Source organism: Vicugna pacos, chromosome 11 (assembly GCF_048564905.1).
Source record: "Vicugna pacos chromosome 11, VicPac4, whole genome shotgun sequence".
Lineage (NCBI taxonomy): Eukaryota > Metazoa > Chordata > Mammalia > Artiodactyla > Camelidae > Vicugna > Vicugna pacos.
In genome coordinates, this window is record NC_132997.1 from 5,691,316 (window position 1) to 5,763,404 (window position 72,089).

Below are 72,089 nucleotides of genomic sequence, written 5' to 3' on the forward strand. Positions count from 1 at the left end.
ATTTTCTTAAAGCACAGAAGCCTGTTTTCCTGCCTTGCTTAGTGTCATATGCCATATTAAACATGACAGATTCATTCTTCTCTGACTGTGGAACGGGAAAGGCCTTGCTGTCATATTCTGAACATTAGTCTATGTTTTGCAGCACAGTGGATACTGAAAATGGGGCAAATTGAGTGAATGGGAATGGATGGACATAAACTTGCAGTCATTGACTGTGTGATTTGCCAACTTTCTCCAAAAAGAAGGGGTAGCAAGCAAATCAGATAAATTCAGGGATCTTGGGGTGGGGAGTCTGGTGGGCTGACAGCTGAGTGGTCTCAGGTAGCTGTTTTACTGTGTAAAATAGTGACTATGATCCACAGTGACACATTGTCAAATTCTTGTGCCTGTAGCTGTGATACCTGGCCAAGTCTGTGCAGCCAATTTTATCGATGGTGCATAATGAAAATAACTAAACTTCCCTGAGGACCATCTTATGTGACATCCATTCATTGACTCACTGAATTCCCTAAGCACACTTTTTGGTACATAACAGTCTTAAAATATGAAGCAGGGATTAAATGAAGCTCTGATGTGTTGAAGCCTTGCCCGAAATCATGCAGATGGGAAGACACCATGCTGGGAGCAAATCTTGGGCCAGACTACAGAACCTGAAGGGCCCAGCAAGTCCCCTCACCCAGGAACCTGGCCCACAGCCACTGCCAGGCCCTGTTCTGTTTCTATGAGTGCTCATGGGAAAGTGCCAGGGACTTAGTGTAAATATGACTTGATTAAGGCATTCAAACTGGGATAGCCTTTTCTTGGGGACTATAACCTGGGAGTGAAACTGGCAGTGAAGTAAGGGAAGAAACAGCCCTGGTTGTAAGAACATTTCTAGGGAAGAAGGCTCCCTGATGGGCTGGCATGGGAATCGCTGTGGTTGTGAGGCCCCTGTTGCCCTGTGGGGGTGTGGGCAGGGAAGGAGAGAGACTGTTCAGACTGGTCATAGTCACTACAGTTTGTAAACAGCTGAGTTCTGTTTCCTCACAGAACAGACACATGCAGGACATGAGGAAGCTTAGCTAATGGCCAACAGTGGGTAGCAAAGGCCAAGAGTGGGGTGGGGAGGAGAAATGGGACCACATTCTGGAAGAACCTCTGCTCCAGGGGTCCAGGAATATAATGAATCATTGGGGATGCACAAAGGGTTTGTATGGCCTCATCATGTTTTTCCTACTTTAAACTGATAGTCTGCAATATATGGTAAAATACGGTGGAATGACTGCTCTTATTTTAGGTTCTACAAACTCTTAAATGGATGGATTTCTATCTCCATTATGCAAGCACTGCTGGGAAACCTTTAAAGCCAAGTGAGGATCAAACGAGTGAGTACTTATTAATACTATTACCATGCTTCTACTGAATTAACACTTCAGCAACAGTATAATGGCCACGCTTCTTAACAACTGCTTCTGTAAGAGCTCTTGTATGTCACAAATAATAATTATAAAAAATATTAAAATAATAACAATTACAGTTACAACAAATATGTTGTTTATAGCGATGATAGTGTTAGCATCTCCCTCTCATATTAAACAATACTCAACACTGGATTCCTTAGGAAGCAATGCCTATGCATGTTTGGACTTTTCAAAGTCTTCAGCCCATGAAGCCTTTTTACTCACATTGGTCCACCACAGCCAGAATTGCTGTTCCTTGCATGGTGGGCTGCCATGCTGCGATGTCCTGGGCTTTTTTTGGCACCATGCGTCTATACTGGGTAGTCAAGTTTCCACATAACCACTCTGATTTGCAATATATTGTTCTCCAGAGCCAACAGAGGGGCCACTGGAAAGAGGCCACAGATAAGGTGGTGAACCCAAACTGAATACCTGTTGAAAGAATGGACACACAACATGGAGTGGTGGATGGATGGAAGGACAACAGCAATTCCTCTACTCCTGTAAAGAGAGAGGGGCAAATGGTGAACTAAATCCCAAAGAGAAAAGACACTCATGGTAATAATATTGTTCAACAGTGAAAGAATCCAAACAAAAGGCAAATATAAAATCTCTGGGAAGAAGACTCATTACAACCTGTTTCTTTCACGTATATAACCTTAGTAGGAATAACATACTTAAAAACCTTCAACCAACCATAGTTATTTGCTGGTAATAAACTTGGGAATCTTGAAGCATATTATTCACTCTCAGTGTTGAAATAATACAATCTTGGAAGATGATTTGTCATTGAGGATTAAGAAAAAGAATATTGTGGTTGTATATAAGAATTTAAATCGGAATAAGGAATGTACTTTTGGGAAAGCTCTGCATAGAGAATGTTGGAGGAAATGCACTGAAAATAGGAAAGTGAGCAAGCTCCCTTGAGTCTGGGAAGGTGAGTGCAGCACATTCAGAGAGTCTATGAAGTTATTACAAGTCACAGAAAGGTATGCAATTAAAGTGTCTTCCTTAGCAAAATATCCTTCTTCAGGAATTTTTATCTTGATATTTCTATGGTCTGTGTGGTCACAAGAAGTCAAAGTTATGGTGGTGGCTTAGAAGTTCTTTTCTCTCTGTCTGTAATTTACAGGGCATTGCTACAGATGGGGCAGAAGGGATCTGCATTAAGCTGTTCCATGGGGTGGGGGAGCAGTTAGAAATGATAAGGCCAGAGATCTAAAAGACTTTTAGACCCTAATTGGCAGACATTAAAGTAAACTAGCACAGGTATGTAACTAAGACAGTGGATGAGAGGCAAGTTTGTAGTCCCTTTAGTGTTACTGCTCAGTCAAGGGATAGGGACCACTCTGGGCAGGAACGGCAAGACCGTGGATGGGGTGGATGGGTAGGAGGAGCTGACATTTGCTTCTGACCTGAGAGGCAGGGGTGTGTTGCAGAAAAACCGACAGTGCTGTAAAGATGCCTCATGTCCACAGCCCAAAAGGAGCTGTCATATTCAGGAAGGTCACAGAGAAAGAACCAGAGTTAGTGATGCCACAGTGTCAGCAGTGTGGCAGCAGTGACGTCAGTATCTGTTTCCATAACCCACCTAACCCTACATGAACACATCTGCCTACAGGGGGCAGGTAAGTAGCAGAAATATGTGGAGTGGGTGCAGCCACTGGCAAATTGGCAAGTGGACATCCTAATGAAATGCACTGCTCACAGTCACCATATTGGAAAGAGGGCCCACACTGTCTGATCCCCTTCTTATTCAAGAGAAACTAGAAATTAAGACTTCATTAGCAATCATCCCTGTTCAAACCCAGAAAAGTTACCATTTATAATGACAACAAAGGCACAGACTCTTCAGAAATAAATTAATGAAAAATGTTAAAATGATTCTGATAAATGACTTAAAAAAAGAGAAAAAAATGATGATTGAATGAACAGTAGAATGCACCATCCTCTTCAGTTGGCAGACTCAAATTTGAGGGACATAGAACATTTTTTCTCCAAAATAAATTTAGTATCTGAATGCAAATTTACTTAATAAACCTGAATGGATTTAAGAAAAAATTCTGAAAGGTGATCCTAAATTTCTTCCAGAAATATACACAAATGTACAAATAAAATAATGAGGAGGGATGTTTGAATTTGTAATATTAGGAACATTCTGGAAAAGGATAAAATAGAACCAATTGTAGGAGGTATTAATCTATGGTCGTGGAAACAGTATAGTAATAGTGCGCTAAGAGTATGAATGAAATAGAATACATTTCAAGAATAGGCATGGATATTTAAGAGATTTTAGTAATATTATAAAACTGACACTTAAAATCAGTGGATTCAGGTACTGGTGTAATTAGCTAAATCACTAGACGGCCTGGTACATTGTCCTCACTTTTGACATTAAAATAAATTCCAGATAATTTTTTAATTAAAAAATAAAACACTAGAAATAACCCAGCATGATTTAATCTGTTCAGATATTCAAGCGACAAGAACTTTCTAAAAAGCTTTTGGAACAAAGACCAAGAAGAACAAAGGCCTAGCAACTCAGCAAGGCCAGAAACGCCCCCCTGTAAAACAAAACTGACCCTCGCCCAACCCTCTCTCACTGCCCTGTATTGCTCTCTGTTACTTTCTATACTTTCTTCTTCCCTTTAAAGTTTAGTTTCTTGGAGAAGTGCCTCCGCTGATGACTCCTCCAGGGCTCAGAGCACTGCAACCCCCACGGCCCTCACCTTGGCAATGAGACAGGAGCTGCACTGCCAGTGGCTGCGTGTTTCAAACCAGTGGGCATTTTCAGCTCCTCTTTATTTGATTACCAGGTAGCTTTTGCCGTGGACATATATTTTCCTCTCAGGGGAATATTTTCCCCCCTTAATTTTTGTTTTACTTAAATAAATTTTAAAAGCCCAGGCAGAAAGGTGTGTGTGCACATATGCACACACACAGATACACACAGATCTGTTTTTTAAAGGCTACCTAAGTGTAGTCCTCCTCCACCTTTTCCTCAGTTTAAACAATTAAAAGTGGGATTTAGCCCTTGCTTTTTTGCCCCACACACCCCCCTTTCTCACTATGCTCCTTTTAGTCATTGTTCAAATCCCTCTTAAGCCAGGTTACAGCCTTTTCTGTGTTGCCTCAACTAGTTTTCTCTCAACTGCTCTGCTATTCTTTCCCTTGGTGGATTTCTCTTCTCCCTTTTGCCATGTACATGGCCCTTTTCCCCAGGGCCTCGTCTTCAATCCTCCGCCTGGCAGGACTGAATTGCCCCCACGGCCTCACCCACAGCTCCTTTGAGCTCCTGACTGGTGAATCCAGCTTAACAATGGACATCACCCCTTAGATATCCCATAGACACTTCGCACTGAAAATGCCACACACAGAAATATCTCCTCGAAACCAGCTCCTCCCCTTACACTCCCCCTGCAGATCCGCTCCCCGGATGGGTCACTGGAAAGTCACCTGAGCAGCTCTGCGGCCGGCCGCCCTGGCCCTGCTGTCCCCACTGCAGCAGTCACCACTTCTGCCGCCCATGTCTCCCTCCTTCTGCCCAGGGCCTCACTGCAGGCGTGTGCCACTTGTTGTCTGGGTTACCTGGGCTGGTCCCCGAAATATCCTTTCCCCCCAAAATATGGGCCTCCCCCCAAAAATAGTATCTTCCATTCTGCTGCCAGAATAACCAGATATTCTTCAACATAAACGTTATGCAATTCTCTTACTTACAAATATTCCAATATATCCCTGCTTCCTTAAGGATATATTGAAGTCTAAGCACACAAGGCCCATCATGACAGAGGCCTTGTTCACCTGATATTCCCACCTACGTATCCTTTGTTCTAGGCCTACTTGTTGTTCTTCAGTCTGGCCAAGCCGCTTCATGCCGTGTACTCTTATATGTCTCTACCTCTCTGCATGTAGTGTCCACTCCCTCTACCACAAAATAGAGAGCTAACTTCCTTTCACCTTTCAAGATTCAGTTCAAATATTTCCAGCTCTAAGAAGTCCAATTTGTTTTCCCCTGCTTAGCAATCCATCAACTACTCGCCATGCCTTGCCTGGCCTGGGGAGTGCAGACACCAAGTCTTACCTGTCTTGGTCCCCCAGCAGCTGATACAGTGTTTGGCATAGCTGTGCTCAATGTTTGTTGGTTGGATAAATGAATGAATCAGTAAAGGGATGAGAGGTCTACCATCCCCCCCAGTTACTCAGCTGCCATTTTGGAAAGTTCATTCTGCGGAGTTAAGGAAATGTCAATGCAGGTGTTGGGCAGACAGAACAGAGGTGAGGGCGTGGGGGAGACAGGCCTGGTCCTGGAGAGCGCAGGAGAGGCGTGGGTGGGAGAGCACTGGAGAGAGAGGGAATGGAGGGGGCAGGTGCAAGGAGATGTTGAAGTACAACTGATATTAAATGCAGTAAATTAAATGGAGAACATAATATATGAAGGGAAGATCAAATTAAGACATCAAGGGTTGAAAAGGCAGTACCAGAAATGAAGAGCTCTCACTTCATCCCTCACAGCATTTCACTTATGGCACCTGCCCTCTGGGAAGGCAGTGTCAAATTCTTGAGAGACTGGTGTTTGTGCTGTGGGTGCTCTAAGTACAAAACGGTATCTTATGGCTTCCAGATTTTAAGACTGATAGATTATTTCTCTTATGTCCCATGTCTGAGTTCTCAGGCAGCAGGATCATTGGCTGGTGGGGGGAGAGATATTGTGGTTAACAACTCAGGGTTACTGTAATAATCTCAAAGGACAGTGGGGAATTCATGAAAACAAAAAAAGAGAAATTTCTCTCAGAAAAAAGCATATGCCATATAGAACCTTGTGGGGGCCTTGGGGACAATTTTACCGCCACCTCATCTAACAGTTGTATGTGAGTGTGTTGAAACTCCAAGCTCAAGTCACTTAAACATGTATGAGAACCTGGGTCCAGGCTGTGGTGCACCAGACATGGACGGGAATATGAAAAGCCTGACTACTGCCTCCGACAGGATCAGTCCATCCGGGGAGCACAATGGACACGGACACGATCACGCACCATCAAGACAGGAATCAAGTGCAATTCATGCCTAGAAAGGAGAGCAGAAAATCTCTAAAAAGTGGAGGGGTTCCTGCCAAGGCTTGGCAAGAGTCCTTCCAGGCAGAAAAGCAGAGAAAGTTACTTCAGGCGAAGGAGACTAGTGTTGGTGGCTGGTTTCGAGGCCAAACGAGGCACGGGTGGAGGGCTCCAGGGTCATCTGTCAGAAGCTGTTCCCCTTCAGCAGCTAAGAGGCATAACTAAAAAGGCAGGTGGGGTGTCATTAATGATCATGGGAAAAACTGGGAGGAGGAAACTGAGGTCAGGAGATCACCACCAAAGGCACTTTATTTTAGAGGAACAAAAAGAATTCAAAAAACACTTGGAAATTCTATCTCCCGTGAATGAAAAGAACACAAAAATAAGTTTCACTCCAGCGTTGAATACAGAATAACAGGCTGCCTACTCTCAGAAATGGATTGAATTTTCTAATTCATCAGGGATTATTTAGATAATAGGAAAACGAATTAATCTGAACAATCTCTCTAGAATAGCTGTTATTCCATCCTGTTATGTAGGGTAGAGTTAGGCTGAATTATTTAATTGGTATTTTAATGAGACTATAAAGTTCTAAAAGTCCTATCAATTTCTCCCAAAAGTGTACAATTTTTCCTTTCATGACCTTTATTTGACTTAATTAGAACAATAACTTTTTTCCAAGGCTTTTTTTTTGTGTGTATTAAAATACCAAATGATATGCTGCCCCCAAAATGTTGTTGTTATTACTAATGCTGATAATAGCCCCAATAACACATATTTACAATTATGACTCATTTTGGAATAACAGGTCATTGGCTTAAAGTCCTTTTGAAAATAAGAAGAATAAACGAACATAATTTCTACACCAGGGACAGCAGCTGCACCCTTAATGGAACCTGGTCACTAAACACAACAAAAGCAAAGATGAAACTCAAATCAGACACCAGGCCACAAAGCATAGCTGACTGAAGATGCCACAAGATGACCTTTCATTCACCGAGGGAACCAGATGCATTTCTATGTATAATGTATATTTTTAAAAGCAGTTATTTTATATATAGAATGTAAATTAGGAAAAAGAAAACTCCCTCTATCTGTAGACTTATAAACAGGAAGCACAAAGGGGTGACTTTGCAGGCATGAACCTGCATGCTTAAATGCAAAGCCTATTGACAAAAATCCTTTCCTGTCTCCTAAGCTAAAAAAAAAAAAAAACAACTACTTCAAGGCAATGGTGAGCTGAAAGGGCTCAGATATAAAACGTGCACATCATCAGCCTTCTAGTAGATAAAAGTGCGCCATGCATAATAGTAAAGATAAAGTTTCCTATGGAAATCTATTTTGAGATGCAACAATTTAAAGGCAACTGAGAGCTCAAAACCAAGTTCAACCAAAGAGAAACAGAGCCCAAGCAAATGTACAGAAATGGACGAAGATATTGGAGAAGGAGGGGTCTGTGTTCTACCGATACTCCAGATCAGCAAATTCATCCTGAAATCAAGCCAGTGATGTGCCATGAGGTCACTCAAGGAATCAGGCAGAAAACATCGGCCAGAAGAAATAGGAACAATATCAAAGACAGGTGTGAGATGTGGAAGGGGTGACCCTGTGAACCTTGCTGCAATGAGGCAGGATGCTTTTGCGGGCTTTCTGCACAGGCTGGCTGGCTCACATGACTCTGTTTAGAAGGATATCAGCCAACAGCTGTGCCACACGGGCTACAGCCCGAGCTGAGTCACATCTAGTAATGGTTCTGAGTTCATCCTTAGACGACATGACCAGAAGGATCTGAGAATCAATGGTGGAGATGTACCTGAATGAGTATTCCATTTCATTCTTTGGCAGTCAATCTTCAGCTTTGTACAACATAAATATTGACAAAGATACACACAGGCACCCTATTTGAAAGCCTGACTGCATAATTGCACCTAATGGAGAAAAGTGGGCTCCGTTTCGGTATGCTAGGTCATTGTTTGGCACGGTAACCGATGCTCCTGAGACCCAAAGCATATTCTAGTATAACCGACAGCACAGAAATATCCACTGATGACTTACTCATTTCAGGGTATTCATAAAATAACCCCTGTTTGTCCATGGGATACAGATGGTTGTCCCGTTCCCATCGTGGAGTGGTCTGTTCTGCTCCCGAAACTGTGGCACCATTAGATTCATGACCCAGCTGTCAAACAGATCAAATTATAAGGCAGGATATTATCAGACCAAGGTCATAAAAGTATTACTGACATCTCAAGCTGAACACATCATCTTCCCAAGAATTTAATTTCTTGTTTTCAGGATAAATTTCTTTTTATTGCTGCCTCCCTACCCTCAAATATTGTGAAAACTAGTCCTGACTACGCACCTTAGGTTTACCAAAATTGTAACGACTACTACTACTTTATCTCCTACCTCCTTTTCAGGTGGGCATTTTAGATTTTAGAAGATGCCTTCCCTCTTTTGACATTTTTACCCCCATTTCTCTGCTATTATCCACCATGGCCTTTCCAGTCTGAAAATCGTCAGAGAAAATAAGTAAAAGAAAGTAATACAGGGACTTTGAGCTGGTGATAAGTGCTGTGGAGGAAAATAAAGGAGGGTGAGGAATGTGTGCTTGGGAGGAGTGGGGATGGGGCAGTGACCTTTGAATAAGGCAAAGACAGAAGCAAAGGAGTGGGCAGCGGAGGGGCAGAGGGAACAGTGATCACAGGCCTGGAGGACCCTCACGCAGGACAGACAGCATGGAGACTGGTGTGGGCCACAGTGAATAGGAAATAAGTGGTGGTTTTGGGGGTGGAGCCTTAGAGGCTGCCGTGAGGATGTGGGCATCTTTCCCTTTGAAGGAATTGCGGAGCCATGGAGGGTCACCGAGCAAAAAAGTGATACTCTAACGTTGGATAGAACAGGTCTAAAACCCTAATTTAAGCTGAACAAATCAAGGGCCAAAGAAGTGACACGCCACCTCAAATTCAGTGCAGAGCTTGAAAGAAACACAGCCTCGACTCGCAGCCCAGTGCTCTGCCCCCTTCTGGATGCTGTCCCATAGAGCTATCTCTAAGGATATTTTTTTCCTCACTCAGAGGCTTGTGGGTCAACTGAATGCTTCCCCCTTTTTCAAATGGCAATTTGTCCTAAAGGAAATCAGATTTGGCAGTGAAACAAGGCATGGACCTGTGACCTACAGAGCTCTTGTCCCTGAAAGCAACAGCTGGCACGTGGTTTACTCGTGGAGTTCAGCAGAAGAGACAGAGCAACAACAGACAACATAGCGTCTGGCTGAGCTTCGACTGACTGCACTGCACGTTTGGATGGATTTCAAATTTGGACAGTGAGGCGGCTTCACATGAAAGGCAGGTGTATACATCATACATGCCCACACGTCTGTATGCATACACACGTAGACACACACAGAGCATATGATGTGACTTGTAAAGAGCTGCCTCTGCTTGGTTTCCCACGGCCTCTAATCTCAGCATTAACCTTTCACTGGCCATGCTCCCAGGTTTGCTACGAGATTTCTTTGCAATGGAACATGCCCTTCGCTTCACAAACTTTCCCCACTTCTTTCAATGACATTAGGGGAAGAGCAGGGAGCTCTGGGAAGTGCTGGGGATATGGACTCGAGATACCCCTGAATCTGAATCCGCACTTCATGGCTTATTTGTTATTTAACTTTATTTACATTCAAAATGCAATTGTTGCAGATCTCAGAAGGTGACTTACACTCACTGCTATGGCAGAATGTTGCGGTTAGTAGACCCACCACTGGATCCTCTTATTCAACACGTTCTTCCAATATTTCAGATATTACTGTGTCACAAATGCCCATTTCTTTATTTTGATATCTGCTTTTCAGTATAATTATCTTCCTTCTTTATTCTCTAAATCTTATGATTTTAAAACATTTTTCTGAGAAGTGTTCCACAGGCACTTTACATATGATAATTTGATAAAGCGATCCTGGAGATCAAAACCACATTTAAATCCTGAGATAAACTCAACTGTGTCATATATATGGCTAGGTTTAGTCTGCTTACTTTGTTACTTTGTTTAGTAATTTTTGTTTCAAACAACAAAATCCTACTGTATAGCACAGGGAACTACACTCAATAACTTTTAATAGCCTATAGTGGAAAAGTATATAACAAGGAATATATATATATATATGAACATATATATATGAATCACTATGCTGTACACCAAAAATTAACACAGTATTGTAATCCAATTATACCTTCAACAAAAAAAGTTGAAATAAAGTTGAGAGATGAAACTTCCACCATCCAGGATGCTATCATGATGAAACGATTCAAAGCAGGCCAGGTATTAGCAACCCCCTGACACAGCAAAACCCCATGTGGGGTCTTCCTTTTGAGCAGCACAGGCTAACCGGCTGTGGTCACCTGTAAATAGGGTTGAAGTCACTTAGATCCTTGGCTTGGGATCACCGTGGCCACAGGGGTGGGGGTCACTGCAGCACCTACGAGAATGACGGGGCCAGCCTGCTGCTGAAGCCGCTCCCCAGGCCGCAGCCCAGAGCGCTGCAGGCAGGTCTGAAGTCCGGCCGGGGGCGCGCAGCTCCACAGCCACTCGGAGCCCTGCGGTGCGGGTGGTGCTGGGACCGCGCTCATCCATCACCCTCCCTGGCAACCAGACTCGGGATTCTCCTGGGGGAATTTTTCTCTGCCTCATACTTCCTGTGTCAGCCACTTGTGGAATCCGGTCCATGCCCCAGCGAAGAAGGGCTTTTACCCTCCGGGACCCAAATCCATCACGGTTTGGATCCAGAATGAAACTTCCATGTTAACTCACCTGGCGCTCCCTTCTTGTGCTGAACTGCCCTCCCACGTCGGTGGAATTAGGTCATATTAGAAGTCCCGACTTGCTTGTCCTTAGCTAAGACTCTGAGCCTCTTGCTCAGTCTTCCTGAGTGGAACCACTCATCAGTGGCAGAAAAGCTTGGGCTGTCATCCACCCATCATTGTCCTCGGTCTTTTGGGTTTTCTGTTGGGTTATGGTTCTCATGCAGGGATATCAATTTGCACATGAGAAGCACCTTTAGACATTTTAAAAAATACAGACACTGGATCCTCCCCCCTCTCCAGCCAAGGCTGGAAGCTTTCTCCCTCTAGCGGGGGTTACACAATCATTTGCTTGGGAATTGACCACACATATTGGCATAATCATAGTAAATTGCCCTTTACTCTGTGCTTGCCACGTGGCATTTTCTACTTCATGTTGTCTTTGTACCTTTATTATCACATTTAATCCCTGAATTATAGATTATCACCATTTCTGTTGAGGACACTCCTACTTGCTAATCTTGAATACAAGTATTTTTGATTCTCTTAATCTATTTCATTCCTGAGTTTCCTGTTCCTGAACTTAAAGAGTGAATTATGGACACATGTATTTAAGATTCTCTTATTATATGTATCTGACTCATCCTCTAACCAAATCATATCTGGAGAAGAGAGATTTTCTCTTTTAATCATTTGATTTTCTTATTATATAGTAGTACATACACACAGTGGAAAATGTAGAAAACATAAAGTAAGAAAATTACAGCCATACATTATCTAAACACCAAAAGACAATGCTATGTCATTTTGGGCATTTAACTATTTTTCTTAATATTTTATCATAAAATTTCCCTAGGAAAGTTGCTTAACCCTGGAATTGTACTAGCCTTTTGTCCAGTACAGAATAACATTCCCAGAAATGACCCCAACATCCAAATGGTATGTGAGGCTGGGAAGGCCACAGGGCACTCAGCTTATCCTCTGAGTCCTACAAAGAATGCTGTTAATTCACTGATGTTACGCATTCGATGCCTGTGAGTCAGTCACTCACTCAGCTGGCTCGGACTGAGACCTACGTTATACCAGGTGCCGATCCAAGTGCTGGGGAGACCCCAGAGGGAGCCTGGATCACGGCATCACTGTCCTTCTTTATTTGCTCCCAGAATCCTACTCAAGAACCCTACATGGGATTGGGGGGATGGAGGCAGGTGAGATAGAGTGAAATTCATTTCATTATGTTCCTTTAGACATATTTAAATAGCATGAAAATTGTCGCTAATTTTGATAAGTTTTCTTTTCCCTTCCTATGTATTTTTGAGGATGGGTATAGTTTTGGTGCAGCAACAGTAATTGATAGATCTTTGGTATGTTAGGATTTTATATGAAAAATTAAGAAGGAAACTGCACTTATACAAAGAGAAGAGGCAGTGAGGAAAAAACAAGCCACCCTCGAACTTGGCTACAATTCAGAATTCCTGGTTTTCAAAAAAGGGAAACATAATTCAAAATATATTCTCTAAATATTTTAGCCCATAGTAGAAATACATGGAGGCAAAGTTCAGCTCACTGGAACCTAGAACAATGTGCTTACTTAAGCGAAGGTATAAACAGACCACAGATACTATAATGCATCCTTTATTTTAAACTAGTTCATGTGAGCAAGTTTCATTTCACATAAACTGCTAAGTAGCTGTTTTGGAAATATATCCTTCTTGATTGGTAAAAATAGCTCACGGATTACCAGATTCAACAAAATTTAATATTAAATAATTTACTTATTTCCTTCAGGAAATTCTTTTGAGTAATCTGAGTTAAGTATTTCCTCTATCTGATCTAGTACTTTTCACAGAGAAAAGTAGTATTATTTGCACATGACCTACTTTTACTCCTCTGGAAATATCTGACTGTGAGCTCAGGTTACGGGTTGTCTACTGCACAGTAGGGAAAAAAAAGTTTCATTTCACAGCGAAGATCAGAATCTTTTTTTTGAGGGGCGTGGTGAGCTGGGGGACAAGGGAAATGCCTTTGTTTCGAGACAGACCCCAGTAATCCATACTGAAGCTGAAAGATGGAGCCCATGTGAAGAAACTTGGAAGGACACACTGACACCCAAAGATGTTCACTCGGCAAAAACAGAAAGAAAGAAACAAAGAAAAAATAATTTAACTGCCCTATAAAGAGAATGGACAGAAACTTGGTAATAAGGGAGAGAGAAGGAAGGTTAGGGAAGGGAGGAGAAACAATGAAAAGAAACTTGGATGTGGTGGGCAGAATACCAGGTTTCTGGAGCCTACAATGAAGGATGATAAGAAAAAAAGTAAAGTTTAAAAAAAGTTACAAAGTTTAAAATAGTTTAAAAATTAAAAAACCAAGTTAAAAAAATTAATTTTTTTATAGTGGCATGGAAGATTTTAAAATGATGGAGGTTTTTTATTTCAAAATTCAAGTTGTTTGAGTTTCTCCCCCATGCTACAAACAACAATAAGACCTGCTTGTGTAAGTGGTTTTGGGGGACACCACAGAGAGGGGCGAGCTCTGCAGTTAGGTTGGCCAGGAGCAGAATGCTGGTGTGGAAGGCAAGACAGAAGAGAGATCAACAGTTTCATGAAAACAGAAACTCAAAGCCAGAAATTATCTTAAAAAAGTTAGTGTGGTAGGCAGAAAAATGTTCCCCGCCATTATGTCTATGTCCTTATCCCCAGAACATAGGAAGAGGTCAGATTCCCTGGCAAAGGGGCCTATGGTTGCAGATGTGGTTAAGGTTGCTAACCAGTCAACTCTAAGAGAGACCAGCTGGATTATAGATGTGGGCCCAGTGTAATCACCAGGGTCGTTAAAGGAGGAAGAAGGAGGCAGAAGAGGGGAGAGAGGACAGGAGATCTGACCACAGGATCAGAGTCAGAGGCACACAACCATGCTGACCTTGAGATAGAGAAAAGAGGTCACAGGCCAAGAGACGCAGGTGGCCTCTGGAAGACAGAAAAGTCAAAGATACAGGTTCCCCTGAGGCCTTCAGAAACAGCCGTGCCAACACTTTGACTTCAGCAGGCTTCTGTGTTCAAGAACCCTACAAGGTTAAATTTGTGTTGTTTAGTGGAGACTTTTTCTTTTTTCTTCCTACTACCATGATGTTTGGGGATACTAGTTACAACAGCAACAGAAAGCGAATACAGTAAGCTTCTTGAAATGTTCAGAAATTGCAGATAACACTGGACAGTCCACTTTGATGTGGGATTGTGCTTATGTGAAAATCAAAAGGACAGTGTGACCTTTGCTAACATCTGCTTTTCTCATTTTTAGGAAGAGAACAGTAAGTCAAAACCTCTGTTGTTATTATTTTAGACAAGTGTCTCTTAAAACATTATGTAACCCTGTGCCTTCGGACCCTAAGAGAGTCTCTGTTCTTAGAAGAACCTGGATTCAGAGAGATAGGGTCTTACATCTGAGTCCCACAGTGGTCTCTTATTGGCAATGAGAGCTTGGGCAAATCAGTTACCCTCTTTAAGCCACAGGATCTTCATTTACAAAAGGAAGATAAGAATAAGGATTCTTTGGGTGATTAAATTGTACACACACACACACGCACACATACATATTTGTACAACATTTAATACAGTGACTAGCACATACTAGGCACTCAACAAATTCCTGTTATGGATTTTTAAATGCTTATATAAAAGGAGGAGAAATTTGCAGGAAGTTGTAGGAAAACTTAGTTCATGGCCCCAAAAAGGGCCATCTCTCAATGGGCTCTGATCAGTCAGTCCCCAGTGATGTGCTAATAAGCAGAGACTATAGCACTTGAGGATTTATGTTAAACATAAAAAGGAAGGTATTTAAACATAATTATTAAACAGCAGGTACGTTTATAATGTTGGCTGGATCATCTTATCTGGAGAGCTTTAATAAGCAGAGAGTCTCCCCTGTTCTAGAGATGGGCACGCAGGAAAATGACGTGGGTGGGTGAGCCATTCTCACCCCAAGATCACATGACTGAGTACTCACGGAAGTAACACTTCTTTTATGTTATTCCAGATGGACTGTCCTCCCATGATTATTGTCAGCTGTGTCATCAGTTCAAGGAGACAGCCACTTGGGTCACACTGGAATATTAGAAAGAAAATCTCATCTAAATTTTAGATAGCTCTAACATGAAATAAAGTCATTATTTTATGCCTAAAAAAAATCTAAGGAACAGAGAGTAAAGACACTCCTCATTGGGCAACTAAGAGAAAACCTGAAACAGGTTAGACTGTCAGAACACAAAGCTGTATTCACACCTCTTCATTTCTGTATTGTTACAGGCAATACACCAGATCTCACGGATAAGTCACAAATCTGCCCTTAAAGAATGTGATGTAGAAACACGAGGAGTAGTAGTTGACAAAATGGAACAAGAACACCTTCATGGCTGGGTTGTTCTCATAGTCAGTCTGGTCCTTCGGAGCTCTGCAGCTAGAATAAAGAAAAGGTAAGTCTGTAAAACTGTGAACGGCTTTGAGACCCTAATCAAAGCCACGGACACATGAGTTAACACAATAAATATGTATATAAATATATATATTTATATACACACACAATTATATATTATATATTATATATATATTTATATACACACACAATTCACACTGTTTTCATATCAGCTGTTTTGAATTTCTTAACATATCCACTATGTTAAGTCCAACTGTACACATTGTTGTAAGAGTTTCTCCCACTAAGAACGCAATATCCCACAAGGCAAAAAAAAAAATCACCCGTTCCTTAAAATTTATAAGCACAACAGTATCCAATGGGCAAGAACTGTCCTCTGTCAGGTGTTATTTGAAAGAAAGCTACTTCTAAACATCCTGCTAAATAATATTCTCTTGTCTCCCTGAACGGCAGTAAGGTAGGACTATTGAAGAAGACAAACAAAACACGGGGCAACTTGCTAGAAGCATTTGGGGAACATAAAACGGGTCATCCTCCTAGTTCAGAATTTGAATTGGTCTTAGTATTTTCAGAATATGACCACTGAGCAGACCACTGGGAGAATCACCCAGCCACATGCAATGTGTGGGAAGCACTTAACTTAGGCTGCTAAGCCGCTGGGTGGGATACAAGCCAGAGAGAAGAAACATTTATTATAGAAGCCACAGCTGATGAGAATGGAGCTACACTAACAGGAAAAGCATGGGGGGAAGACACATAACAGTGTAATTACTTATCCTCTCCGTAACGCACAAGCAAATCTGCCACTGGAGCCACGACCCTCTTCCACTTATTTGCAATACAGAGACTATTTACTTTCAACAGTAGGGTACATTATCTAATGTAATTGAAATTATTATTAAGCACTGACATATTTACCCAGAGCTTGGACATTCTAAAGCTTCCTTTGTCCCTTTTACTAATGCAAAAATGGAGCTAATTCACTTCTCATATAGGCTAGAGAAAATAGGTTTGCACTTGAAGTTAACTAAAGACTATAATGTACTGCAATTGAAGTGCCTAAAAGATAGTCTCTCTTTTGACCTGGTTCTAAAACTGGTGTAGAAATTATCTCAGCTGCTGGAGGAGCTTACCAGAGTCAGTCATCATGATTGCCACTTTCTCATATATGGCGTTCAGGGTCACCATGATGATAAAACTGATGAGGGAAGCAGTGATGGGCATGGCCCACCTGCACAGTCAGGTACTTTTGGATTGGGTCTGTTCCATTCAGGTTCTTGGGAAGTTTTGCAGAAAATGCAATGAACACTGAAAGTCCGTAGACAATTATCCAAATAACTGAAGCAACGGTCAACAGGACCTGACAACCCAAAAACCCAGCAGCATGAGACTCACAAATGATCGTATTTTTACACAGAAAACTTGCCCCCAACCCAGCTTAAACAGAAAACATGCATGTGTTGTAAACTTCACATAAACGTGAGAAGTGATATAAATCGCACGTAAATGCCATAAGAGACGTGAATATCAGGCATGTTAAATTTTAGTGGAGGAGGGATGGAAGATGTCAAAAAGAATAAGTGCATCCACTAATGTAACACGCTGGCAGCAGGAGCAGCTGTGTGCAGGGCATAGGGAATATATGGGAACTCCACTTTCTGTGAATTTTTCTGTAAACCTAAAACTGCACTAAAGAAGGAAGCCTGTTAAGTATATTTTAATGGGTGAAAATGGGGTAACTGGTGGCATGTTCTTTTGGAGGGAAGTCTGTGATAGCAGAACCAATGAAAGTATCCCTTCTACATCTGTAGAATTACTTTGGTTATGAACTAGTTGTAACCCATGAAGGGGATATGCTTCCTTTCAAGGGAGAACCTATCACTGATTCAGGGGTCAGCAGGTGCTAGCTGTCGTCTTCATTCTGAATAGAACCAGTGAAGCTGTGGACATGCCCTGAGGGAAAGAGTGGAAGTGACAGCAGGTCTCTGCTGATGAAAGCTTCACATGCTTTTCATACTCCTTGAGATCTTAAAATGGCAGGTATTCCTACTCCCTGCATTTGCACAAGTTTCATGTCCCTGATCCACTGTAGTTCTGACTGTGTGGACCCAAGGGCAGCGGGGGTGTCTGAAGCATAATTTGCACGTGGCTAATAGGGTTTCAGTTCCTCACTAGGCAGGTTTTTTTCTGGCCACTGAAGAATGCACATTAAAGATCCCATTTTTAAACAGTTTTCCTTCCATCTACGTTCTTGGTCATAGTCCAGAAGCATGTACTCAGTGTCCCTGGCTGCTCCTGCTGGCTGCCCCAGAGAGAAAGCTACAAAGAATGTGAATTTCAGGACTAAGTGAACCACATCATGTTATTTACAGTAACAGCGGGCGGCTGGCTTGCACCTGCAGGGGAGAGCAGTGGGAGTGTTTAAAAGCCCCTCCTGGAGCCACACTCCTGCATCTGGATCCCAGCTCCGATGCTAGCTGTCCGGCCTTGTGCAAACTTCTTAACCTCTAGGGGCTTCAATCTCCTCACCCATATAATGGGGGGATAAGAATAGCAATTTATAGGACTATTGTGATGAGTCAATTATTTACTAATTGTGAAAACAATTGGAACATTAACCGCAGGCATGTGAAAAACTCTACCTAAGTATAAGCTATGAATACGGTGACCAAAGTCTTAAAAAGGTGTTTTTCTTAGTTTTTAAGCCATCAGTTTGTAGAGAAAGCATTTTATTTTCTCCTCTACTCTCTTTCATCGTCCTTTTCTTCACAGTTAAGTCTTCATGCTTGTGAAAGGAATAACTTTTTGGTGTGTGTGTGATTAAATGTGAAAATTAGTTAAGGCTGAGAAAAATGTATTATAGAAGGTATATTAAGCCTTCCTCTCTTGTACAGCACATATAGGTCATTTAAATAGTAAGCATTTTTTAAAAGCTTGCATAATAATTTTTTAATTATGTATTAAGTAAACATAATATTTAAGAATGCTTAAATGCTTACTATTGCTTCAGCACACATCTATTTTTAAAAATCCTCACAATCACCCTGTGGGGAAGGTAATATTATATCTCTTTTACAGATGTGGAAATAGAGCCACGTGGAGATGTTGCAATTTGCCCCAAATGAAGCAGCTATTAAGTGAAAGTACTGAAATACTCAAACAGCCCAAAGACACACTAACTGTATATCACTGTCTCCTACATGGTCTGTAAAATCAATTCTAATTCATTTCAGAACTTTTACAAACTTGACACATTTCCATTTTTCTTCCAAGCACTTAATGGGTTCACTATTTCTTAAGAAACAGGAAAGCTTTCCATTCCCCTTCGTCAAGTTTCTTCTTACTTATCATCTTTTCTGATCATAAATTTAACATTTGCTCATTAAAGAAAATTTGAAAGTGCTCAGTAGTGGACAGAACTGCTGTCCTGGATCTGTCCCCAGTCTTAGAAGAGGACCCAGAACTGGCTTTAGGATAAATAACCTCCCTTTTGTTTTTAGTCCTGTGATTTAACCTCGATTGACCCACTCTTTCTGAAGCACCAGAAGTAGATCTCAGTTGGTTTAAGACAAATAATACCCCTCATTCTATTGGCCTCGCACATGATTGGAGAATTGACAAATAACTCAGGAAGAGCCACTATTATGTGAGGAGATACATGCTGATGCCCATGTGAATCATAAGCTTCCTCTATCAAGAGAGGAAGCTGCCAAAAGAGACCTGTCTTGGTTTGGATGGATGATCTGGGATGCTGCGTGCCTAGAAGCATCATGCTGAGACATCTTTGGACACAGAATGAAGACAGGACAAAAGCAGCCCTTGACATCATCTGGGCTAGGGTATCTCTCCTTGACTGAAGCCAGACCTCAGACCTGAGGTTTTCATTTACAGGAACCAATAAATCCCATGGATCCTCATTTTTTGGTTGTCGTTTAAACACATTGGAGATTGATTTTGTCACCTACAATCAAAAGACTCCAACTCTGAAAATGAATAAAAAATAATATAAGAATAATGCTTCGACCTATAGACATAATTCCTTCAGAACGGTGCATTGTTTGTATATTACAAATCATTTTATATATTAATTTAATTCTCCAATCTATCATAAGCATAACACTTTGACATGTCATAAAATATTTTCATGGACACACTTTTTCATGACTGCATACTATTCTACTTTGTGAAGAGTTGGAAGAATATTTTGGCTGAGATTTTATATATATATATATACACATATAAAAGTATGTCTGTGACTTGCAACCATACTGACTTTTCCCTGCCATTTTGAAATAATTCCTGATTAAAAGTTTTTCAAAGCTGAATTAGTGGATTAAAACATATGAATATTTTTGACTCGATATCAACTGCCAGACTGCTTTCTAAGAAGGCTTGAGAAGTACACCAGAAATTAACACAGCATTGTAAATCAACCATACTTCACAAAAATTATCCAGTAACCTAGGCATGGGATTGGTGATCACTGGCATTTCATCCCCATAAACAGAGCTGTGTCACTTGAGAGGTGGAAAACTATTTCATTTTGATGTGCACTGAGTGAATTACCATTGAAGTGTGCCATCAATTTTTTCTTTTGTGAATGTGTGTTCATCTTCTCTGCCTTCTACGCTTCTGAGATATTTTGATATTACCTTTGAAGTGTTCTGAACTCTCTATGTATTGAAGGAATTAGCCCCTTGTTGGATTTGTAAACAAATAACATTCTCTGGTGTTTTGTTTAAAATTAGGATGCTCTGATGCATGGAAATCTTTGTATACTTTCCTCTGAAACTTACTGTTCATCTAGAGGTTGTATACTCATCCATATTTATTTCTAGTTTTTTTTCTAATTGTGTTACTTTTTAAATGTTTCTGGAATTTATCACAATATATGGTTCACTGTATGATTTCAATCTTTTCTTTTCCCCCCAAGTAGCTAACAAGTGTTCCATTCACTGAATAACCTTTATTTATCTCCCTGATTTGTAATGCCTTCCATCTCTTATATTAAATTATTATTGATATCAGAGCCCATATCTGGACTTCCTGCCCTATTTTCTAATCTGGCTATTCTTGAACTAGTAAAACTCTCATTATCTTATTAATTATTATATTACTAATATGATTTTATTCACAATAAACCCAAATCAATTTTATAACTTCTGATATTTTGGAGATATGGTCTTTTAATCTAGAATCGTGTGATTAAAGCACCTTTTATATCTTTCAGTAGTTTTTACTTTTATTTTTTGATAGTTCCTACTATCCTTTTGTTAGGCTATTCTTAGACATTTTACCTTGGTTGTTACACTTGGAAAATTTTAGAAATCTTAATGCCTCCATCTGGTCTCTTAATCAGACCCTGGAGAATCCTAAACCACTGATCTGATTTGAACAAATGAGGTGAAAAGAATTGGGAAAGCACTGTGAGCAGAAGAGACTGTGGAACCTCCAGAGCGGTGCCCTGCGTTGGCTCAGATGTTCTCTGGAAAAAGTTTTCTCTATGAGACTACATAGTTCCCAGCTTGACTTTCAGTTTTCTCAGCATTTCACATTAGATTTTAAAAGTCTGTGGCAGGTTCTTACCCAGCAAAAGAGCACTTGCACAAAGGGTTATATGTATACACTATCCCCAGGTGGTAAAGGGAACACGCTCTTCTTCCTAATTAAAAAAACAAGTTTAGTCAATCAAGGGATTACAACAATGAAATGATATTTCTCCTAACTGGTCACTAAATCCTAAAAATAATATAAAAAAAAATTTTAAGACATAGCCTCCTTGTTTGTGAATGCATGGGTTTTTTCCTGTTTTTTGTTCCTTTTCTTTCCTGTTAATGATGTCAAACACACAACAAAATATGTACAGTGTTCGTTTAAATACTAGTTTTTGAAAATGCACATGTGAACAGTAAACTGTTTCCCTGCCATGGTCTGAGCACCTGACGAGGCCAAGATTTAAAGCTCTATTCCTTAGCTTGCCTTTGATTTCAGAAGTGAAGGTAGTGACAGCTTAGAGTCTGTGCAGGACAGAAAGTATCACAGGTGTCTGCAGCTAACTGGTGTCCACTGTGTGTTTCTTGGTTGAGCTTTATGTGTTAATTAGCTACAAATATGAAGTTGAAGAGTTTCCATTTTAGAGTTTATATTTAGAATTTTTTAAGAGATGAAATCAGTAAGAATCAAGATTTAACTGGATTATAAAACCAGATATAGTATAATAATAGCTGTAACTAAGTACATGGCCCTTCCTCTGTGCCAGGAAGCCTTCCAAGTAGATTCTATACATTACTTCGACCCGTCCTTACCACTGTCATGAAGAAGCAACACTCTTATTCATATTTTATAGGAAACTATGGCACAGAGAAGTTAAGTTGTCCAAGATCACGCAGGAAGCAAGCTGCTGTGTTCAAATATGAATTTAGGCAACTTCATTCCCAAGATCTCACTACCACAACGCTGGCCTCTCTAAACAATGGAGCATGCTTTCACAAGTAAAGTAAAATACTTCAAATAAGAAACTAAAAAAAAAATAATAAGGCAATTTTTTAAATAAGGAAGAACGATAAAGTTAAATGAGTCTTCATCTTCAATTTTTCAACAAGCATGTTCCAATGAAAATTTAAACTTATTAGCTTGCAAATTTAAATTTAAACTTGGCAGTTTAAATGACCAAAAAACTTTTCTTCAGTATTTTTTGTATGCTGTCAATATGATAAGTTTTTGTTTTTCAGGACTCAAAAGCATTATGAACATCTAATTTTGTCTAAGATTCAGCTTTCATCTCTGAATGTACAGTCTTTCACCAACATATGCTTTTACACCCATCTTCAGTTGTAAACAATGGGAACTATTCATAATGGGGATTATTAGAAGCTTATTACATTGTAAAAGACAAATGTCACTTTCTATTGGTAGCTGAACCTCATTTTTTTCCATTTATAAAAAGAGGAGTTTGACTTGCTCCCTCCATATCTTTTCAGTGCCAACATTCTGTAGATCTGTGATTCAATTTATTAAATCTATATTTGGAGACATTTTCAGATACTCCTAGTAAAAGCATTTTTTCCCCAAGAGTTATTCATGCTCACAACCTACTCTCCTGCTGCTGCTGACTGCAAGCACCATCAGCTCTAAATTATCTCAGCTGATGGAAAGAAGCAATAATACAAATGACTCAAAAATCATCTTTTCATAGCTCTGGAATGTTGATACAAAGATATACAGTTTTACTTTTTTAATTTTGCAGCAGGAGTGGCAGCAATAAATTTACATTTCCAATTATGTAAAATGACTAGGTCAAACACTGCTCAAACACTGATGGCACCTCAACATATGTTTCCCTGCTTCCTCTACCCTTTCTCTGACTTTAGGATGAGAGCCATGCTTCTTTGTGCACATCCCAATAGGAAGGGGGAGCAGTGACCGGGACTTAGTTCAAGACAAAGGGGCACCTAGTCTACGATGAAAAGGAGGCCTCAATAATGAAGGCGCATGTAAAAAAATGGGAGTCAACTATAAAAACCAATTTGTCTTTCCTTCTACATCTATGTCATTGCAGCTAATTTATATTTTGCATTTTTTATTGGTGTTATGAAAGGATACAAATCAATGCCTCTTTTCATATACAGTTTTACCAGTCTTTTTCTTTTCCCCCTTTTTACAGTTAATATGAAGGAAGGACCTCATTTCTCTTCTGTGTCCACCATTCCAGGCAGTGCTTCTTCAACTTGGCTGCACATTAGAATAACCAGAGGAGCTTTAAAAACTTCCCTATGCCAGAATGCACCGGAGGCCACTAAGTACCATCAGAGTTTGCAGTGATGGAATCCAGGCACCAACATTTTTTAAGGTCCCCTGGTGATTCCAACATGCAGCCAAGGCTGACAAGTCCAGAAGTAAACAGACTCAAGTGCATCTAAACAGCGCCCGCTTTTCCTGGGTAATCTCATCTATATCCACATGGGGACACCGCGCCTCCTATTCTGGCCGGACTTGTTCTTCCTGCTCAACCGTGTCCCATTTGTACTCAAGTTCTGCCTGGCGCCGCTTCCAGAACTCCAAAAGTAAGGTGACTAACAGAGAGACAGAACAGCAGAATGTGGATCTTCAGTGATGACTGATGCTTCAGAAATCTGTACTTAATATTTATTACAATTAACACTTTGGTAAATGGTTAATAAAATCACATTTTATTTATAGGCGATACTAAAGAAAAAAATGAGTTAATACCTTTTTTAAGAAAAAAGAATATGTAGATAATTTATTGAACTTTTGGAAACAGACTAGCTCTCTAGCTCAAGGGAAAGGTATTAACGTGATGGTCAGAGGCAGGTGACTGTGTCTGACGCTAAAGTACCTGCTACCAGCACATTATGCCCTCTAAAAACACAAATATCGGGGGGAAGGGTGGGTATAACTCAGTGATAGAGCACGTGCTAAGCATGTACAAGGTCCTGGGTTCAAGCCCCATTACCTCCATTAAAAAAAGTAAAAAAAAGCACAAGTAACTGTCACAATTTAAAAGCACTGCACGGTGCACCCTCCAAGCCTTCTCCTCACATCCCTCTGTCTCTTCTGTCCAAAGGACCTGAGGGTGGGGAAGGGGATGAGAATGCTTTAGTAGCCCTTGCATTTCTATTTTCCACCACCCCAGTCACACAAACTTAAAATAATATTCTTAAGTATGGAAAACTGCCATTTTTCTCAATCATCGGTAAAGTAATTTTTAGAAATCGTCATTGTGTTTTAAGACTCGTAAGTTTAAATAGTAGACAAAAACAACATGAAATGTTAATTGAAAATGTGGCTTCAGGGTAAATCCCCTAAGCCCTTCTTCCCAACAGACTGTTACCCCTAGGCTCCAACTCTAGAGAAATTGCAGAATAACCACTGTGCCCTCTACCGTTATACCTGAGTCTCTACAATGCTCTGAGAATAAAGAGGAAAAAGACACAGTCCCTGCTTCCGGGAGCTCCTAGGTGCACAGGACTCATCATGAAGTGATGGCTGAGAAGGCGTGTAAAGAGGGCTTGGATAACAGTCAGCAGAGGGTGCTCGGGGCAGAGAGCCGGAACTGTAGCCAAGGCTCTCCCAGAGGAGGGAACCACAGTTGTGAGATCTGAGATGCCCTAGAAGTGATCAGGTGAACGTATAATGTTAAGGCCATTTCTCCCTGGGGAGTTGTGCATGCAAAGGAGGGAGGCCAAACAAAGCCAGGTCCCTTCCAGGAACTGCAAATAGTCTACAAGCGAGCACAGGGTGTGGGAGGCAGATGAGGCAACCAGGTGGAGAGATCACAGGTGCACATCACAAAGGACTCTGTGTGCCTCCAAGGTAGAGGAGACATGCAAAGTGATCTAGAAAGAGACAAGATAGTGTCAGGGAGGACTACTGGCAGGTTCATGTGAAGTCCTGCTGAGGCCCTGCCAGGAGGAGAGAGAAGAAAACATTTCAGCAGGTGGACGGATTGGCCACAGGTGTGATGGAAGGGCAGGAAGAGGTCAAAGATGCCGGCCAGCTTTCTGGCTTTGGCAGTGTCTAAATAATAGTGCCATTCTGTGAAATAAGAAGGGCAAGAACCTCCTAGAGGAAAACATAGGCAAAACATTATCTGACATACATTGTAAAAATTTTCTCCTAGAAGAAATAAAAGCAAGAATAAACAAATGGGACCTAATGAAACTTACAAGCTTCTGCAGAGCAAAGGAAACCAGAAATAAAACAAGAAGAAAACCTATGGAATGGGAGAAAATTTTTGCAAGAGAAACCGACAAAGGCTTGATCTCCAAAATTTATAGGCAGCTCATATGACTCAATAAGAGGAAAATAAACAACCCAATCCAAAAATGGGCAGAAGACCTAAACAAGCAATTCTCCAAGGAAGACATTCAAATGATCAAAAAGCACATGAAAAAATGTTCAATATCACTAATCATCAGAGAAATGCAAATCAAAACTACAATGAGGTATCACCTCACACCAGTCAGAATGGCCGTCATTCAAAAATCCAAAAATGACAAATGCTGGAGAGGCTGTGGAGAAAGGGGAACCCTCCTGCACTGCTGGTGGGAATGCAGTTTGGTGCAGCCACTGTGGAAAACAGTGTGGAGATTCCTCAAAAGACTAGGAATAGACTTACCATATGGCCCAGGAATCCCACTCTTGGGCTTGAATCCAGAAGGAAATCTACTTCAGGATGACACCTGCACTCCAATGTTCATAGCAGCACTATTTACAATAGCCAAAACATGGAAACAGCCTAAATGTCCATCAACAGGTGACTGGATAAAGAAGATGTGGTATATTTATACAATGGAATACTACTCAGCCATAAAAACCGACAACATAATGTCATTTGCAGCAACATGGATGCTCCTGGAGAATGTCATTCTAAGTGAAGTAAGCCAGAAAGAGAAAGAAAAGTACCATATGAGATCGCTCATATGTGGAATCTAAAAAACAAAAACAAACAAACAAACAAAAACAAAGCATAAATACAGGACAGAAATAGACTCATGGACAGAGAATACAGACTTGTGGTTACCAGGGGGTTAGAGGGTGGGAAGGGATAGACCGGGATTTCAAAATTGTAGAATAGATAAATGAGATTATACTGTATAGCACAGGGAAATATACACAAAATGTTATGATAAATCACAGAGAAAAATTGTGACAATGAGTGTGTATATGTCCATGAATGACTGAAAAATTGTGCTGAACACTGGAATTTGACACAACATTGTAAAATGATTATAAATGAATAAAAAATTAAAAAAAAAAGAAGGGCAGGAAGAGGGGCAAGTCATGAGAGGAGACAACTGATTCAGTTCTGGCTGGGTGCCTGTGTGCTCCAGGAGAGATGTGCAGTAGGCAAATAAAAGTCTAGAAATCGGGAGAAAGTTCTAGGCTGAGCCAAGTAGTTTTTCTGTTTCAAGAGGCTAATGGGTGTGAGTGGACAAGCTCACAAGAGGTGTATAGGGATAGCTCTCACCCTCCTGCATATGGGAAGAATTTGGGAGCCTTTCAAAAATAGTGCACCACAGCCTGGAGTGGGGCCTTTGTACTGTTTATTATTTTTTAAATACTTCTTTCCTTTTTGTGGGGAGTATTGAGCTTTATTTATTTTAATGGAGGTACTGGGAATTGAACCCAGGACCTCTTGCATGCTAAGCACGTGCTCTACCACTGAGCCATACCGTCCCCACCTTTTTTTGTTTTTAGACATTAGCTCTACCGAGCAGTCAGGGTTGAGAATCAACCTGCAGAGAGCAGAGAGCCTTGGGGTTAGAGAACAAGGAGAAGCTGCCCAGAGCCCTGTAGACCCCACCAGGGGCAGCCGGAGACGCAGGGAGCCTCGGAAGTGCTGTGAGGAATGTGAACTCAAAACTCCCCAATAGCGAAGACGACAAACATATTTCAAGCACCCACTTCCCAGCAGTGTTTGTTCTGACTTTACTAGTTTTCCAGTAATACTCAGTGAGAATAGAAATTATCTGGACACAGGGATCAAATTCAAATGCTGATTATGACCATTCTTAGCTGCGTGATTACTGATTAAGTTACTCGTCTGCCACGTGTAAAACGGGGGACCTAGCACCGTGCTCGTGGGCTGCTGTGAGTGTAATGAAATGACATCTATAAAGGCGCTCCTGACTCTCAGAGGTAATTGCTACTATTGTCCCCATTTAGGACACCAAGAAACAGAGTCACAGAAAGCTTCAAACATTTGCCCAAGATGAGGGTTGGGATCAGGAATCAAGCCAATGACTTCTTGGATCCAGAGCCCAGGATCTTCTTACGAACAACACGGCACTGCCCAGGCTCCCTGCTCCAAAACCAGCCTCCCTTTGGCTCAGTTCCATGGCACCTGCGCTGCACAGATGCCCTCACTGCCTGCCCGCCCGCCCGGTGTCTGACCCCGGCACTCCTCCCTCCGTCCCACACAGCGCTTCCTTGGGCACACCATCGCTCACGAGGCCATTGCTGTGGCTACTCGATGTTTACATGGAAACGCAGGTGGCAGCCCAGGTTTTTGCTATAGATGCTGCTGTCAGTGGAGGCAAAGAGCTCACAGTTGGTGGGGGAGGCCACTTGTGGTCTCCTCCTTGGCTGGAGAGCTGGATGAAATCCAGTTTCCCTTTGCGACTTAGACATCCAGCATGAGAGATATGTAAGGCCATCTGGCCTCTCAACATAGAAATGATGCCCCCGCAGTCATTCTTAACATTGTAATCTCCTGGCTCCACCAGGGAGCAGGGGCCATGGCCTGTTGTCCACCAAGTTTTGTTTCCTTGCACAACAGCTACAATGGGGTGAGTTAACACCGGACCAGAAAATCTACAAAGCCCTCGTGTACTATTTCCTGACACTTGCAGGTCACCAAAATACCCCAGATCCCCCAAGTAAACAACTAGTAAGAGGAACTGAGCTTGCTCGTCTGTCAGACCCCTGATGGCAGGACTGATTTGGCCTCTCCTGCTCTCCGGATGATCCGTTCTCCTTCTGTGTGCCCTTCCCCGAGTGAAAGGGACAGTTCTTTGTTTATGGGCTAGGGAGTATTTGTGGCTGTCTGACCAGAACCTTCAAAAGTAGAGCTCTTGGTGAGAGTGGAAGCATGGCACCCACGTCTCATGAGCTCAGCTACCCAACAGCCTCATCTAGCCAAGACTGTGGCCAACACCAGGGGTCCATGCTGTTGAGTGTTGGGTCTGGAGAGCAATGCCTCCACCACTGAGAAGCTGCCCCACCACTTGTGCCCTTGTCCCCTTCGAGGGGGAGGTGACACATCCATGGGATAAAAGCCGCGAGGGCACTAGGTGACTGTGGACCAAGCTGTGACTGGCCGGTCCTGCCCCCCATGTGACCCATGTTAGCCTCAAGTGCAGAAAATCCCCAAAGAGACCCCTGCTTGAGTGAATGGGTCACCTATAAGCCAACTGTCCTCGGGACGCCTAAGAAGCAACACAATATACACAGTGAGACACCCACTCACTGAAGTCCCCAAGGCTCACAGCTCCCTAATGTGACACCAGGTACCCCCAGCAAACAGAAGACCCTTACTTTATAATTGACTTGAGAATTCTACTACCAACACTGCCTTCCACCTTCCACTTATAAAGTTCTTTCCACTCTGTCCCCTGCTCTGCAATTGTGCAATCAGTCCAGAGCTCCTTCATGAGACAGGAGGGAAGGGGGCAGGGCACAGACATTAAAAGAATGGCACAGCCATTAGCACCGAGACGGTGGAAAAGTCAACTCCCAGTAGATCTTGAGCTTCAATACACACTCACTGAAATACAGCAGGATGCTAAATGGCACTCCTACAGGTGCCAGGACAGGTTCAAGGCTGACCATGAAAGGTCAAAGGGTGAGTGGTGGCCCAATTTCTGGTAATCGCAACACCTTCCCCAAAGCGGTTGGAATATTCCTCCCACTTATTAGCATATGAAGATACTGAGTGCATAAAAACTAACAACCACACCTCGTGGCTGCTCTCTCTGCTGAGGGAGACAGCCCACACTCTGTCTGTGGAGTGTGTATCTACTTTTACTTTAAACTGGAGCACCCAACCCTCACGCCTCATGGCCTTTCTCTTGCCTTCTGAAACAGCGCACTCTGTCTGTGGAGTATATATCTCTCTGAGTAAATCTACATTTACTGAATTGTGGCTCTCTCTTGGATTCGTTCCTGTGCAAACCAAGGACCCACACATCACGAGGTGCATCACAGGGACCCAAATAAGACCTGGGATACGGCCATCCTCTCCCCCACATTTTCCTGTATCATACATTCCTTCCCAAAGGATCTCACCTTGTGCACTCCAAAGTAGACAGCACTCATGTGTCCTGACCTGGATCTGCTTCTGCGTTTATCATTTCTTATGTCCACTAGAATGTCATCTTCATGAGGACAGGGATTTGGTTCTGTTCACAAAGAAGCACCAGCACATGACAGGTGCTGGAGAAGTATTAGCTGAATGAATGAGCTGTGGGAAGTCCTGGGAATTCAACCTGGAACTCCTAGCCACTTGGGCCCCAGCTGACTCCAGTTGCTTCCTGCTACTCATGGCTGACCTCTTGCCACCACTCTCTGCTCTGCCATCACCTGAGCCTGGATGAGCTGAGATGAGCACACACCACGGAGAGCATGGTGAATGGTTCACGTCGTTGCAAAACACTCGCCCTCTGACTGCCAGGGGTTACTTAGGATGGACAAACTGAAGGGAGCACCACGTGCACCGCCCTACCCTACAACTCACTTGAAGCACCAGAACTGCACACATGGGAAGCGCTGGCCCTTTCCAACCTAAGGAGAGGGACTATGGGTGAGAAGAGGGTCTCTGTCAACTAACAGTCTCTTTAAAAGCCCAGTCTTAGAAAAGCTCTTTAAAGACACTTTTGGTATCTTCCTTGTGTTTCGGTAATCCCTCTAGATTTTGTCATTTTAATCTATGCATCAGAAATACAGATGCTCTTGAAATCTCTATTGATTTTCAATGAAGAAAATCCTCAAATTCCTTCTCTGCTAGGAAAATTACTGCACTTTATATAAAAAAAAGCAGCTTCCCTTTTCAAACACCTAATTTCACAAGAATCAGTGAAGCAGGACATGAAAATCTCGCTGTGCTTTATCACCTACTGGTGGGCAGGAATGAAATGAATGAGAACTGATCTCATGAGACGGGAAGGCTGGGGCTGTCTTATTCCTGCTACAGATGGAAGGGTCCATATCTGTGAAGGGGAGGAAGGACCAAGGATGAGAAACCAACATTTACTAACCCATTTCTCTTTTTCAGAGTCTCAGACAAAACACTGTGATTTTATAAACAAAACAAGAACATCTGCACCCTTTTAAAAGCACGTTACAACTTTACTGCTACACACGGCACTCTGTCATTGACCTAAAGGCAAATGACAGACAAGAAATTTGCAGGGATCTTATTCTGTGCTCATCCCTTTTGGTCTTTGGAAACTCAGGAAGTTTGCCTCCTCTCCCTGAGTGTCGTTTTTCTCATCTTTCAAATGGGAGTGTAACAGTCATTCATTTGCTCAGTGTCCATTCGACAACAGGAGACGGCTTATGAAAACAATAATAAAAAAAAGCAAAACAGCAATTCTGATCTGTGCTTCTTCCTCCTCCTCCCTGAACATGAACTTACAGGCTAAAATGGCATCTTTCACTAAATCCCGAACGTAAGGAGCAGTTCTGATAAGGAAGTACAGGACTGCAGGTGTAACCGAGAAATGACCCAGTGAAAAAGAATGAGTTGCCAGCAAATCCTCAAAACCCGTAAGGGTGCAAACCCTGGGAGTTACAGCCATGGGTGGGAGTTCCTTAGTTCCCCATTTCACAAAGCCGAGAACTTTGCAGGGCCCATGAAAGACACAGATAGCCCAGTAAAACCACACCATGTTTTGGAGTACACCGGGGCCACATCGCTGCTGACCTGCACTGCTGTGTGTCCCAGAGCAAGAGCCCTGGGAGGGGGTGACTGTGTTTGAGGCTGGACAAGAACTTCCTGTTCTGTCTCTTTTACTCTCTCTCTTCCTGCAATAAAACAACTGGTAGGACTCTGGTGGGGACCACTGCACCCACATTCTCTGGGAAACCACACACCAGACAGCTCTAGCTGATCTGAGAGAGGACTATATATACTCCAAAGTCAGGCAGAAGGCTGCCTGTGGCCTTGGGAATCCAAACTAGCTTGTCCTGTTAATCAGGATATTACACATCTAAAGAAAGTGTGCACCAGATGAAGACGATGCCTTAGACAACATCGGTGGTTATGTCCAGCAGTGTCTAAGGACAAGTCATGCTCTGGTAGACGGGAGCATTTTGGTAGCTTTAAGAGTCTGCTACTGAAGGGCTGGGACATTTCATTGGGACTTGAAACTCCAGACCTCTTTACTCACAAAGGCAGACAAGTTAGGTGAGCCAGGTCAGCCTTTATTCCAACTTCCTAACCAAAAGTCTATGAGGTCGAAAATATATTTCTCAGACACTTCTGCAACAAGGGTTCCAGATGTGGCTTTAAAAATGCCCATCAGAGATTGAGATTTGCAAATATTAACTACTATATATAAAAATAGCTAAAAAACTAAATTTCTTCTGTATAGCACAGGAACAATATTTAATATCTTGTAATAAACTTTAGTAAAAAAATATGAAAAGGAATTCGTACATATATATGTGAATATGAAGGACTGGAACATTGTGCTGTACATCAGAAATTGACACATTGTAACTGACTATACTTCAATTAAAAATATATATAGATATAATGCCCATCAGCAGCATCTGAGTGTCACTGAAAGCAGAAACCCAGATGAATGGAGGCAGAGGTGGTTGGAGGAGCTACGTTATTTTGCTGGGGTGGATGCAGCCGGCATGGCAGAGATCTAGAAGGAATGCGCACAACAGCCACTCACTGATCTGAAAGTGAGTTAGTTTAACAGCTTTCTGAAATCCTCACCGCCCCTCCTGATGAGCCAAGTGTCTGGCGTTTCTCTGGAAATCACTAGGCGCAGCCTGGAACTCAAAGGTAAAAATTAAAAAGTGCAGTCAAGTAGCAAAGAGACTGGCAGGACACGCTGGACAAAAGTAGGTCAGAATCAACAAGGAATGGGGAGGGGATAGAACATGTGTTGAGGACCCTGAATTCAGGGGTGGATTGTCTATGTTGAGTACTCTGAGTCAGTATGAGTAGATGGATTGGTGTGGACTATGGACTAAAATGGTGGCCATCGTTCAGATAAGTGTGTGATTTGGAGTACATTTATTTGAGGAGGGTTTTTTTTTCCCCTTCAACATTGATCATTTCTAGGGAGCAGAAAAATACTCTGCCACACAACATCTAAGTGCAAAAGAGATGCTATGGGATGATGGTGGTATGAAAAATTTCAGTACTGCAGTTTCAAGCTTTCCTTAATGAGGTGCACAGCAGTAGGTACTTAAAATAAAATAAGGTACTTATAATAAAGACATCATCATATGTACATATCCTTTAAGATACACATATGGTGCTATAAGTGGGCCTGAAATGTGTTCTGCATTCTAAAATCCAATGAAATAAAATCAGTAGTTCAATATGCCTGTCGGCTCTAAAAACATGATGTAGCTCATGATCACAGAAAGCAAGATCAGCTAGGAAATTTGAGATTTGTCGTTTCCAGTGTCAAAGTTAATATTTTTTGCTTTACTTAAAAAGCATTTTTTAATTAGGTCTGTCAGCATCCATTGGTATATGGGGTTCAGTAGATGTGTTCAGATGTTCCAGACAGTGAATCAGAGCAAAGGCTGAGGTTTAGACAGTAGTTAAATGCCTCACCCGTGTGATCAGCATCCACAAACTGCTATACTGAAAATCCTTAAAAGTGAGAACTTCATTAAAGAAACGATAAGTGAGGGGAAAAAATAGCTACAGACTAGTGGAAGTTTTGTAACGTGTAAAAATGACAAAAGGCTATTCATGAGCATATTTTTAAATACCCCTACACTTTAATAAGAAAAACAACAGTCTGACAACAGGTTGTACACTGCTGTAGGAGAATCCATGCAGGTGGACTCTTATGTGAATGGGGCTGGAGCTGTAGAATTAGTTAGTCTTGCAAGTAACTCAGTTAAACACAAATGCAAATGGGATACACTTCTAGAATATCTGAGTAAATATCTTGGAAAACTTACTCCTCTATGAAGCAATGACAATGGCTTTGTAAAATTTGTCAAAATTAACCTCTGTAGAACTCTGGAAATTAAACCAACACTTCCAGCAATCCGGGGAGTCTTTATTTGAGAAAAAAAAACCCAGCTAAATCTCCATAAAGATAGTGAGTTTTGAGGCATTGTAACTTGATCTACCCCATCCCTGTATCCTCACCTAAATGGTGGCCTTTATAAGCAATAGTCTCACAATCAAGGTAGGGGCAGAAGTTATTTAAAGTTACCCAAAAAATCCGCCCCCAGAGAGCTGTCACTATGTGACCTGTCACAAACTCATGCTGTGCAAACAGCCTGTCCCCAGAGTGTGTGTGGGAAACAATCAGCAGTGAGTATCTAACATTACAACTGCCTGAGGCAGTGGGACCAGTAGAGGCTAACTACGTGCTGACTAGGAAACTTAGAAGGCAAAATTGAGTAATGAGACGTTCTGGGGGTGAAGGTAGGGTTAAAAAGCTCCAAAAAATTCTGAGAATTGTAGAAGGCAATATACATGTGTGGCACATGGCAAGGAAAGATCTGAGAAAATCCTAAGCCTTCAACTCTGGCTGAACTTGAGATTCTGCATAAGCAAGAACTAAAGGATACGGAAGAGCTGCTGACTGCATGCCGGTGCTGAGGGCATCCCTCAGCACGTGGACACACAGCCACCTGGCAACAGCTCAAACGATTGTCTCCAGGCATTGAAAGAAATCACTGTCCAATCATTACTACAGTGATGACAACTAGGCTTTCTTCACACACACTGATCTCATGGTCATGCATGATAAAGAAAACAGACTTTACAGAATTTGTTCAGGAAAGTAACTAAATAAATAGCAGCAGCAGCAATGACAATGAAAGCAATGATAAACCCTGGAGATGAGGAAAATCAGGCTTTCAGATCTGCCACATTGTAATATTTTAAATGTCCAGCTTTCAACAGAAAATTACAAGATGTACAAAGAAACAGAAAAGTTTGGTCATAACAGACGGGGAAAAAGTAGTCAACAGAAACTCCCTGAGGTAGCCCAGACACTGGACTTACTAGACAAAGACATAAATAAGCAATTACACATATGTTCAAAATACTAACAGAAACCATGCCTAAAGGATTAAATTATGTGCTCATCTCATTGTACAGAGAATAACAATAAATAAAATTTATAATAAAAACCAACTAGAAATTCTAGAGATACAAATATAATGACTAAAATAAAAACTTCAATAAGTGGTTTCTCTGTAGATATGAACTTGTTGAAGAAAAAGTCAGTTAAATTAAAACTACTGAGATTTCCCTGTCTGTGGAACAGAAAGAAAAAGGAATGAAAAAAAAATGAACACTGTGTCAGAGATAGGTGGGACACCATCAACAATACCAATACACACATAATGGGAGCGCCAGAAGGAGGGAGAGAATAAAGGGGCAGAAAGAATATATAAAGAAATAATGGCTGAAAACTTCCCAAATTTGATGAAAATATTAATTTGTACATCCCAGCAGCTCAACAAACTCCATGTGGTATAAACTTAGAGACATCTAAAATAGGCACATCAGATTCAGTGTGTCAAAAGACAAGAATAAAGTATCTTGACAGCCGAAAGAGAAAAGTGGCTCAACGTATAGAAAGGCTCCTCAGTAAGACAGTTGATTTCTCATCAAAAACCATGGAGACCAAAAGGCAGTGGATGGTATCGTCAAGGAGATAAAAGGAAAAGACTGTCACCAAGTATTTTATAGCCAGCAAAATGATTCTTTAAAAAAATTAAAGTAGAAATTAAGACACTCCTACAAAAACAAAATCTGAAAGAATCCATTGCTAGCAGGCCTGCCCTACAAGAAATACTAAGGATAGTCCAGCAGGTGTAAATGAAAGGACACTCGCCTGAAAAATAAAGAGCACTACTACATGAGTAAAAAAATAAAACAGTATAAATCGAGTATTACATGTAAATGTTTTGTTCTATTTGATGTAAAGGACAACTGCATAAAACAATACTTATGAAACTGTGTAGATGAGCTTATAAATGCATAAAGGTGCAATTTGTATGACAGTGACAGCATGAGGAGGGGGAGGGAAAAGACTGATACCAAAGCAAAGTTTTTGTGTACTGTTGAAATTAAGTTGGTATTCATGTGAACTAGATTGCTTTAAAACAAGATGTTAATTATAATCTCCAGGGCAATGGAAGAGAAGGAGGAGGAGGAAGAGTAGGAAGAGGAGAAGAAAAAGATAAAATAAACAAATTAAAATGGCACACTTGAAAATGCTTACTTTGTACAAAAATGTGTAGTAATTGAGGAATGGGAAAAAAAGACATATAGAAAGTAGACAGCAGTTGTAACTTCAATCTGATAAGAAATTACATTGATGTAAATGAATTAAACATTCTAATCAAAATACTAAAGGCAGAAATAAATGGAATAGACAATAGATGAACAACAGAGAATAATCAACAAAAGGAATAGTTGGTTCTTTGAAAAGATCAATAAAATTGACAAATTTTATCTAGTACTAAAAGAAAAGAAGATTCAAATTACTAAAATGAGAAATGAAAGGAAGGATGTCACTACTGCCCTTACAAAGATAACAAGGAATATAAGGGAATACCATGGATAATTATATAGCCAATAAATGAGATAATGTAAATGAAATGGATATATTCCTAGAAGGACATAAATGACTGAAGCTAATTCAAGGAGAAATAGAAAACTCAAATAATCCTACAGTAAGTAGTGACTGAAATAGCAATCCAAAACATTCACACAAAGAAATGCTAGGCCCGTATGGCTTTGCTGGTGAATTCCATCAACTACTTAAAGAAAAAACAAAAACAAAAACAAACAAAAAATGCTTCACAAATTCGTCTGAAAATAAAGAGGTGGGCACACTTCCCAATTCATTCAATGAGACTAGTATCACACTGATACGAAAACCAGACAAAGGCATCACAAGAAAACTAAAGACTATCTCTTATGAATATAAATGCAAAAATCCTCAACAGAATAGAAGCAAATCCAAAACAGTAACATATAAAATAGACCACCATTAAGTGGGATGTATCCAGGTATGCAAAGGCAGTACAACATACAAAAGTCTATTCATTTAATACACCATATTAATAGAATAATGGATAAAAACTAGGAATAGAAGAGAACTTCCTCAACCTGACAGAGAACATCTATGAAAAACCTGAAGCAAAGATCATACATAATGCAGAAGCACTGAATTATTCCCTCCCAAAATCAACATTGTACTAGAAGTTCTAGTCAAACCAATCAAAGAAAATAAAGCCTCTAGATTAGAAAGAAAGAAATAAAACTGTTTTGATTCCAGATGACATGATATTATATATTGAAATCACAAGGAATCCACAAAGGAAAAATAGAAAAGAAAAAAAATCCTCTTAGAATTAATAACCCAGTCTGACAAAAATTTTAAGACACAAATGAATATATAAAAAGTAATTACATTTCTATTCAACAGCAGTGAATAATCTAAAAATAAAATGAAGGAAACCTTTTCATTTACTATAGCATCAAAAAGAATAAAATAATTAGTAATATTAAGAAAAATATGTGGAATACTGAGAAAAATATCTGAAACTTGTATATTGAAAACTAAAATACTAGTGATAGAAGTTAAAAATGACCTAAAATAAATGGAAAGCTCTTCCATGTTCATGGATCAGAAGTCTTATTATTTTTAGGATGGCCATTGTCCTCAAAATGACCTATACATTCAATGCAGCTCTGGCTTTTTGGCAGAAATGAACAAGCTGATCCTAAAACTAATATGGAAATGCAAGATACCCAAAATAGTCAAAACAATCTTGAAAAAGAACAAAGTTTTGAAATTTCCAAATTCAAAACTCACTAACAAAACTGTGATCCATACAGTGTGGTACTTGCAGAAAGGACAGAAAAATAGATTGAGAGAAAAGAACTAAGAGACCATAAACAAAGGCTTACACGCAGCCATTTAATTTTTGACAAAGGTGCCATGACAATCCAATGGGGAAAAATAATCTTTACAAAAATGATGTTGGGACACCTGTACATACACCTGGAAAGAAAGAAAACTGAACTTTTATCTTAACACCATTTATGGAAATTAACTCAAAATAAATCACAGACCTGAAACTATAAAACATATAGAAAATGAACAATGAGAAAATCTTCAGGACTTTGGATTATAAATACTTGTAATATATGACACCAAAAGCACAAACAACAAAAGAAAAAAAATCAAGTAAACTGGACTTCAGTAAAATTAAAAACTTCTGTGCTTCAAAGGACTTCATCAAGAAAGTAAGAAGACAATCCACAGGATGGATGAAAATATTTCCAAAATTTTCCCTGATAAGGGACTTTTATCCAGAATAGACAAAGAAGACTTAAAACATGACAATACAAAGACAAATATAATTAAAATGGGCAAAGAATTTAAATAGATGTTTCTCCAAAGAAGACATACGAATGGGAACTAAGCACATAAAAAGATGTTCAACATCAGTAGGCATTAGGGAAACAGAAATCAAAATCACAATGACATACCACTTCATACCAACTAGGATGACAAATATATATGATATATGATATATAAATATGAATCTATAAACCCAGTAATAAAAAGTGTAGATGAGGATGTGGAGAAACTGGACTCCTCATACATTACTTCTGGAAATATACAATGCTTCAGTCACTTTAAAAGCTATATTAGCAATTCCTCAAAATGTTAAAAGTAGAATACATCCCAGCAATTCCATTTTTTGATATATCCTGAAGAGAAGTGGAAATATGTGTTCACACAAAAACTTGTCCATGAGCATTTACAGCAGAATTATTCATCATCAACTGATGGATGGATAAGCAATGTGGTGTATTTATAACTATGGCATATTATTTGAATACAAAAAGGAATTTGGATATTGATATATGCTACACGATGGATGAGCCTTGACAATGTCACACTACATGAAAGACATTAATCAAAAAAGGCAGCATACTGTATGGTTCTACTTATATGAAATGCCTAGAACAGGCAAACCCTTAGAGGCAGAAAGTAGAGTGGTGGCTGTTGAGGGCTAAGGGAAAGGAAGGTTAGGGACTGACTTACTAAAGGGTACTGGTTCCTTTTGGGGGTGATGGCTACACAACCCTGAAATGTACATAAAACCCTAATGCACACTTTCAAAGGCTGCATTTTATGGTATGTGAATTATATCTCCATAAACCTGTTATTCTTGAAGCTTAGCCCACCTATGGAGCAACTTACACAGCACTGACTGTGGCATCCGGACGGGGAGTGACCCACCTGTCCACCGCGAAGGAGAGCAGCACCTGACCCAGTGTTGGAGGGGTGCAATCTTCTTGCCAATGGACACTGTGAGCAGCACAGACCAGGGGGCCAACAGAGCAAGCTGAGTTCATGAAACAGGGCGAAGACACAAAGACCTCTCAATAAAACCATTAAGAGCGTTCAGTCTCTAGGAGAACACATCTTTGTTTTTAAAATCTTTTTATACCTGTTTTATTTTCTATGAGCTTTTTAATCTTTACTTTTTAAACAGTTCTATATGTTTACAATTCTCATTTCATTTTTAATTCTCTTGGATTTGATCTGTTATTGATTATTCACAGGTTTTAAATACTGTGTTTTGATTTCTTTCTTCTTTTTGTTAAGGTTTTAAAAAGACATCTCAACTCGATTCCTATTCTTCTTCAACTTGCTCTTCTATTATTGATTATACACTGTCTTCAAACCTTCTTTTCCTCCATTCTTTTAAAATTCTATTTCTCTCTCTCATTTTTAAGTTTTATTCCAGCATAGGCCTTAGATAGATAAAAAAATAAACCCCTTTAAGGGCCACAATAGATAACTGATACTCCTTAAGCCACAGTGCCAGAGAGATATGAGCAGTTGAAGAAGCAGAGGAAGTATTCCCAATTAAAAGAGAAAGAGAAATCCCCTGAAAGAACCATCAATGAAATAGATATTAATGGCCTATTAGATCAAGATTTCTAAAAAGAAGTGATTGAATTACTGAAGGAATTAAAAGAGATAGTGTTTAGAGACATAAAATATGTCAAAAACAAAATAGTAGCTATAAAGAAGAGCCAAGTAGAATTGGTAAACTCATTGGCTGAAATGAGATCTGACCTAAAGGCAGTACAACGCAAGCTAGATAATGCAGAGGAACGAATAAGTGACCTAGAAGACAGGACAACAGAAAGCACACAATCAGAACAGTTGAGAGAAAAAAATAAAAAACAATAAAAACAATATAAGGAATCTATTTGATAATATAAAGCATGCCAATCTATGCATCATAAGAGTTCCAGAAGGGGAAGAAAGAACAAAGGGGATGGAGAAGGTATTTAAAGAAATTATAACTGAAAAATTCCCAAACATAAAGAAAGAATCAGACACCCAAGTACAGGAGGCTCAGAGGTTCCCAAACAGGAAGAGCCTAAAGAGACTCACACCAAGACATAACAAAATCAAGATGGCCAGACTGAAGGATAAAGAAATGATCCTAAAGGCAGCAAGAGAAAAACAAAGAGTGAGTTACAAGAGATGGCTCTCAGCTGATTTCTCTACAGAAACACTACAGACCAGAAGGGAGTGGAAATATATATTCAAATTCCTGAATGAAAAAACAGATGCAGCCTAGGATACTTTCTGCAGCAAGGCTATCCTTTAGAACAGAGGGAGAGGTAATGAATTTCACAGAGAAGAAAAACTGAAAGACTTTAGCAACACTAAACCCATGCTAAAAGAAATATTGTAAGGTACACTCTAAATAAAAAAGAAGCAGGATGATACAGAAATGAGAGCTTATAACTGGAAAGGTGATAACTACCATGAATTACAAATAGAATAAACATGAAATTGTAAAAGAAGACATCTAAATCATTGAGTGGGAGAGGGAAGCAATTAAATATAGAGTATTTTTTCTTTCTTCTATTTTTTTAAATTTTTTGTTCTCGGTAGGATGGGTTTGAGATTGCATTACTATCTGTTTAGTACACACAGTTACAGTAATTGGTTAACAGACTTACAAAAAAGTATAACCACAAGCCAAAAACTTATAAGTGAGTAACAAAAACTAAATACAATCCAAGATAACACAAAGGAAAATTACCATACCACAAAAGGAAGAAGAAAGGAACAAAGAAATATGAAATCAACTGCAAATATAAGTTCAAATAGCAATAAACACTCATTTATCATTAATTACTCTAAATGATAATGGACTAAATGCTCCAGTCAAAAGACAGAGTGGCAGACTGGATAATAAAGCAAGAAACTTCAATAAACTGCATACAAGAGACACACTTTAGGGAGAAGGACACATATAGATTGAGAGTGAATGGACGGAAAAGGATATTCCATGCAAATGGAAACTCCAAAAAAGCAGGTGTAGCAGTTCTGATTTCAGACAAAATAGACTTTAAAACAAGGGCCATAAAGAAAGATAAATAAAGGCATTTTATAATGATTAAAGGAGCAATACAAGATGAGGATATTACAATCATTAATATATATGCATCCAACATGAGCACCTAAGTACATAAAACAACTACTAACAGAGATAAACGGGGATATTGATGGGAATACAATCATTGTCAGAAGTTTTAACACCACATTAACATCACTAGACAGATCTTCCACACAAAAAATAAATACGGCAACAGAGAAATTAAATGATACAATAGAAAAATTAGATTTAGTGGATATTTTCAGAGCATTACAACCCCCCAAAATAGGATATATATTCTTTTCAAGTGTGCGTGGAACATTTTCTAGGATTCATCATGTACTTGGTCACAAAAGAAGCCTCAAAAAGTTTAAGAAGATAGAAATTATCTCAAGCATCCTTACTGACCACAATGCCATTGAAACTAGAAATCAAATTCAGAAAAACAAAGCATGAAAAAAGGAAAGCATAGAGATTATACAACATGCTATTAAAAAAATGGGTCAATGATGAAATCAAAGATGAAAGTAAGGAATACCTTGAGACAAATGAAAATGAAAAAATCCACAAAAAACTTATGGGACAAAGCAAAAGCAGTGCTAAGAGGAAAGTTTAGAGTGATACAGGCCTTCCTCAAAAAAGAAGAACAATATCAAAAAAAACAATCTAACCCACCAGTTAAAAGAACTAGAAACTGAAGAGTAAAAACACCCAAAAGTCAGCAGAAGGAAGCAAATAATTAAGATCTGGGAGGAAATAAATAAAATAGAGATTAAAAGAAATAGAGAAAATAATCAATCAAACCAAAAGCAATTTTTTGAAAGAGTAAATAAAATCGAGAACCTCTGGCCAAACTCACAAAGAAGAAAAAAGAGAGAGCACAAATTTCCAAAATAAGAAAGGAAAATGGAGAAATTACAACAAATAACATAGAAATATAGAATATCATATGAGAATATCATGAAAAACTACATAAAAAAAGGGATAACCTAGAGGAGATGGACAAGTTTCTGGAAACACACAGTCCACTAAAACTGAATCAAGAAGAAACTGACCACTTGAACAAACCGATCACTAGGAATGAAATCGAATTAACAATAAAAAAAAATCCCTACAAATAAAATCCAGAACTGGACAGCTTCACCAGGGAATTGTACCACACATAAAAAGAAGTACTCATACCAGTCCTTCTCAAACTCTTCCAGAAGATTGAAAAGAAGGAATATTCCCAAACTCATTCTATGAAGCCACAAACACCCTGATACCAAAACCAGGCAAAGACACCACCAAAAAAGAGAATTACAGACCAATATCACTGATGAACACAGATGCAAAAGAGTCCTTACCAAAATACTAGCAAATAGAATTCTACAGCACATAAAAAAGATTATACAACATGCTCAAATTGGGTTCATCTCAGGGACACAAAGGTGGTTCAACATATGCAAATCAATCAATGTAATACTTCACATCAACAAGAGAAAGTACTAAAACCACATGATCATCTCAATAGATGCATAAAAGCTTTTGATAAAATTCAACACCCATTTATGATAAAAATTCTCACCAAAGTGGGTATTGAGGGAACATAACTCAACATCATGAAAGCTATATAAGACAAACCTACAGCCAGCATAGCACTAAACGGTGAAAACCTCAAAAGCTTCTCACTAAATTCTGGGACAAGACAAGGATGCCACTATCACCACTCCTATTCAACATAGTCTTGGAAGTCCTGACCATAGCAATCAGGCAAGTAAGAGAAGTAAAAGGGGTCTAAATTGGAAAAGAAGAGGTAAAAGTGTCACTACATGCAGATGACACGACACTATATATAGAAAACCCTAAAAGGTCCACACCAAAACTACTAGAGCTGATCGAAGTATTTAGCAAGGTAGCAGGTTACAAGATTAATGTTCAAAAATCAGTTGCATTTCTTTACACTAATGATGAATCAACAGAAAAAGGAAGTAAAGAAATAAAACACTTTAGAATAGCACCCAAAGTAATAAAATTTCTAGGAATAAATCTAACCACAGAGGTGAGAGAATTATACACAGAAAACTATAAACCATTGGTGAAGGTAATTGAAGAAGACTTTAAAAAATGGAAAGGTATCCCATGCTCTTGGATTGCAAGAATCAATATTGTTAAAATGGTCACACTGCCCAGGGCAATATACAGATTTAATGCAATCCCTGTAAAATTACCCAAGACATATTTCATAGAACTAGAACAAATCACAATAAAATTTATATGGAACCATCAAAGACATAGAAATTCCAGGGTATTACTGAAGAAAAAAAAGAAAGAGCCTGGAGGAATAACGCTCCCAGACTTCAGACAATACTATAGAGTTACAGTCATCAAGACAGCATGCTATTGGTACAAAAACATACATATAGACCAATGGAACAGAATAGAGAGCCCAGAAATGAACCCACAAACTTTTGGTCAACTAATCTTCGACAAAGGAGGCAAGAATATACAATGGAATAAAGACAGTCTCTTCAGCAAGATAAACATAAGACAAGATACAATAAACCTCCTAGAAGAAAATACAGGCAAAATATCTGACATACATCTCAGAAATGTTCCCTTAGGGCAGTCTACCCAAGCAATAGAAATAAAAGCAAGAATAAACAAATGGGACCTAAAGAAACTTACAAGCTTCTGCACAGCAAAGGACACCATAAGTAAAAAAAAAAGACAACCTACAGAATGGGAGAATATTTTTGCAAATGAAACTGACAAACTTGATCTCCAGAATATATAAGCAGCTCAAATGACTTAATAAGAAACAACCAAATAACCTAAACCAAAAATGGGCAGAAGACCTAAACAAGCAATTCTCCAAGGAAGACATACAAATGATCAATGGGCACATGAAAAAATGCTCAGTGTCACTAATTATCAGAGAAATGCAAATCAAAACTACAATGAGGTATCACCTCAAACCAGTCATAATGGCCATCATTCAAAAATCCACAAATCACAAATGCTAGAGAGGCTGTGGAGAAAGGGGAACCTCCTACACTTCTGGTGGGAATGCAGTTTGGTGCAGCCACTGTGGAAACAGTATTGAGTTCCCTCAAATGTCTAGGAATAGACTTGCCATATGACCCAGGAATCCTGCTCCTGGGCATGTATCCTGAAGGAACCCTACTTCAGGATGACACCTGCATCCCAATATTCATAGCAGCACTATTTACAGTAGCCAAGACATGGATACAGCCTAAATGTCCATCAGCGGATGACTGGCTAAAGAAGTGGTATATTTATACAATGGAATACTACTCGGCCATAAAAACTGACAATATAGGGCCATTTGCAGCAACATGGATGCTCCTGGAGAATGTCATTCTAAGTTAAGTAAGCACGGTAACAAGGAATAAAGACAAGTTACCCACATGTACAGTTATTTTGATTAAAATATCCACACAGAAAGCAAGTCACCCCCACGACTGCTGCCAGGAGGAGCATCTGAGTGTAATAGCCCAGCCAAGCAAAGTAGATTCCGAACTTCTCTCCTTAGAATTTCCTGCAGAAAGACAGAAGGAAGTTTCAGAAGACACAAATAATCACTCTGTAGCTTCATCCTCATGTTAATTTATTTTTTCTTTTTTGGGGGGCATAATTAGGTTTATTTATTTGTTTTTAAATGGAGGCATTGGGGATTGAACCCAGGACCTCATGCATGCTAGACATGCACTCTACCACTGAGCTATACGTCCCTCCATCATATTAATTTCTGATTCTAAATCAAGGGGGCCTTAAGTTTAAACCTCCGACTCAATTCACTCTTAAAACATATGCGTTTTCATAGCAGCCCCCAAATTCTACCGTGAAATAAGAAGTGTTTTATGTATCATAGAAATACAGATCACTGGCTCACCTGCTGAAGAGAGATAAATGAGAACAGAGCAAAGGAGGGGACGAGGCTGACTCCAGAGCAGATGCAGGGGATCATCACCACTCACTGGACAGTCTGGCACATTCAACAAATCCCCCCCAAAATCATTCTTAACAGGCTTGACACAAGTGGACATCAACAACTGGCTCAGTCATCTGCTCCTGCCTTATCTCGGGAAAGTCCCTGGAGCAAATGCATCGTAAACCACAGATAATAAGGAAATGGCTGATAATGATAACAACTGGGAGTGCAATGTCTGTCTGACAAAATATTTATAAAACTCATTGTGGGAATGGGAGAGGGCAGGAGGGATGTGACTGAGGAAGGCACTGCCCTGTATTCTTTGTATCTAGCACGTCTTTTGTTCCTAGGTTTTAAAACCTCTTCTCAGTTAATCTGGAGTAGATGGAACAGGCCAGGGAGGCAAGATTAGAAGAAAGGAGGCAGGGCATGAAGTGGTGCCAGGCTGATCCTAAAAGGGAGACCGACACAGACAGGCAGACACAGAGAGTTTAGGGATGAGGTGGAACAATGAGACGGCGGCTCAGGTGTTTCTTGCTTTTGCTGATAATTCCCTCAACTGGCTCACTGCTGACTCGGCAGTGCTGGGTAAAACCTGTGGATTTCCTCAGCTCTGAGTTCTCTCTGAGGCTTCCGGCTCAGTCTGGAGCTGAGATGAGTTCCGTGGGCTTAGCCTAAGGGGGACTCAGCTCTGAGAATAGCCTGGAATCCTGGAAAACTTCACGCAGGAATCCCTTGGCCTGGACCAGCGCTCACAGGGCTGCTGTGAGACCAGCTCCATCATCAGAGACATGGGCGTGGACCATTCCATGGGGAAAAGGGCTGAGCCCGATGCCAAATCAGATAGGAGCGACAAAGTGTGTTCATTCTCATGTGACTGGGCTTTGTGGCCTGGATCACGGGTGGCAGGCTCAGGATGGTGTCTGGCAGAGAAAACCCTGGTAATGGGTTTGAGATGTCTTGGACTCTTTCTTGTTAAGCTTTTTGTAATACATTCTTATCAACTATCCATCCTGAAAATGCCAAATTCAAAACTGAAAGAATGTTAGAATTTGCCTGCTCTAACTGCCCAATGGTAAACACACCCTGCTACAGTTACAGAGCTGGTCAGGCAGCCTCTGCCTGGATATTTACAGTGACGGGGAGTTCATTACTTCCAAAGGTTACAAGTCGGCAGGAAGGTCAGACAGAATTTTTGAACCTTAAACAGTTGTCTGCCTCCTAGTCCTTGCTGAAAGGCAAGGAATAATGAGGATCCCTTCAAATGTAGTTTTGCTGATTGTTATCTCTCTCTGTCAAAAGCACCCCAATTCTTAACATAAATTTTTCAAAATTCAGCTTTGATTTCTTTTTAGCAAAGTAATGCCATACATTTAACAAAGAGTCAAACAGTTCTCGAACACCGATTGTAAAAAGGAGCAGTTCCCAACAACTGCCCCATTTCCTGGCCAGAAAAAACCACGTTCAGCTCCTACTGCTGACTCTTGGAATACTTACTCCCTTTCTCTGACTAATATCCTTGTAACACAGCCTACTGACTTTTTCAGCTTTATGTATCACCTATTTAACTTTCTATTTTGGAAAATGAGGATTCAGATCTCTTTCAAACCCCATCTCATCTACATACCCAAATCTTTTTTCTTCCAACCTTTTCATACAATTACATTATAATTTTCATCAGTTCAGTATCCTTGCTTTACATTATTATTACTCTGTACAGACTATTCAAAGCTGTAGCAATTTGTGCTAGTCTTACCTTTTCTTCCCTACTTTGTTTTCCTGGAGTTAATAATTGTCTTGGTGGTTCATAGCTTAGATTTCTGTGCACTTAACAATTCAACCTCAGACCTTCTCTTAACGAACAACTTTCACAATACTTTCCAATACATTGTCTACAAATTTCATCTCCTTGAATAAATCTCTTCAGATCTCCTTCCACATGGATTAACGACATGCTAGTCTTGTCACAGAGCTCAAGGGGCCACTAGTGGGAAGTAACAAGGGAATACATGGACCAGGAGCAGGGAAAAGATCAACATAATTGCCTTAGCAATACATACTTAAAATAGTGGGAAAATTGTTTTCTTTACAAATACAAACACACACACAAACCCCAAAAGCCCATAAAGAATGATTAAAGAGCGGTCAAACCCATTGCCCTGCCTTCAAATTCTGTATAACATAAAACAAAAATAACAGAAGGAAGATATCATATAAATATGAATCTCAAGGGGGATTGGGTACACTCAGTGGCAGAGTGTGTGCTCAGCATGCATAAGGTCCTAGATTCAACCTTCAGTACCTCCATTAGAAAAAAAAATTAAAAAGAAAAAAAATTATCAATTTTAAATATTTACATATTAACAAATATCCTCCTTTAAAACTGTGTTCTAAAGGATAACCCGGGTTAAGGAGAAAGTGCCTCTTCGTGACTGATCCTGCTGATAATTGAGGGAGGAAATTAGAGTATGACCACATGAAATAAAATTCCTTATGAAATAATGATCCTGGGTGACAATCATTTTTGGCTGCTGTCATCACAAAAAAGAGAGTCAACTGTAATATTATGTACCTTATGACAGGAGTACAAAACTTCACATAACAAATATTTTTGCATAAAGCTGAACCTCAATCAGACCAAGCTTTTAGGGGAGGATTAAATCACTTAGCTAAAGCCAATACATAGGATGGAGAAACAAGTCTAACACCATAGGGGAGAATGAAATCAGCCAAACAGGAAACAGAGGAACCCCTCAGCAATTTCAAGGAAAATGAGAAACAGGAAAATTATAGATTAGAACACACTTGAGAGATATGCTAGCTTCAATGCCTGAATCTTGTCTGGATCTTGATTTCAACCCCAAAACTACTTAAAAGTGTATTCTTGTGACAAGCAGGGAATTATTTTGTAACCCTAAAAAAAAAGGAATATTCCAATTTTATTTGAAAGAGACCTTGTCATTTCACTAATGAAAGGTTAAGCTATGTAGGATTGTCTTCAAAATGACCCCATAGTGGGGAAAGGGAGGAGATGGAGATGAAAGATGCAACAACAGTGACTCTGAGTTTATAATTCTGGAGCTGGGTGACTGATACAGGCAGGCTGGCTGTACTGTTCTCTCTATTTCTGTACATGTTTGAATCTTTCCATAAAATGTGAAACAACAAATAGACTTCAGTGTTTTTAAACCCTCACTTTGAAGGTTAAGAGGTTTGCCCAAGTAGGTGGGCAACTGCATGGGGCACTGAGAAAAGAAAGAACAGACACCTGGCTCCAGACCGACCTGGGGCTACCTTGACCCTCCTCTTCTCCTAACCATCCACAGCCAGCCCATAACTGAATCCTGTCAGCCCCACTCCCCAAACGCATTCCTCATTGGCTCCCACCATCTCTCATCTGGCCCAATCCAAGAGCCTCCTACCTGGCATCCCTGCTTCCTGGGTCCCTGCCATACATTCTCCACATTATCTTTGCAAAATGTGAGTGAGAGAAAATTACTTTAGTGCTTAAGCTATCATGACTGCTTCTCAGTGCGCTTAGAGTCTACACTCCTTTCCGTGCTCCTGATGCCCTTCTAAACCTCGCGTCTCATCACTCTCACCAGCGCTGGCTCCAGTATCTCCTCAAACCTGCTGAGCACATTTGTGCCTCAGGGCCAATGGACAAGCTGCCTCTATTCCATGGGTGACTTTTCCCAGATCTTCAAATTCCAGCCTCCTTATCGCCATCTCAGCTCACATGTAACCTACTCAAAGATAGCTTTCTTAACTCACTTCCCCCCAAGTCTCCCATCTCAACACTGTGTTATTGCTTCATTTCAATCTGACATTGTTTCCTTATTTGCCCGATTATTTTTGTTTTCTCGGTTGTCCTTGGCCTCCATCCCCCCAGCAGCCTTGCCCAAACAGCATAAGCTCCCGGGGAGCAGCCGGCACTGGTGCTCTGAGAAGACACATGCTGAGAGCGACATTACAATCACGTGGTGTAGTGAAACGGTGTCGAACAGCAGATACAGAAAAGCAGTGAGAATTTCTCTCTTATTTTATAATTTAAATGAAATATAACATTTACTCCTATTTAATGAAGAATTTGGTAGGTCTTTTTTCCCAGTTCCTAGGCAGCAACCGCTAAAGCCTCGAAATTTCCCAAGATAGGAGTGTCTTTGCTATTCATGGTGGAACCTTGGATGGCTTGTGTTCATGAGATGACTCAGGATGGGGAGTGGCCAGCCAGAGACACCAACCATGTGATTAGAAGAGTGGGGCTTTAAGCTTTGTGACAAGTGAGTGGCCACCAGGAGAGGAAGGGGCTCAAAGTTTAGGACTAAGGAAAGGTTTGACTTACAGTTAGGGTTTGGGTTAGCCATGTAGGTAATGACCCAATAAATCATGGCTTTGAAATAAAGCCTGCAGTAAAAACTTGGGGCAACGAAGCTCAGAGCTCCTGTGAGCTTCCTGGTTGTTAACACTCTTGGAGGACTGTCACACTCACATGCCATGAGGACAACCCTGAGCCCTTCCCACTGGAGTGCTCTCCACAACAGCTCACCTGATGAGACCTAAGGGCTGCTGCTTGTCTGTGCTTCGAGGAGGAGCCCATTCCCTGTACAGAAGGCCCTGATCGCTGGGGCAGCTGACGTCCTCTGACGGAGGCTGAAGTGGCACTGGGAATCAGAAGCAAACAGGTGAGTGTCACTGTCACAAAATGCTCACATGTTCTGTTGATAAAATTTGGTTCTAACACTTCGTGGTCATTTGTAAATAAGGGGCCCTCACTTGCCAGGAGGGATGGCGGTACCATATAATTTTTCATAATTCTCACCCAGGATTAATATTAACCCCTTGAGGGTCATTTGCAAACGTGATTGGAAAGGAACGCTTGGATGTCACAGTCCTGGGACCACCGTGGGTACCTGGTGAGAGTCTTGCAGATGCTTAATGTACTACAACCGGGCTAGTCTTCCACAGCAAAAATCTAGGCCACCCAAGTGCCCAAACTGCTGCAGTGGAGGGACACCTGATGGTCCAGCCCCCTCTTTGGGCACCCAGAGGAACCTGGACTCTGGCAGGTTAGGAGCAGGGTCAATTCTAAAACCCAGGCATTTTTGTCCCCACAATTCAGTAGTTATTCGGTGACAGCACATGGAATATAAACAACAAAGTAACTTCACATGATGTTATATATTTAGCTTACTCAAGAAACAAAGTTTAAATCCAGTCATTCTCCTTCCCACCTGACCTACTTTCCTTTCTCTTGTACTAGCACCAGATTATTACCCACCCAGCCTTAACATGGGTCCTGACTCCACTTACCTCCCTCCCAAACACCACATGAGATGATTCCTCAGCCTGGATGTGGGACCAGCAATTACAAGAAGCTTTAGTGGAAAAGAACTGGTTATGCACAGATGCCAACTAAACACTGTAGAATCCTGGTGTCCCGCATTAGTAATCATGACAGCTGTTTGCAAGTGTCCCCAAAGTTCATTTAAGACTCTCACTGCTAATTATGCTGGAACATAAATATGAAACATGTGGACTGCTGGGCTGGACTGCTAAGCTGGGTCTCTAATCCAGGAAGCTCAGTGTCTGCTCCCTGCACCCAGCTCCCTGTTCTGTTCATGCATGTGCATCAAGAAGCTGTTTAGTGTCCATTTTAATATCTTAAACAGTGCATTTCAATATTATCTTCATCCATATATACGTGTACCACACAGTAGTAATGATCAATCTTAGTATTTGCTTTCTTTGGTCTTAGAGAGTCAGATAAACAGATAGCAAAGATAACAAAGTCATAGAGGGCTATAATATAGTATTTCCTTTATTTCAATGACAGGATTTATTTAAAGAGCTTAGATATAACATCCTTGCATTTATGGCATCATTAAGCATCTGAAGCTGTTACATTATAAAAACTTCATTTCTAGCGAGATGTTATCAGTTAGAGAAGCGCTCCTAAATTTGAGGGGTTGCTGTCATCTCAGACGGAGTCCCTAAAAAATGTCAGCAATCTGCAGTATTGCCATCATGACAAGAACCCAGACAGATGAAATTTGGAAAGCCTTGTGGCTTTCTAGTGCACAGACAGAAAATGGTATTTCAGAGGGAAAAGCCTGAATTACAGAAAGTGATAAATGAAATGGTCTAACATGCATTTCCCTTTCAAAGAACTAATACGTCTTTGGTCGATAATAACATCTGTCAGAAATTATGAAAAGAGCTGACAGATGCATAGTACTTAATATAAGCCAGGGCTGTTGTATCACTGACACAGATTCATTAATCCCCATAGCATCTCTACGAGGTTGGTACTACAATTATCCCCATTTTATTGGTGAGGAACTTGATAGACACAGAGGGTAAATGACATTTACAAGGTCGACAGCGGGAAACCAACACAGGTGTTCCAGCTTGAGTCTACGCTCTTGGCCACTTCTCTTTTTTTTTTTTTTGGTGGTGGGGAGATAATAAGGTAATTCTGGTGGGGGGTGGGGAGGTAATTAGGGTTATATGTCTATTTTAGAGGACGTGATGGGGGCTGAACCCAGGACCTTATGCTTGCTAAGCATGCGCCCCATCACTTGAGCTGTGCCCTCCCCTCTAGAGTCTATGCTCTTAGGTTCTAATCCTCACTGTCCCACATGGTAACTGTGGGGGAAGTACAGTTCATTCATTCGCTCGTTAAACTCAGCCTTCCCGGTGCCTGAGATTCAGCAGTGAACAAGTCAACATGCTTCCTGCCTTAAATGAGCTTGTCGCCTCCTGATATATTATCTTCATTTTACCCAGGAAGAAACAAGGTCAAGAAGATTAGCCTTTTCCTCTTAACACCGGAGGATACATGAGGTGCTTTATTTCAATTCTGCCATTTGACTTACACCATGGGGAGGGAAAGCTGCCTTGCAAATCCTGGAGCTCACAAACCTGTTAATCCTGAATTTTTTTTAACACTGTCTCTTACTTGATACTTGATCTGAGAAAGGATGAAGCAAACCTAAAAATGTTCTAAGAGAGCTTGTGGTTTATACAAGGTAACTAACCAGCCACTGTTTACTATCCTAACAGGAATCTGTAGGCATATTTCTTTTCTTTCTCTTTTTTCCTTTTTATGGGCAGCTTTTAAAAACCAAATCAAACCAACCAAACCAAATCACTGATAATTCAACAGCAGGTTCTAAATCACCCCCAAGACAGCAGCTAAACTCGGTTTAGACTTACAATGCGGTTTCTGGTGGTTGGATTGGAGAATGTATCTCTATGCTGAATATAAAAGTCATTGACGGAGCTCTTCTCAAATAGGGCAAAGAAAAGCTCTTGTTCCGGTTGTTGATACTTTCATCCATTTGGAGGACTTTCATAAAACATCTGAAGTTATCAAAGGCTGAGGACCGGGTTTTCAGATCATTGGGCTTCAGAGGCAATATTATGTGCAGTATCTCAGCTTATGTACAGAACACCTCCCACAGGGGATGTACTTTTGCAAATACAAGCTTGTCATCCAAAACCTATATTGGGAGAATGAAAACACAAACCGGGAAAGTATTTTCACATTTTTAGTACACAGATTTTTCTTACGTTGCTGGTAGTTAAAGCACTTGTGCAAACACACACATATGTCACACTGGTAAAAGTGAAGATATAATAAAAATAGATTTGCAATCCATCATACATTTTTGCCTTAAAGATAATTTCTTTGTTGAAATTACTGAAAAGTTATTTAAAATCCTTACAGTTCCTTCATAAAATAACCAATGTTTTAGATGAAGAAAAGCAAACTTGTTAATTTTTAGTCCAAATTAGTAACTAAAAATAGAAACACCAAAATATTCTTTGCAGTGGTATTGTAATGACAATTTTTTAAATTTCTGAAACCTAGAACTATTTACATATCTGTTCAATATAGTGTTAAACAGCAATTAAAAGGGATTTAAAAGATTTATATTTATTGATATGGAATATATAATAAAAGGAGAAAGAAAAAAATGTGAAATAATAATTTTCCTTTTTGGATGGGAAAAATATCTACATTTGAACAAAAAAAGTTTAGAAGGATTTTATGATTCTTTATGTATAATTAAGGTACAGATGATTTTTAATTCCACTGTTCTTTCATTTTCAATTTTGGGGGGTAACTTTTTATAATAAAAAAATCTTTAAAAAGTTTCTTGCACAAATACATTAATAGATATATTTATGACTATATTCTCTGGCTATTAAAAAAGATCTCCTAACTGTAGATCTGAAACATACATTCCATAATGCAGATTCTGAGTGACTCGCCTCCCAGCCCACAGCGAAGGCACGGCTAGTGTGACATGTTTCAAATACCATTCCAAGGAACATGCAGGCTCCCAGCCAATGGCTGCAAGGGGACTGACACTGATCCGGTTGCTCCCAGCTGCAGACCATCACAGATGAGTTTAGATCCACAGGCTCATATTTTCTCTGTCAAAAGAAATCAGAAAATGTTAGGCTTTTACTTTCACCAGGGAAAAGAAGTTTTTTTTTAATGCAAAAAAATAACAACAAACCAATTTGAACCTGATGAAAAGACATTTACTCAAAACAGCACAGTAGCAATGAAGGTGCTCTGGCAGACAGGGACTTGTTGGATTCCTGTGAGTGCTGGACTCCTCACATGGAATTCCCTTGGCACTCCAGAAGGCCTGTGGTTTTCCTCATGGGTTTGTGGCCATAAGTGGCGCACAAAAGTCTCTGGCTTTGCCACAATTTCAAAGCCTTTTTGGCTTATGAAAGGTTTTGTCCTCAAATGGAGTTTTCTTGAGTCCAGTCACTGATGTCATTTACCAGAGTTACAGTCCAGATCTGATATTCTAGACTCTTAAAATCTTGCAGACATTCAAATGGTTCAGGTTTGGATGTGTATTCACCTCTGCAGGCCTGGACCAAGTCTGATAAAGACACCCGGACAAGTTCAGCAAAATAAAAAGAAATTTTCCTCTCTGCAAGACTGAAATGTCTGTGAAGCTATAAAAACATCTGCACCTACAAAAATAGGGAACCAACTCATCAATAACATATCTATCCATAATGCATGGACATTCAAAATAAATACTGTATTTACTCCTATTAAATTCTATCTGGTTTTTGCCAAACTGTGTCCTAAACTGAAAGGAAAGTATGTAAATGTAGAGAATTTTTTACCTTTTAAAAGAAAAAGGAACCCTCCTACTCGGTTGGTGGGAATGTAAATTGGTGCAGCCTCTATGGAGGACAGAAAAGAGGTTCCATAAAAAAATGAAAATAGACTTCCGTGTGATCCAGCAATCCCATTCATGGGTATATGTTTGGAGAAAAATTTAATTCAAAAAGACACATGCACCCCAATGTTCACAGCAGCACTATTTAAAATAGCCAAGACACTGAAACAACCCAAATGTTCACTGACAGATGACTGGATAAAGAAGTTGTGGTATATTATATATATATATATATATATGTATATATACATGTATACATATATATACACACACATATATACCATGAACACACACACAAATGGAATACTGTTCAGCCATTAAAAAATAAAATAATGCCATATTCAATAACATGGATGGACCTACAGGGTATTATGCTAAGTGAAATAAGTCAGAGAAAGATAAACAAATATTCTATATATTAACTTATATGTATATCTAAAAAATAAAACAAATTAATGACTATAATAAAACAGAAATAGTCTCACAGGTACACAGAACAGACTGGTGGTTACCAATGGGGAGAAGGAGAAGAGGGGAGGCAGGAAGGCGTTAGGGGATTGAGAGGTAAAAAGTACTACGTATAAAATGGATAGGTTACAGGGCTGTATCATACAGCACAGGGAAATATAGCCATTATTTTATGGTGACTTTACATGGAATATAATCTATGAAAATGTTGAGCCTCTATTTTGTACACCTGAAACTAATATGATGTAAATCAACTACTCAATTACAAAATTTTTAATCAAAGTTTCCTTTTCATATTATTTGCAATAAGTTAGAAACCAGCACTGTCAATAGAAACATAGTGCAAGTCACAATTTTCCAGTAATTCCATTTAGAAAATTAAAAGGAACAAGTGAAATTAATTCCAGTAATAATTACATTTATCCCAAAATATCCAATACACTATCATTTCAAAAGTGTGATTGACACTTTTAAAACTTATTAAGAATATTTTACATTATTTTTGTTGTACGAAGTCTTGAAAATCTATTATATATTTTCCACTTATAGAACATCTTAATTCACAATAGCCACATGTGGCTCGTGGCTACCATACTAGACAGACCAGATTACACAATTCACACTTCTGATAAATTAACTGCTCTTTCGTATTTAAAAAACTTGCAGAAAAGGGTTTAGATATGCCCTCTATCAAACAAAGCAACCTTGACGGGTGGGTATTATCTTCATTATAAAGTGAAAAATAAAGGTAAGAGAGCCATGCTTACATGTATGTTAATGTAACAATACCTTCTTAATTCATTCAGGACTTTACAATCTTTCTTCATATGCCAAGGATTCACTGTCACTGCGCAATGTTTTTCACTATTACCATCTTCGTGATTGAGAGGCGTCTGATGACCCTGCTTTGTGCATCTTTACATAAAGTAACAAAACAGAGAAAAAGACCTTATTTAAGATAATTTAGGGGGGAGGGTATAGCTCAAGTGGATGATCATGTTCTTAGCATGCACAAGGGCCTGGGTTCAATCCCCAGTACTTCTTCTAAAAATAAAATAAATAAATAAAAACCTAATTACCACCCCCCAGCAAAAAATTAATTTATTACTTTAATTAAAAGTTAAAAAAAGATAATTTAGTGCAGGCTTATCAGGCTACAAGAGCTACAATGAATGCCCCCACCCATTAATTTAGAAGAAGTCTCACAGTATTTCTCAACATAAAGGCTAAAATATAATTGAGAACACTTCCTGATGGTCAGCATCATTTTAAGAAAAATGTAGATAATTACGTCCCTGGTGTCAAATTTCTGTAAGAGTTGGGCATGGAACATTTAGTAAAAGTGATTTTGCAGCTATCTTTGAAAGAAATGCTGAGAAATGATCTTTTCTGTTGGAAATTAGCCTGCTTTTAAATTCTTCAGTAGGCATACGTGTTTACAAACCAGGCAGGAACTGGATTATATTTTACATATACTTTAGAAACTGATTTGAATTTTGCCCTCTACCTGCAAGGCTAGTTCTTAGATAATAACATAAGCAGGCCACTATACTAAATTTTGTTTCCCTGTTTGCTTAATCCTCACAACAACTCTGTAAGCTGCTATTATTACCCCCATATAACAGATAAAGAGCTTGAGGCAGAAAATAATTTGGGTAACTTGGTAAATGGTGGAGCTGAGTAAGACTGCAGCCAGTCTGACACTCAAGTCCATTCTTCTCACCAATGTCGGATACTGCTACCTACATTCAGCAATGACAGCTAATTTCATATTTAAGTGTGTCATTTCAAAAAGTGCAAAGCTATATTAGTACTGCTGTGTAAATTATCCGTTTGAGATGTGATTGCCAAAAAAAAAAAAAGAAATAAAATCAGGGTGCCACTGAGGGGAGGGCAAACTGCATATGGACGGACACAAGGGGACTTTATGAGGACAAAGTTGCACAAATCTAGAAATAGATAAAATGGCTGACTTGTACAATTATAATGTGTGAATTTTATGGCCTGTAAATTACACCTTAATACAGCTATTAAATTAAGAAACTGGGATACCAAATTAAGACTAAAACACATATATATATCACACAAAGAACAGCAGGCAAATATCATTATTTACTGCACCATTTTCCTTCATGCAGCTTCCTATCCTCACCCGTTCCTGAAAGGATGATTCATTTTTAAAATAGTCTTTAAATTTATTCAGCAAATAATTTTTGACTGCCTACTATGTACCCAGGACTAGTCTAGGCACTTGGAATAGATCAATAAACAAAACAAAATTCCTGTCCTCACGGAGCTTGGTTGGAGTCTAGCTGGGATGGGGGTGGAGATGACAATTCACACAACAGAGCAGCAGAGAAGGTGGCATGTTAGGAAAGAGGAACCATGGAAAAATCAAAAAAGGGCAAGGTAAAGAGAGTTGAGGGTATGGGATGTGGGTGATGTTGTATTAAATACCAGAGCAGGCCACACTGAGGACTGAGGTTAGAACTAAGACTTGGAGGTGAGAAGTCCCAGGTGGACGGAATAACCATCACCAAGGGCAGCGCGCACCTCGCATGTTCCAGAATGGGGGCACGGCTGGAGCTGCGGTGAAGGGTCAGTGCAGGTCCTGTATGGCCTTGGAGGACATTGTAAGGACTGTGGCTTTTACCCAGAGTGAAATGGGGAGGCACTGCAGAAGGACGACACAATCTCACTTAGGTTTTCGAGGCTCACTTGACTGCCGGGTGAGAATAGTCGAAACGGGTCAGAGATGAAAGGTGGGAAGCCTCTGAAAAGGGCTGTGCAGGAGGAGAGGACAGTGGCTCAGGGCAGGGAAGCAGCAGTGGAGGCAGGAGCCATGGTGAGAAGTGGCTGGGTTCTGGATATGGTTTAAAGGCAGTGTTAAACCAGATCTATTGACAGAATTCATGTGGTATGTCAGTGAAAGTCAGAATAACTCCAAGTTTTTTAACCCAAGCAGCTGGATGGATTAAGTTTCCACTAACTGAATGGGGGAGGTTGCAGGAAGAACCAGTTTGGGGGGGAGGAGAACAAAGAGCTCAGTTTTTACACATGTTGCTTTTAAGATATCAGAGCTTCAATTGAAGATGTCAAATCAGTAGAAGATTGTAAGAGTCCAGAGTTGGAGAGAAAAATTCTAGCAGGAGACAGAAATGTGGGAATCATGGGTCACACAGGTGGCACAGGAAGACATGAAACCGAGGTAGTCAAACATTAAGATAACCTGGCATTAACCATGGAAGTTGTCCTTGAGGGCCTGCCTACTAGGTGTGGATATCAGTCCTATTTCCTGACCACTCGAGTTTTAAAAAGCAACTTACAAATGAATTCGTGCAAGACATTGCCTCCAGTGGGTGGGTCCAGAGCTGGAGTGGGAGAATTAGATGGTGCACGCTACTCCCTACGGAAGAATGTGTGTGTGTGTACACATGTGTGTGTGCGCAGGGGGATGAGATACACCTGGCTTTAAGAAAAAGAGCAAGTAAGTCTAGAAGCTGAAAGATGAAAGAATATCCAGATATGGTAGAGGGAACAGGGGAAACACTGTGTACTGTAAGACATATCCCCATAACGCCATTTCCCACCATCCTTTCATAAGGAACACAGTTGAAAAGGGGGGAATTATGTAGATACGTGTGATGTACACAAACTTTCTGACTATGTAACACTGAATATCTACATATGTAGCAAGTTAATGATATTTATATCTGCTTCAAATTTAAAAACAAGTTCACAACAGAGGGAAAATAAAATACTGAGGACTGGTAGAAGTATCATAGAAGGCCTTTCAATGCTCAGATTGGAAGCAAAAGCAGCTTCACCCCACAAAGAATGTCAATAGGAGTCAAGAATGTTTATATTTGCTTAAGAAATTGAGAGTTACAACTTCCTGCTGTAAAGAATTCACATAAGACAGATACCACACTATAAGCAACGTCTATACTGGAGCTTTCTTAAAGCTATTTTAGTTCCTGCTTGTTCTGATGTACTCCAGACACTCTGCAAAGAAAACCTTCTATTCAAAGGCTTAAAGGAATAAAAAAAGAAATAACACTGCATTCTTTTCAGTGTTCTCTGTACTGAAAGTCAATTGCAAATGCAGCACCCTGCCACAGGTCTACATTTTTAACAATAAAGACCTTTGCGCAATTTTTGAATTGCTATGTGACTTTGGGTCAGTCTCTCACTAAGAAGCAGAATGGAGTACCAGAAAATGACACATCAGGTCTAAAACTACAGATGTGGGAGATGAACCTACACCAGGAAACAGCTAAGTGGGAGGGTAAGGTTTACCTTTTAAGTTACCGTAAGTGCAGTTACACCTGCTCCCTGCTTCCCCTGTGAAGTGAAGAGCTAGTCTTTTCCAGAAAAGCTCTCATTCTGAGAACTGTCTTCTTTAAAATATTCGGAGATTCTCTTTTAAGTTTCTTTCACTTTTAAGCCTTTCCCCAACTCTACATCCTATAACAAGTGTAAAAATTATCCTATAGCCTATTGTTACAGAACATAATCTACAAAAGTTGAGGTTTCCCAGGGTTTGGATCCCAGAACTCTGCTACCAGATAATCCTAAAGCTTTCCTTCCATAACAGACTCTTCCGCCAATTCCCAGCTGCGGGCAAATTCGGCTTCTCAGACCAGGTAACTTTCTAACTCTGCCTACGAACACTCTGCTGCCAGTAAAGGAACTCTCAGACAGAAAGCACACAATGCCTCTAGTGAGGGTTGCCTCCTTCAATCAATCAAGATGCCATCACCAAGCAAATATTTAAACCTACTGCAAAACCTCTGAAGACATCTTACAAACAATATAGTTTGTATAGATGCATACTATTTGCTCTGGAATAGTGATTTCCAATGGAAGGAACAAAGGACCACATGACCCAAGCAATTTTTTAAAACTGCACATAACCATACCTTTTCACGTGAGGATTCAGGCAAACCCGTCTTACAGGCCTAGGTGTAACAGAATGACAGCACCTCTAGGAGTAGGGTGAAAAGCAGCGAGGTAGACTTCTAGTGAAAGGGGGTGATGCAATAGGCCCCATCGCCCACTTACCTACCACCACAGGACAATCATCTCAGATCGAGAACAAACACTTTGGGAAACAGAAGTTGTTTATATTTTTATGGTATTCTGGTGGAAATAATGCCCTGAGTCATGTGAAGTTGTGGCTGCAAAATTGAACAGGGGACTGGACATTTTCACATTCAGGACAAAAATAGCCCCTGGATAGCCACCATATCTGCTCTCCCCTTTGCCTGTTCACCCCAAAAGCTGCAGGACTCTCCTGCTTGCAATGACACCCACCACTTCTCACAAATTCTTGCCAAGTTCACATCAGCAGCTGGTGGTGTCAAAGTCACCATTTGTACTGCTATGAATCCCTCCATTACTTTATATCCCTTCTATTTTCTCTGTTGTCTTCCTAGCTACACTTGCATTCACAAGATGGTTACTGCACTAACATTGCCTCTGAAATCAGTCCAGGATATAGGAAGTAGAGATTCAACTGTAACCAGTCCCAGAATACTTGTCATGCCACTCTAGTGTCACAAAAAATACTCTGGCATCCCTCATTTCACTTAAAGAACCACTGCATTACTTAGAGGTTGTAAAATTAGGGGGCTTTCTCTACTGGGAAACACTGTGGCTTGTGGTAGAGTTGTGATTTCAGTTTTTGCAACTACTTACAGGCAAAAAGACATGGCCCGCAAATTTTCTTCAAGAGTTTGGTATTTAAACTTTCATTAGATACAGAGCTGGTGGACTAACCGTAATCGATGAACATATGGTCATATTATCAAATAATGTTCATGTCTACCTTACAGACATGTAAGGACTTGGATTACACCTGCAGCCTCTAGGCCTTTAGAATTGGATGTGAAGCATCCTGTGAGATAAAAAAACCTCCTATCCAGTCACAGAACACAATTACAGACAACATGACACTAATGTCACTGAATACATTAGTATAGTCCATGTATGGTTAAGTTACATCTCCAATTTCTCAGAGCTGGAAAGGAGATGTCTAGAAAAGCTGGAAAAGCCCAATTACCAAAACAGCTCAAAAGTTAAAGCAGACTCCTGCACCTCCCAGAGCAGAGGGCGGAGGGGGCATTGCCCACCACTCTGTCCTCCCCCAGGACGTGGCATGTGGGGAAGCAGGCAGGAATGGGTGGCTGGGACTCGGAGGTGGAGAGGTGATGAAAGCAAGAGTGGAACTGCTCTGGTCCTAGAACAACAGAGCTGTAAAAAGCTCGGCTTCAGTTCAACCAACTCCCTCTCCCACTTTCCCTCCTACCTACGTGACATACAGAGCACAGCCAGGCACTTTCTGCCCATGACGGTGACTACTAGCAGGAAAGGGACCAGGATAAAAGCATGTCCTATAAAAGATCAGTCTGATTTTAAGGCTATGTTATAAACAATGAACAGCACTGTCAGAGTGGGACACTTGTGAGGCGCTCAAGTAGGGAGGAGGAGGTTGAGGATTCATTTCCAGCACTTCCATGTCTTTTATCACTCCTATTTCTGACCTTTCTTTTGCCACTTTTTGTAGCACTGCCATCACTGGCAGGTAAAGGGGCAGCAATGTGACTTGGCCGTTTGGCTGATGGGGCTACATTTCCCAGCAGTGGAATGAAAAGGCACTGGAAGAGGATCAGCTGGAAGATGTGAACTGCGGTCCTGGCCTGTGCCAAACACTAACCAGGTGACCCTGGGTTAGGCTCTTAGTCTCTCTGGGCTTCCGGCTGTTTACTTATAAAATAAGGTTTTGTCATTGCACAATTATATCCAATATGAAATGTAACGTGAAAGTCAAACATAATGACATCTCACCTGCTTGCCTCAGGGAACTGTACAAGCACTGAACACTATGTGAATGTAAACACAGTCTTAAGAAAACTATTGAGGTAAAGCACTAAACTGAACATGGAGATAAAGTTTTTTGGATTTTCTTGGCTTTCTTTTTTAACTGCAACACTGAATTAATAGTTATTAGCTATAATCCACACCACCACCACTGCGAATAAATAAAGAAGGCAAGCACTGCCTGGATGCCTGTTATTGCCCGATGCTAAGCAGGGTGAGGGTTATAAAGGAGGCTGAACAAGTGAGTCTTCTCCAGTTACCAGCTAAGTGAGGAGACACATTGGAAATCACCCAGGAATGGTACCAAGTCAGTACTCAAATCCAAGATTACAGGCTACTGATCATAAACAGTACAGGAATACAAAGAGGAGCTAGAAGTATTTGGAATAAATAGGGAAGACTCTATGAAGGGGATGGGGCTCCAACTAGTTCTCAGGGCAATTCTAAGCTGTTTTAACTGAGGACTGGATAGGAAAAGGCTGGTGACTCCTGGTTTTTAAGAAGGCACAGGTTACCCTAGGAGGCTAAGTTACATAATGATTGGAACAAATAAGGTAAGTCCAAAATGATGAAGGGTCGAGACTCCCTGGCTGAGATCTGGTTGTGTTAAGTCTTTGACTTGACTGTAGATGTTGGAGCACCAAAACTCTAGGTTGACTGAAAGGGGGGAAGAGAATATCCAAGAATTCAGCAGAAGGAAAAATTCATGTATCAGGGATGAAAGCTCTTCATCAGAGTATCAGCAATCAGAATAGACACTTGAAACCAACAACATACAGTTCAAGAAGCTGACAAAATGTGGAGGGTGGTGAGAGAAAGATAAATCAAAGACCACTCCAAGCCTTTGTGTATTCAAGACCGGAAGAATGATTATCCCACTGAATAAGTGGAGACGCTGCAAGAAAAAAGATTATGAAATCAGCTTTAGACATGTTGAATCTGACGTATGAGCTAAGAGTAGGTTTTCTCTAAGAAGCTCAAAATTCAAAACTGAAGCACAGATGTTGAGTACAGACTTAAGATGCAGATGGACAAGACATGATAAATCTCCTAAAAGAAAACATAGGCAAAACATTATCTGACATAAATCTTAGCAACATTCTCCTAGGGTAATCTACCCAGGCAATGGAAATAAGAGAAAAAAATAAACAAAAGGGACGTAATTAAACTCATAAATTTCTTCACAGCAAAGACAACCATAAGTAAAACAAAAGGAAACAACAACCTATGAATGGGAGAAAATATTTGCAAATGATACGACTAACAGAGGCTTAATTTTCAGAATATATAAACAGCTCATACAACTTAATAACAAAAAAAACAAACAACTCAATCTTAAAATAGGCAGAAGACCTAAAGAAGCATTTCTCCAATGAAGACACAAATGGCCAATAGGCACATGAAAGAATGCTCGATATCACTAATAAACTGAGAAATTCAAATCAAAACTATAATGAAGTATCAGCTCCCATCAGTCAGAATGGCCATCGCTCAGAAGTTCATGAATGATAAATGCTAGAGAGGCTGTAGAGTGAAGGGTACCCTCTTACACTGCTGGTGGGAATCTAGTTTGGGAAACTAGCCTGGAAGGCGGGTGCTGTGCTGTCAGGGAAAGGCGGCAGATGCGATGGCGGGATTGGGGCTGCCCTGTGAGAGCGCGGGGGTTGCAACAATTTCCCGCTGCTGCTGCAGCCATCCCAGCACACAGATCGCACCGAGCCCATCTCCCAGGAGCAGACTGACCTGTAACCTGAGTCCCACTAACCTGGGTCTTTAGAGGCCGCCCCCAAGGTCAGGCCGCGGGTAAGATGGGAGCAAATCCAGGGGCTCTCATGGGGCAGTCCCCATTCCATCCGAGGCCCCGCGACGGCACCGCACCCACCTGCCAGGAGCAGGCCATCGTCTGAGGGCCAGTCGGAGATGCTCTGGAACCGTCCGGCGCCCTCCCAACTCCCGGGGCTGTACCTGCTCTCCTAAACCCGGGTAGAAGCGGCGGCAAAAACGCGGTGTTCAGGAACTACTAATACCGGGGTTACCACGAACCACAGCGGCGGCTGGGACCCGCCTCAGGGTCCTAACGGGACGCGCGGCCGGGACCTCACCTCCGCACCCCTCCCTGGGCGCATCCTCAGCTGCACAGCCCAGGCGTCACCCGCCGGGTCCCCAAGAAGCGCGCCCCCACCAGCGCCCTCTTAACTTTCCGGCAGCGGCAGCCGAGCCGCGGGCAAGCGGCGGCCCAGGCCCCAGGCCGTGTTCCTCTTCCAGGAGCTGGTCCAGGAGCAACCGGCTGCCGCCAGCTTCCACGCGTTCTGGGTGGGTTCCGGCGTCCGCGCGTCTGTCCGTCTGCGCGTGCGCGCCTCTCCTCCTCCCGCCCGCAGCGCAAACTGCTCGGGTGGGTCTCCTGCTTTACCGGCCCTGGCCGCTGGGGCTGGGAGGAGCCAGGTGGGGCCCCTCCTGCTTGTCCCGCCGGGTCTCCATCCCCAGAGCCTTCACCCAGCCACCGACTGGGTCCTGGCACAGAACTAGAACCACGACTGCCCTAGGCCAGGCCTCACCCACCCAGCCCCACTTCCCCTGATCAACTTCCCCTCCCTGTTACTACCCTCCCACCACTGGCCAGGCCCAGTCTCCCACCAGACCTTGAAGACAGGGCTCCTTCTCCTCACACCATTGTCCCTGCCCTGACACTCCATCCTGCTAGGTCCTAAGCTATGGCCCCTACACCCACAAGCTTACCCCTCATGCCTCAACACAGGACACCCAACAACCTGAAATTATCCCCCTCACCTCTCAGCCAGGTCATTTCCACTCTGATCGGGCCCCACACCTCTCAACCTGTACCCCCACACCATGGGATCCCCTTCAATCTGAGGGCACCCCTACTCTGAGCTCACTCACTCACCCCTCACCCTGTGGTTGGGGTGGGGAAATCCGTGCTCCAGTAATGATGACTACTGCCACCAGTGGGGGATCGAGCCTAGTGTGCACCTTCATAGTTAATGTCTGAGACTACAGGGTGAGGCAGGCTGGGCTGAAGGTGGTTCCAATTCCCGCCTTGGCACCCTGATCCCCGCAGCCTGTGCCTCAACTGACCCGATGGGTCAGGTTGATCCCAGGCTGCCAGCCACTGGCCTTGGGCTTTGGGTGGTTGATGGTACTGATGGTGATCTGGACCCCTAGGGTGGAGGCACTGGGCACGCGGACCTTTGGTGTGGGGGAGTTCAGAGTTTGCACTTGATCCCAGGGTTACACAGCAGATGGTGGGCTGTGTGCATGGGGCTGTGTGCATGGCATGGACTCAGCACAGGTGGGTTCAGGGACCTTGTTCATTCACACCAGGCCAGAGGGAAGAGGAAAGGGAGTTTTTAAAGTGTCAAAGTGAGGAATCCAAAGCTTTAGAGCAAAGTAGGAAGGTGCACTGGCCAGGCCACCATGGATCTCGCCGCGACGCTTGTCTCTTGCATCAGGGGAGACTGGCAGTTGACTGGCCAATGAGACATCCCCTGCTGTGGTATAGTTTACAGGCAATTGAAGGGATTTTGAAAGGTAATTTTAATCCAATAATTGTCAGTTTCTCTGCGGTAGATTAGGTCCAAAATCATGGTGAATCTGGCAGGGATCCTGCCTGAAATCCAGCCTGGGACAGTGGAGGACCCACCCAGGAATCATCCACTTAGCTCTCACCAAAAGTCACTGTAATAGAGAACAACAAATCTGACTCCATATTGGATCTGTTCCTTTTCTTTAACCCTCTGCAGTGTTTTCTAGGCTTAGACTTGCTAGCTCTGCACTTTTTGTAAAACAGTGTTGCCTTTAGCCTGAAATAAACAGGAGAGCCTATTCTCAAAAGTCTGAGCTTTAAGGATATTAAGACTTTGCACTCCTATAAAGATAACAAGTTGCAGAATAGAAAAAGTTAGTTTTGTTGCAGGTTTTGCAGGAACACCATGATCTGACCCACGTGGACAGCTGCAAAGGATTCCAAGAACAAGGAATTTCTACACCAACAAGTTTGCAACAACCAACCACAGCCCCTCCACTTTTTAGCAGAATAGGAGCCTGAAGTTGACATGTGGAAGATGGTTCTCCAAGATATTAGTCCGCCATTACCTTGGTTTACAGCTGTTTACGTAGACCAGGTCATAGTGCCTCTGTAAATCCTCTAACAAAACAAAAGTAGTTTACTATTCTACAACCTGTTGTCTTTATATAAGTGCAAAAGTGTTAATATCCTTAAAAATCAGAGCCTTGAAAGTAGGCTCTCCTGTATATTTAAGGCTAAAGGCAACATTGTTTTACAAAAGGTGCAGAGCTAGTAAAACTAAGCCTAGAAAAGAGGGCAAAGGGTTAAAGCCAAAAGGACAGATCTTCTATGGAGTCAGATTTTTTCTTTTCTATTTTACTATATTCTATTTTTGTTTTAAGTATATAAGAATAAAGTTTAGCCTTTTCCCATTTTAAATTGTGCAATTTTAAGGAGCATTAATTGCATTCACAGTGCTGTGAGACAAGCACCACTTGTTTCAGACTATTTCCTTCCTCAAAGTAAAAGCTTGTATACAAAGAGCACCCCACGTCCTACCTCGCCCAGCCCATGACAAGCCCTAATCCCCTTTCTCTCTCTATGTCTTTACCTATCCTGGAAGTTCCCTATCAATGAAATCATATAAAAGGTGGCTTTTTTTTGGTTTGTCTGCCCACATATCTTAAGTAGGGACGGGTGAATTATTTTTTTTCACGTGAATTAGCATTTTTGTATTTTGAGAGGAAAGTCCAGATGGATTAAAGATGAGACGTACCATATGAAGCCCTTTTAGTAACTCTGTGTATAATCTCGGGGTAGGCACTGCTGTTCTAAGTGTGAAATCAGAGCCAGAAGGGAGATGCTTAGCTCTTCTTGTGGCAAAATAAAACCAAACTAAAGCAGAAAACAAAGGCCAAGAAAGACAGCTGGAAAGGCAAACCACAGCCTGGAAAAACCTTTCCTCATGACCCAAGGTCGGAAAAAAGCTTCACATCCCTGTGGTCCAAAAAGCTCTTGAAGCCCAGTGTTCTGAAAAGAAACAAAACACACAGAGTCAGTTCCAACGAGAGGCAGTGCAGGTGGCAGGTTTGTGCTGGAGATGCTCGACCTCTCAGGTGAGGACACAGGCAGACAGACAGACTGCAGAGACAGCATTGGCCACCATCACCCTGGCAGGTCTTTAGCCCGGTGACAACCAGCCCTGGTGACAACGTGAGCAGGCAGAGGCCCCAGGAGGTACCCTGGAAGGAAGAGCAAATGGACGCTCCTCTCCAGCAGAACAAGGTGTAGGATACATCAAAGTGCCACAGGTGCATCCCTTCCCTAGCAGTGCTGAGCCTTAGAGAAGATCCCACCAAAGTGCTTGCACAATTTTCAAAGATAATGTTTCTTCAGTAACATGAATTCAAAATAATCAATATGTCATCAAGGGATTTTCAGAAGTGACCTGCCCTGGACCTGTACAATACACACACATAAATACACACATATACACATAAATATATACACACATACATACAGGAAAAGAGACAGACAGACTGAAACACAGAGAAGCAGGGGGAGACAGAGAAACAGAGAGAGAGACAACTCAGAGAGGCACTGAGAGACAGAGACTGAGAGAAAGAACACTGGAGCTGGTAATGAGTGGAACTCACATACATTTTCACAAGTCAGTCTATGTGTCAGAACCTGGTCCCAAAGTCGATCCACCCTCCAGGGGAGGGTGTGGGGATCTCCCACAAGGGTGTGGGAACAGAAGGCAAAAAATAGGAAGCCATTGTGGGGCCGCCCACCACAGAGGCCGAGATGGGACACTGGGCCTGTATGTCAACATGACAGAATGACCTAGGAGGTTGTATGCCAGAGCGGACGATGTCAGAGTTGTATTTAATTTCAGCCTCACGACTGGGAGCGGGGAAGCAAGCAGCAAGGAAAGTGACTTTCTCCAGACCCCAGGGCAGACCCCGGCCTGTGTGGGGTGTGCTTTGCACTCTGCCAGCCCTCTGTGGGGTCCTTCCTTTGCTGAGTCTGTGCACGATCTCCCTGTGATGCCAGCCCGTGGGGGTGACAGATGCAATAGGTGTTTCTAGGTCTAGAGACAGGATGGCTTCTCTAGGAAGCAGGGGACAGAATGATCCCCACTGTGCTGATGGAGGATTGGGGAGACCCTGAGAGGCACATGGCTTGTCCAGGATGATAACACTGCTGAGTAGGGGGAGCCAGGTCTGAACCCAGCTGTGTCTTCAGAGCTGCGGCACTGGTTGCATCCAGGCCTCCCCAGGGCTATGGGGGGGGGGCTGAGTTGGTGTCACTGTGTGTGGACATGGCATGGAGTGAGAAATGAGAGATTGGAAGCCCAGAAAGGCCCTTGAGGAACTTTGTGTCAGGAGGAAGCTTGGAGAAGTGGACCCCAGGAAGTGACTTCACTTCCCTGGCAATAGAGCCCAACAGAACTTAGAACCGAAGTCACCAGGCACCCACTCTGTAGAGAAGTCCCTACTCAGCTCACCTGGTTGGAGACAGAGGCATGTTCTGCTGCATTCCATTATCCTGAGGCCGCAGGCCCCGGAAAGCCCTCAGCGAGGGTCTCTACCAACGCTGCCGGCACTGGGTCAGGTCTCACCCAAGGCACCTCTGGCCTTTTGGCCAGAGAGACCCAAAGGTAACACAGGGAGGCCCAGGGCAGGCCCCTCCAGGCTGGGCCACCACTCAGATCCCATCCAGGTAGCCACACGGCCCCATCCTGCCTGGTGGAGGTGGAGCAGTCATGTTGGGGATGGGTATCTGCCTCAAGAAAGAGCAGGACAGAGGCCTGGGGGGCCCGGTCACATAGACAGCCCAGGACAAAGCTGGCTGGCTGAGATGTGGAGAGCCCGGGAAGGGTCCTGCTGCCCGAGGTGGAGCCCATGCTCTCTGGGTATGTATTTTCCCTCCCGGATGTCTGAGCTGAACAAGGTTCTGGTCTGATCTAGCAGCAGAGGGTAGAGTCTACAGAATCAGGAGTGTTCCTGGCCAGGAAGGACTCTGAGACTTCCATGCTGGGTCAGCTGCTGGTCACTATCATTGCAGAGCCAGATACCACATATTGAAAAGAAGCTGATGAATAAGAACACCAACGCCCCCTCCCCAACTGAAGGGCTGGTGTGTCACTCTTCTGAGGGCCAGCGCAGACTCCTGGTGGGTCTGGATATGGAGGGGTCCCCACCACCATGGCCCACAAATCAGTGGGGCAGGCCTCCGACCCAGACATCACCCAGGGCTCTCCCAGGGACCTACCCGGGGCTGACGGGTAGCTCAGCACACCCTGGTCTGACCTGGAGCACCGTGCCCACCTCGCTGCAAGTCAGGTGAAGGACCAGGAGCCCCCGAAGCAGAGACCAAAGGTCAAAAAGGCAGGGCTGGTGTATGTGTGTAGGTGAGGGTGGGGCGAAGGCTGGGCCACACAGGGAGGTGTCCCTAGAGGCTACTGTTGGGACCAGAAAAAAGAATGGCCTCAGACCACCTGTCTGGAAAAATTCAGTCACAGAACACATCCTGTGGGCACTTTCTGGGTGGGAGCTGTCTGGAAAGCTCTGGGAAGATTTCTGTCCTTGTAGAGGCACATGGAAAGGGAGGCAGGTGCATAAATTTTTCCTCTCTCACAGCATGAGCTCTTCCACAAGACTTAAAACTCTCTCCACTTCCAATAGTTACAGAGGAGGCAGGGGCAGGGGAAGATGTCAGAGACCAAAAATGGGACGAACTGGATCCTGCAGGAGACCTCGAGCTACCTCCTGCCGCTCCTGCAGCTCTTCCTGAACCTGCATCTGCAGCTGGACTGCTGGGCAACGGAGAACCAGTTCAGGCATCACCACCACCTGGGGTAGAGCCCCCTCTGCACCCACCCACACCGTCTTCTCCAAAATGTTTTCCAAAATCCCACCGTCAGTCCCCCCACAAACTTGACGTCCCTTCCGCTGAAGATGTTTTTGTTTCATTTTCTTTAGTTTCCTTTGCTTGTTTCACATCATTTATGACATCCTTTATTTTTCTTTTTAGAGTTTCATGTAATAAAATATAGACTTTTCCCCTTTTAAATTGTGCAATTCAGGAGCATTAGGGGCATTCACAATGTTGTGCGTCCATCACTACCATCTAGTTTCACACTATTTCTTTCCTCAAAGTGAAACCTTGGATCCAGAGCATGCACTCCCCTCCCTCCTCACCCAGCCCCTGACAACCCCAAGTCCTCTTTCTCTTTGCGTGTCTTTACCTCTACTGGTTGTTCCCTGCCAATGAAATTTTAAAAAAGAATTTTTTCCTTCCTGCCCACATGTTTTCACCTGGGGCTGAGGATTTTTGTTTGTTTTCACTTGAAACAGCATTTTTATTATTTTCAGGGGATATCCAGGGGGATTAAAGATGTGATGCACAAAATGAAGCCCTTTTGGTAACTCTGTGCATAATCTCAGGGTAGACACTGCTGTTCCCCCTGTGACACCACAGCCAGAAGACACAAGGGAGATGCTTAGCTCTTCCTGTGGCAAAAACAAAACCAAACGAATCAAAAAAATTAGTAAAAGCCCAGAAAAATTGCTTGAAAGGCAAACCACAACCTGGAAAATTCATTCCTCATAACCCAAGGTTGGAGAAATTTTTCCCATCCCTGTAGTCCAAAATCCTTTTGAAACTCAGTGTTCTAAACAGAAACAGAACAGGCATGGGCAGTTCCAATGAGAGGCAATGCAGGTGGCCAGTGTGTGTTAGAGATGCTTGACCTCTCAGGTGAGAACAGAGGCAGAGAGAAACACTGCAGAGACAGCATCGGTCACCATCACACTGGCAGTTCTTTAGTCAGGTGACAACCAGCCCTGGTGACAATGTAAGCAGGCAGAGGCTCCAGCAGATCCCCTGGAGGGAAGAGTGAAGGGACGCTCCTCTTCAGGAGAACAGGGTGCAGGACGCATCAAAGGGCCACAGATACATCTCTTCCTCAGAAGATCTGATACTTACAGTTCATCCCATTAAAATCCTTACACACCTATTCAAAGATGCCTTTTCAAGGGTGTCCATCACAGCACTGGTTGAAACAGTCGGAATTAAGGCAACACTAATATTGATGGAGAGGGGATGGGGTCCATTCGTTCTGGTTCATGTGGATGAATGAATGCTGTTCAGTTGGAAAAGTGGGTGCCTGGTCTCAACCCAATGTCAAGGGAGGCCTCAGGGTGGAAGAATGCAGACCCACTCTCTGCATCCAGGGTCCCATCTGCACGACCACATGTGTGTGAAATCAATATAGATGGAAATTGATCTGATTGTGAGTGTGTGAGAGACAGAGATGGAGAGAGACATACTGAGAGACACAGAGACTGAGACATAAGCACCAAATCATTCGTGACAGACACCGCTGTGGGTGGGAATTACAAATCACTTCTTTTTTAGGCAATATTTCAATTTTTGTACTGTGTCTGTATTACTCTACTAATTCTAAAAGGATTAAAATCCTATGCTAATGTGACCCATTCATTACTCATCTATGGAGTAATTAAAGTACATTAATCCTATTTTTAAAAGAATTTAAAGCCTTCTCAGGACTCAGTTCCATGTCAGCTCAGTGGAAGCAGAGGTTCTCCAGGAGGTCGTGTCTCTTCTGAATCAGCATCCAATACAGGTGAGCAAGAAGTACCCGACTTGGACACTGAAGACTACAATAGATGAGAGAGTGTGTTGAGAGAAATTAAGACCTATATTCAAAGAGAATAATCCCATATTCATGGAGCAGAAGGCTTCATTCTACTAAGATGACAAAGGTCCACGAATAGATCTAAGGATTCAAAGAATGCTTACCCAAATCCCAGGTGGTATTTTGCAGGAATTGACAATCAATCTAAAATTCACGTGGAAAATCCAGGAGGTCAGAATACATGAGTGAATCTTGAAAAAGAAGAACAAAGTTCGAGGAATGGAAAGTCAGATGGAACCCACGGTTAATACAAAACCTCTTTAAGCTGAAGATAACTGAGATTCAAAAGATGCAGAAGAAAACCTGTCATGGAAGCCAATTCTCTCCTTTCCCTTTTCCCTATTAAGTTAGGTTGATAAAAAAGCCTTTAACTTTCACCATTTAACATGGTAGTTACTTTTCTGGTTGGCTCCTGCGTGTGCATAAATAAAAAGTTTCTCTCGTTCATCTCCTCTTTACTTCTGTGGGCTCTTTGGGAGGGACTCTGGATTATGGGGACCTGCTCTTTTCTCACCTTCTTTAGTGACATCTTTTGTCCATGGTGAAGTTCTTAAAAAAAAGAAAAGTCTCATTGGTTTTGGGTCAGATTTGGAACATGTATACCTTTGGAGACCCCCTGGAGGAACAAGGGGGTTCAATACTGCCTGGAGAATTCACTTGTCAAAATGCCTAACAAGACGCTATTTGCAAGGGTTTTTTTTTTAAAGATTCTTACCCTAAAACAAATCCCCTATCTAAACCTCTTGGATGATCAAATATAAAGAAAAAAGGAGAATCATGTCTGGCCTAAGAACACTTGCTTAACAAAACGGAAGGACAGAATCAGTTTCAGAGCAAAAATTAAAATGCACTTATACCATCAACCCTCCCACCCTTTTGTACACTGTCCTCATGTAATCTGCCAGATGGCCCCCTGGAGAAGGCCCTTTGCCCGGA

At 41.5% G+C, this 72,089-nt stretch overlaps 1 long non-coding RNA gene across 1 annotated transcript; it reads right to left on the reverse strand.

Annotated features, from left to right (window-relative positions):
- Positions 1–44,258: 44,258 nt before the first annotated feature.
- Positions 44,259–52,275, reverse strand: LOC140699589 (uncharacterized). Its single transcript, XR_012077796.1, has 3 exons — positions 52,052–52,275; positions 49,383–49,497; positions 44,259–44,440 (listed from the first exon to the last, which is right to left on the reverse strand). It is a non-coding gene; the product is annotated as an uncharacterized lncRNA (long non-coding RNA).
- Between the last annotated feature and the right edge of the window lie 19,814 nt (positions 52,276–72,089).